At 39.0% G+C, this 70,996-nt stretch overlaps 7 protein-coding genes across 9 annotated transcripts; 2 read left to right on the top strand and 5 right to left on the bottom strand.

The window, feature by feature from the left end:
* Positions 1-5,141: 5,141 nt before the first annotated feature.
* On the bottom strand, positions 5,142-5,822 carry LOC133737809 (uncharacterized). The gene has a single exon (XM_062165300.1). The coding sequence runs from the start codon at positions 5,820-5,822 to the stop codon at positions 5,142-5,144; it is 681 nt and encodes a 226-aa protein (XP_062021284.1).
* Positions 5,823-18,815: 12,993 nt separating this feature from the next.
* Positions 18,816-21,593, top strand: LOC133736658 (gibberellin receptor GID1B-like). The gene is made up of 2 exons (XM_062164236.1): positions 18,816-19,534; positions 20,138-21,593. Exons 1-2 carry the CDS (start codon positions 19,496-19,498, stop codon positions 21,131-21,133), a joined length of 1,035 nt encoding a protein of 344 aa, XP_062020220.1. The 5' UTR covers positions 18,816-19,495; the 3' UTR covers positions 21,134-21,593.
* A 5,878-nt stretch (positions 21,594-27,471) lies between these two features.
* Positions 27,472-31,275, bottom strand: LOC133739643 (pentatricopeptide repeat-containing protein At2g30780). Of its 2 annotated transcripts, XR_009860716.1 has the most exons (3): positions 30,724-31,275; positions 29,020-30,257; positions 27,472-27,902 (listed from the first exon to the last, which is right to left on the bottom strand). XR_009860716.1 is itself a non-coding variant. In XM_062167425.1 (2 exons), the coding sequence occupies exons 1-2, from the start codon at positions 31,237-31,239 to the stop codon at positions 29,133-29,135; spliced, it is 1,641 nt and encodes a 546-aa protein (XP_062023409.1). In that variant the 5' UTR covers positions 31,240-31,275; the 3' UTR covers positions 28,875-29,132. The 2 variants fall into 2 exon arrangements, 1 of the variants encoding a protein (XP_062023409.1); XM_062167425.1 differs by lacking the exon at positions 27,472-27,902 and having other exon boundaries at positions 28,875-30,257.
* Positions 31,276-40,023: 8,748 nt separating this feature from the next.
* LOC133739247 (LEC14B protein) lies at positions 40,024-43,858 on the top strand. The gene is made up of 10 exons (XM_062166993.1): positions 40,024-40,229; positions 40,411-40,880; positions 41,054-41,173; positions 41,525-41,602; positions 41,706-41,882; positions 42,056-42,133; positions 42,356-42,537; positions 42,867-43,025; positions 43,212-43,272; positions 43,438-43,858. Exons 2-10 carry the CDS (start codon positions 40,452-40,454, stop codon positions 43,636-43,638), a joined length of 1,485 nt encoding a protein of 494 aa, XP_062022977.1. The 5' UTR covers positions 40,024-40,229; positions 40,411-40,451; the 3' UTR covers positions 43,639-43,858.
* Positions 43,859-50,036: 6,178 nt separating this feature from the next.
* On the bottom strand, positions 50,037-52,039 carry LOC133740023 (receptor-like protein 31). The gene has a single exon (XM_062167857.1). The coding sequence runs from the start codon at positions 51,365-51,367 to the stop codon at positions 50,147-50,149; it is 1,221 nt and encodes a 406-aa protein (XP_062023841.1). The 5' UTR covers positions 51,368-52,039; the 3' UTR covers positions 50,037-50,146.
* Positions 52,040-54,371: 2,332 nt separating this feature from the next.
* On the bottom strand, positions 54,372-56,468 carry LOC133739462 (histidine-containing phosphotransfer protein 1-like). Its single transcript, XM_062167241.1, has 6 exons — positions 56,315-56,468; positions 55,819-55,949; positions 55,632-55,700; positions 55,377-55,448; positions 54,872-54,944; positions 54,372-54,675 (listed from the first exon to the last, which is right to left on the bottom strand). The coding sequence occupies exons 1-6, from the start codon at positions 56,375-56,377 to the stop codon at positions 54,625-54,627; spliced, it is 459 nt and encodes a 152-aa protein (XP_062023225.1). The 5' UTR covers positions 56,378-56,468; the 3' UTR covers positions 54,372-54,624.
* A 5,192-nt stretch (positions 56,469-61,660) lies between these two features.
* Positions 61,661-67,303, bottom strand: LOC133736015 (autophagy-related protein 18g-like). Of its 2 annotated transcripts, none has more exons than XM_062163451.1 (9): positions 66,766-67,303; positions 65,851-66,315; positions 65,302-65,739; positions 64,510-64,755; positions 63,598-64,416; positions 63,366-63,523; positions 63,047-63,102; positions 62,073-62,612; positions 61,661-61,960 (listed from the first exon to the last, which is right to left on the bottom strand). In XM_062163451.1, exons 1-9 carry the CDS (start codon positions 66,937-66,939, stop codon positions 61,956-61,958), a joined length of 2,901 nt encoding a protein of 966 aa, XP_062019435.1. In that variant the 5' UTR covers positions 66,940-67,303; the 3' UTR covers positions 61,661-61,955. The 2 variants fall into 2 exon arrangements, with proteins under 2 accessions (XP_062019435.1, XP_062019434.1); XM_062163450.1 differs by having other exon boundaries at positions 62,972-63,102; positions 66,766-67,300.
* Positions 67,304-70,996: the final 3,693 nt, after the last annotated feature.

Genomic DNA, 70,996 nt, shown 5'->3' with positions numbered 1-70,996 from the left:
TATTTCTCACATATTTAGCTGCATTTAACCACACATTCCCAACAAATGGCATGTACTAGTTACTAAAGTAGTTGAAAATGATACATATAAAAGACCGGTGATCAACTTTTGAAGCTACCAATTTTTTTTCTTTTGTTTTTTTGAGGACTATAATATCCTAGATAGAGTTCAAGAATTATATTAGGGCCCGTTCGGTATCATTTTGCGATATTGTTTTTTGTTTTACGAATTCAAAAACTTATGTAATTTGCGTTCGATGCATTAAATTTGAAAAACAAGGAAAACAAATTTTAGGAAACAATTCAAGAAATATGAATAAATATGGGAAATGACTTTTTGACGTTTTCATTGTTTCCTGAAAAGTGAAAACAACCTTCCCTGCAATTAGAGAAAGTGATATATATTTTTTTAACTTTTAAACACATATATCCACAAACTCTTCTCCTCTCTTTTGATCTTTTGATCTTTCTTTCCCACAATTTCCACTGAGACTTATCCTCTCTTCTCATGATCTCATCTACTTTATCTGCTGTTTGAACTTTCTTCTTCCCCGTCTTTTTCAATCAATTGAAACTTGCAGAATCATGCAGTAGAGAAGAATGAAGGATTTAGAAAATCTCTCTTTCACGTGTCAGATATAATTTATACGGATATTTAGGAAGAAAGCTTCGGTATTTTATGCTTCAATATAATTGGATTATCTCATGGGCAAGAGGAATTAACAACTAAGGTTGAGACATTTGATTGAATTATCTTTTTGAACTAAAGATTCAAGAGCTTGCAACTTCATATGATATATTTTATAAACAAAATTGAGGGATTTGATTCTTCTTGTTCAATCTCCTTCACAATACTCTGTTTCTTTTCTCATAACAACCAATAAATGATTCATAATCAATACAAACAAAATAGTCAATCTTTCATGATTACTGAGGAAAAACTAAACAGAGTGCTATAGATATGTTTTTTTTTTTAAATGATAGATATGTTTTTAATATTTCAAGTTTTGAAATACTTGTACCGAACATGTATTTACATCTTAAAAACTTATAGTTTAATTCCCCGTTTTCATTCTACAATCCAGTATTACAAAAATAGTTTCATAAAATGTTACAGGACACACCCTTAGCTTTTACAAATTGAATCCTTACTTTATTCTCCATTTTCAGTCCATCAATATCTCCTTCTCCCCAATTCGCATAAAAAAAAAATTAAAAAAAAATCTCCTTCTCCCCAATCCCACAATCACTATTTTCCCCTCAAATCTCGAAAGAGAGCTTCTATTCAAACCTCCAAAATTGGCATTTGGATCTTTTTTTTTTTTTTTCAAATAATAGTTGACTTTCTCAACTCATATCAAATTACCAATAAGTACAAAAAAAAGGAACTAAAAAAAAGAAGTTTTTCATACCTCTATAAACAATAGTAGAATTCAACTTGGAGGAAACCTTATCCTCCAACGCAAATCTTAAAATATACATCTATAAATGACAGCTAGTAGACCACTGCATGTCTGGGATTATCTGACAAATTTGTGTAATACCTCGGGTTATGATTCAATGCAGGGGTTTTGAATTAGATAGTTGATTCTTTGCGCAATAGCTCAATCAAGAGGTAGTGGATCCGAGTAGCCATGAGTCCATGACCTACAAATTTTTTTTTTAAGCCATATCCAAAATTATCTATCCTATTCTGGTCACAGGTTGAGTTAAAGCTCATTGGTGGTTGATCACCAGAGACCTTACTTTGTTTTCCTTGTTATAATGCCACAGAGACATATCCATATATGCCAATTTTTGATTAAAAGTTGGATTGTTGTGTTAAGTTGTTAACTGATCTATCCCTAAGTTTAGGGACTTATTAAGCGCTAAGATCTTGATCCTATAGGTGTTATGAAATTCAGTTTAATCCAGTTCAATCTAATTATGATTGGATTAGTTGTTAACTTTGAACGTTCAGTTATTGGATTGACACTTCTTGATATTCGTTAGTTTATAATCATTTTAGAACATTTTGCTTCCAGCTGAGATCAATTAGCTCATTTCGGAGTTTCAATGAGAATCAAAGATGTTTATTGAAAGTTCGGTAGTATTGAGCTGGGGGATGTTACTGTAGTAATGGGAATAGAGGAGGTCCAACTACCGATTTAGGAGGTTTTAATAGAAAAAAAAAGACTTTTGTTGATTTTATTAGGGGATGGACATTATGGAAAAATTAGGGAGGTGTAGATAATTAGTTTATTTGTAAAAGTAAGTTGGAGATCTATTAAGTGGGGATATCTAAATATCAATTTTAGAGGTATGAATAGAAACTCTTATCTCGAAATTATCTTTACTAGTGCTACAAGCCTACAACATACAGTTATGAATTGTGAAGATACAAAAATCAAACTCATTGAAACTCTTCTTGAATCCAGAAGCGTAGAGTGTGACATCTACTGTTTTACTTGTTGGAATGTTGGATTGTTACAAAGTCATCTCGTGGTTTCCATAAACATATGTGACAATCATTGCCCTTTGACTAGTAGGAAATGCGTTAATTATAAACTTAATGCATATAATATGCTCTAAATCTAATGAGAAGCCGTCATCTCTTAAGAGCCACCTATCAAATTAGCATAAAAGTATATGTATGATCGACCACTCATTGGATGCTTCCTGTCCAGAAGAGACATCATTATTTGTCTCATTTATCGGAATCATGCCACTAATTATGTTTAAATATGATAAATGACACTCATATTGCCGGTTTTGTATTGTTGCATTTCATGTCTGTTCTTTCTAATGATTTTAGTGATTTTTGGTTAAATAGTTGTACACATAGAAGCATATTTAGCATATTCTATAATTTTAGAGATTTTTTGGTTCAATAGTTGTACACATAGAAGCATGTTTAGCATATTCTATGTAAGGTTTTGTGTATAACGAGAGTGTTGCTCTCAACTAACTTTAGCCGTTTGAGTTTCTAACGATGATTATTCTCGCCGACCATATCTTATGAGGCTATTATCCAATAGTCTGGTGAGAGAAGCAATCGGTGATTTTTGTCATTGATTAAAACACGGGTAGATTGCGACAGTAATTATGGCTTGATGCTTTCGTCAACGCCAGTTTTTCCTGGGTTTGATGAAGGCACTTTAAGATCATGTGTTTAGGGGCGTCAAAGGCGGCTTGAACAATGGAGATACGGCAACGCGGCATTGCTTGCCCGTGATGGCTGGAATGGAGGTCACCAGGCCCAACTTAGGGTTTTCTATATCAATCTAATTCCGATTAGATTCCGCGGGTTATGGCTTGGGGTGTGCATGTCTGGTACACCCAATCTCTGTGACGACGGTGCAGATCGGCGACGCTTCCAGAGTCACATGGTGGTCCTGGCGGTGTTCTTTGGTTGGGTATGGTAGCAAGCATGTCTCAGCCTTGCTAGGATGACTTGTTTCCTTTGGGCGTGGGGCGTGGTCTTTGGGCCTCAATGGGAGTGAGTCACTTAGGAGTTTGAGACTAATATGCATGGTAGTTTGAAGAAGCTTAATTTTATGCAATGTTTTTTACACTTAGCTAAAGAGGATTTTGGAGAAATTGGAGGACCATAGTGGATTGGCTAAAGGAATCCAGGCTTAATTTTAATTTTGTGTTGTCAATAAGGACACACTTTGGTGAGGTGGCATCTTCCCATTGAAAGAGTGGGCCCAGCCATCTTGTCCAACAAAAATATTTTTAAAACTCAAATTTAACTCCTATAAACCTCCAACCTCTTAGAGAGGGGTTTTGTGTTCAATCACTTGAGCTAGGGCAAAATAGTCTAAAAATTAGACACAAAAGAAGAGCTCAATTGGGTATTAGGAAATAAAATGAGATATTTTAAGGGTGGTGGTGAAAACTAATAATTAACTGGAGTAAAGGGAGTTAATGTCCCTAGAATTAGGGAAAATAGACATTTTCCCAAGAATTATGGGGCAGTACAATTAGTACTCATATTTTGGGATTTGGCTGAAAAGTTTCGAGAAGCATTTATTTTCTATCCCAAATTTTTTTTGGATCAATTAATAAGTTTATTATGGAAGAAATTATTACAACTAGTATGAACAATACAATCATAAATCACTAACAGGTCTACTCATAACAAACGTTAGACCATTGAGCTTAAATATAACTTCCTAAGGTTTTTTTTTTTTTTTGAAATGGGGTTGATGCGGCTACTCTCAAGTCTTGATTAATGAAACTGCAGAATACAAGGGAGGGGGGACGTGAAGCTTGAACCCCAAATTACAATAAGCATCGAGAGAACATTATGAAATAATACAAAGAGTCTCCACAAAATCTATGTATTTCAACAAGCACCAATTAGCAAAGAGTGCACCAATGGCTACTCTATTTGCTTTGACATAGTGGTGACATACCGGAAAGATAACTCTATCACGAATAAGCATCATTACAAATAGCACAGTTTTCCCACTATGTTGCCTCACGGAAATAAATTCAGCGACACTTTGTTAGACCATCGGGCTTAAATATAACTTCTTAAGTTCAAAAAGACAATAATAGAACCACTAAATCTCTGATTCACCGTGAGACTGGAAAGATGGTCATGTAGACTATAGAAACTTTGAATCTAACAAAGTGCCAACATTGGTTAAGGGAACGTCAGCGTGCTAATCAGGTAAATGGCTTTGACCATAAATTTCGATCCCAATAAGAAAATGAGAATCTTGAATATCTCATTAATAGACCTCATGAGTCCCCAAGATGAGGCTAGAGATTGATACACTAATTTCTAACATGATTGCACAATGACGGTATATATTTGAGTATATAAAGTTGACCAATATCTATCTGATCAACTTGAACCACTCGAATTATTGTTAAAGAGTTTGAGATTTATAATTAACGAGTCAAGAATTTGCACTTCTGCTTTGACATTCGTGAACAATTAAGTGATGTATAATAAAACCAGCCGTTCCAAAGAGTGGCAATTGCAGCAAAAAATTCAGGAAGAAAAGAAGCCCTATAAATATAAAACGAATTAAGTAGGAGAGTCGATCAACGTTTACTACAGCAAATAGGAAGAAATAATCAATGCACTAGCTCGACTCAAGTTACCAACTCTGCACTTGGAGTCTATCTTAATGATAATTTCTAAACTCAAATAACGCTCTCGATTAAAGTCACGAACTCTTCATCATCTTTGAAGGAGTTTTGTGAGAATGTTGGTTGGATCCATACCCCTTTGAAACAACGGTTCTTAGATTCGTCATCGTTGTCGCTGATGCTCTCATTATAAATAAAATTGTTCCAACATTCTTTTGACGGTGTAATTGTCCCACAAGTAGAAATTGAAACATCCTCTGTCAACCCCCGCTTCTTCTTCATGTCCTTAAAATTATTCTTCAACTTATGCATGACAAGAGTAAAATATTTTGATCTTGATGGCTCGACATTTTCCTCAGTTTTTGCGGGTCCGAATTCAATACATTTCCATTCGATAGGTCGCTTTTCAGTAGATATGGTGATCATGGTACTGGAAGCAGCTCTATCGAAAAAGCAGAACATTCCCATTCCAGTGTGATAAACAGCACATTTGATTGTATCGGTGTGAACTCGGGAACGAGAATGCTTTGATTCAATCCAAGCCTGATCTTCTCCAAGGTGAAGTACCTTGGCTTCCAATTCAGCATCCCTGCTGCGGCTAATGACACAAACCACGCAATCTTGGGAAGTTGTCGAGGGAGGACATGAAACTGCTGCAACATGATCAGTGAGTTCCGGGACTGGGAATTCAGGAAGGTCTATTCTCTGGCCAGAGAAGACGTGGAAGAAGAACATGGTATGTTGCGAGGCAAGTGGTTCCAACCAGTTTAGGAAGACTCGTGGTAAACTTCTTACCACTTGCAGTTAGCAACTGACACTCTGAAGCTTTATCCTCGTATAGTAGAACCCAAGGTCCTTGGTTTACTTCATGCTTATTAACAATGTGAGCTAAAGCGGTGGAGGAAGCGGAGTGCCAAGCGTTGCAGACACGAAAGAAACTCAGAAGCTCGAATGGGCCTGCACGTTCTGCTATGAGTGAAAGAAGTTCAGGTGGGAGATCAGCCCATTCCCTATTTTACCTTTGCCCTGTAGTGTTGATTTTGTTTTTGTTCATCACATATAAGCCTGCTTGCTGTTAAATTTAAAGAGACAAAATTATCACAATCTCATTGGCAGGCCTAATTACAATCACAATATTTTTTAGCGACGACATTTGTTTATTTCTATCCTTGTAATAAAACTACACATGACTCTTCTAAACGGGTACGTTAGAAAGAACCTCTACAATTGCACCTCCTCAAATGGTAATAGAACGAGAACAAATAATAACTACGAATCTTGGAACCAGTTGTAATGAAATTTTGAACCTAAAACTCGTAACAAACTGTAATAGCACTGAGGCCAAACAAGTTCGCGGTACCCTACTTGAGCTCAACATGCAACTGGTATGCATCTTAATTTTTGATTCAACGGCTGTATATGTTATTGTCTTTTGAATTTGTTCTTTTCTTGAAGGAGTTTTGACTTTATATACACCTAATTGTTCTCTTTTTTTGTTTAGTAAATTATTCTAGCAAAGAAGAAAAAAAAAAAAAAACAAGAACAATAGGTATAACCACTTCAGACACTCCATGCAAGATTGCAAGCCATGAAACTGCGAGTTGCAGACAACTCGACGAGAATGGGAAATCAAAGCTTAAATCTATAAAACAACGAGGGAGTATTTTACCCAGGATGCTAACATGTAATAATATTCTTCGACCTCATAAACGTCCAAGACTACAAGCCCACTTTATTTCAATCAAAGACGAAAGGAAAAAGCCCACTTAATTATGTTATCCTTACACTTCATCTAAGGCAAAACCCCACCACACCATCACACTCTAGCCAGCCTATTTTGGCATAACCACATTTGATGCATTAGATATGCATTGATACTAGACTCGGTAAAAGACCATCACTGCATTATGGTGCAAAAGGGCAAAAGCCTGTCTCTGATAAAGACAAAACCAAAACTGGATCACCAACCAAGCAACTATATTATTTGCTTAATTGCTACTTTGTTCATGTCTTCGTTTTTACTCTTTCGGCAAAAATGAGAGCAAAAGCACTAGAAAAAACTTACAACAAACTATCACGGAATTTAGCTACTCCAACTGAATCGTCAATCAAAACGTCAATCAAAAATTTGTTCATGATTCAATCATTGTGAGTTGTAACTTTATGGTATCTTTTATCCTTAACAGTTCAAGACTATAAAAAATACATTCTGGTTACATGTTGAGCACCATCCCCCTCACCAAAGTCGGCAATGAATGAGACCAGCTAAGAGCCACTACTATCCCTAATAACACCACCATTAACACTGAATCCATCAATAGTTAGGTAGGATTTAAATTACCGCTCTAATATACTTAAATACAAAAGACATTCATTTAAATATCTTATTTTCATATGATAGTGATAAATGAGATTCATATTCAGTATATGGTTAAATAAATTAAATACTATTATATAATGTGACGTATAGAACTTAAAAAATACATACGATGACCTTAATATTGTCGCTTTTCACTTTCATGATTGTCTACAAAATACAAACAAAAACATCTATTCGATTATTTCTTAAACCAGAATTTCTCATCAAATCAAGTATTCTCATACTTTCCATTCAAATCGATGGATCCAATACAAGCTTTTTCTTTTTTCCAGAAAAATTGGCTACGCGAATGATGATGATGATGAGTCATCCATATTCCATCAGAGATGAATTTGTACTCTCCATACATATTTTGTAAACGTGCACATGCCCCCTTGTATTCAATATAGGGAATCACATCATTGTTTGCCGGAATCATTTTCTTCTACAATTTTTTTTTTTCCTCATCCATTAATTTGTCATCCCTGTAATCATCAACTTTGATCTCCATTTTTTTATTGCTATAGATTTGGAGATTCATTGATGTAGTTTATAGTAAGCAAGTTTGATGAGAACCAGTTCTTCATGCTATCTGGGATTGTAAGTTTAGTGAGCAAAGGTTGGAACTTGGAAGCAGTCTTCATGGAACAAATCTGGAAATAAAGTAGAGTAGCATAGCTCTTTAGTTAGTTGGGTTGCGTCGGTTATTCACAGTAGCCCTACTGGTCAAACTTGAGCTCTATCTTGCAATTTGCTGGCATCTCTGGAACGAAACAACTCTTGGCATGGAAAAGACCATCTGCAAACCTCATAGTACTGTCATTCCTCATGTACGTTCAACATCTTATCGAGGAGTTCACTGCTGCAAATAGCAGGATCCAACACCCCAAAGCAAACTGAAATTGCCATTGGAACCCTCCTACAATACAAGGGAAGGTACAAACTGAACAGAGATGCTGCCATGGTTAAAAGTGATAGAAGAGGACTGGGGGCTGTGATCCGAAACGAAAATAGTCAGCTTATGGGAGCAATTGCTCAACCTATTAAAGCTAGCTTCTCTCCCCTAATTATTGAGTTATTGGCACTGAAAGCGGGCATTTGTTATTTTGTTTTGCTCTTGAAACTTGTATTCTACCTTTGGAAATTGAAGTGGCTAGGTGCCTAGGTCAATCAACTGTGATTACCTTTGTTGGAGTGAAGAAGGGTGTTTGGTAGAAGATGTCAAGACACATATGCACACTTGCAGTACCAATAACGTTTTGTTCCAACCGAGTGAAACAAGGTTACTCATGGAGTCATGGACTCATGGCCTTGTGAAATCCATTTTGTATGAAAGTTTAGAAAATGGGCCGGAATGGCTTGTGAAGTCAATTCAAACCAACTTACTTGATTGTAACATTTCTTCTCGTTAATGGTTGGTTACATATTTGAATAAAAAAAAAATTGCGTTGTAGAAGTACTTCCCCATGCAAAGAACAGTTATATATAACACCAATCTAGCTTACAATTTTTAGGGTTTATATATGGCTGCAATGCTTTGGGGGTTTAAGGGTTTAGCCAAGTCCAAGACTCAAAGCCCACAATTTCAATGAAAACAAAAATCAAAAGCCCACTTAATTATGTCACCCATATATGGGAGCTTCAGCTAGTAGCTTGTATATATTTATCCACTTAAATCAGTTTTTTTTTTTTTTGGTACAATCGAGGCAAGAAGCCTAAACAAGAAAAGACAAACTAGTCAAGATGGCTTTTACGTATCCACTTAAATCAGTTAATCCAAGCAAAACCTCTCCACACCCATCATTTCTTTCCTCACAGATCACACTCCCCTTTTGTTACAACATAATTTGATGCTGTATTTTACATTGTTACTCAACTTGGTAAAGGATATCATTACAATGTTTAGATGACATATGGATTTAGATGACGTATGGATTTTATGAACTTCAACTAACTTCACACTAATGTAAGTTGCAGGATATGAATTCAACTTTCAATATCTTAGTTATATATATTAGCCATGTGTGAAATACATTTTTCTTAAATAATTAAACAAATGATATATTATCATAAAATGTGATCTGTAGAAATTAATCGACAAACAAATACAATTACTCTAGCCATAATTCATCTTGCTTCGTGCGTTTTTACAATTATCTACAAAATACATACAAGCACACATTTAATGGTGGATCTCTCAAACATCAAAAATAAGTATTTACATACTTTTTATTCAAAATGATCGGTCCAATACAAGCTTTTTCTTCTTCTTTCTTTGTGGGTTACACAAAAGAATTGGCTCCATGAATGATGATGATCGATGATCCATTTATATTCCATTGAGAGATTCATTTCTACTGTCCAGACATACTGTAAACGTGCACGCATCCCATGTACTCGATGTAGGGAACCACATCATCGTTTGCCATAGTCGTTTTCTCCTACTTAATTTTATTTTCTCATCCATAAACTCGTCCATCTGTCATCATCAACTTTGATCCCCATTTTTTATTGCTATTGATTTGGAAATTCATTGCTAATTTGATGTAGTCTATGATTCATAATGTCCGCTCCTCTGACTTAATCCATCATATATATATAATTAATAGCAAGATTATTAAACAAAGAAAGGTTGAACATAATGATATATTATCTTGGAGGAAGGAAGAGTGTTTGTAGCTACTGAGCTCGTAAGTGCTGTCCATGTTACTAATTGCAAAAACAAAATCCGGAACAGAAAAAGTCAAACAATTTTCTCTCTTTTAAAGAATTTTTTTTATAAAATATAATTCTATAGTTTGAATTCAATGTAAATCAGTTCAATATAGTAATAAATCAACATGCGATTTATATTATATAGACCAGTCTAGACTGGTAACTCTCATTATTACATGAACCTGGTTTACCATTGTATGTATTAAGGATAATCTACATCAATTTCTCAATCATTAATATGTTTTACGAGAACCCTTTGTGAACAAAAAGCAGTAAGAATTTATATTTCATACCCTCACCTTCAATGACCAAATGGGCTGATTTCATGTTTCTGATTTATTTTTTTTAATAAGAAAAGACTAGATACAATCCTCTTCTATATCTTTGTTTTTCTGCTTTCGTATTTCTGCTACGACTTATGAAAGTTTTGGATTATCTGGACTACACTACAGAGGTTAGTAAAAACTTTCCTTGAAGGCTTGAACCATTGTATTTTCTCTCTTATTTCTCTAGACTTTTGGGTTTCTTTTTTTTTTTTATGACAGACTTTTGGGTTTATTGTAAGGTGAAGCTAGTGACTTTTTAAATTATCTGAACTTGGTTAACCAACACATGCTTTCAGTAAACTAATAATTTAGTTGGGACATACAGACACTATGTCAACCATCAGATATATTATATCCCATAACCACTTGCCAAAAAAGATCGTTTATTAATTTTAATTGGGTAAAATAAGTAAAACATGGATGATTACATAAATGAGATCACATTAGTTCTACCTTCTACTCAACTTTTCAAATGAGACATTTAACCCAAAAAAATAAATTCAAATGAGATATTATTCTAACTTATTGATACAAAAAAAACAAAAACTACAGGAAAAAGTATGAATCATGATTTAACATAAGAGTGACTATGAGAAGCAAGAAGATTAGACAATTTTGAGTTACGCGGTCTGACCACCAGATTGGTCGATCAAACCAATAATATTAATAAAGACAATTCGACAAAAGTCAGAATACCATTAGAACTCCGGATAAAATGTAGGGGTATTTATATCTGTTGTTTATTCATTTGTTTATGTGGCTACTTTTTTTTTTTTTTTTTTGAATTGAGCCCGAGGGCAAAAATATATTCATCAAAGTCAGAATAGGTCATCACATACCCTTCCGCTGCCATCTAGACAGACAAGAAGATAGTGGTAGTATCCACAGTGGTACATAGAAAATAGACATACTCATTGTACAATCAAATACCTAGACCTAGCGGGATCCCCCTTTAGTACTAAAATCAAATACCTAGACATGTGGCTACTTCTTGTTGTCTAAACTGACATGCTAAAAATTAAATCGAAAAAAGAAATTCAAAAGATAATATATACATTTTATGCCTATTATATCTTCTTCAAACATAGAGAGAAAGGACGTGGCTTATAAAATTGTTCGTTTCACTATTTGTAGGAAATCTATTTTCCTTTAATTAGAAGAAGAGTATTGGCTTGTAAGCCCAAGTTTACAAAATCTTTGCACCCATCCACGTGGTTAAATGCCTCGCCCGGTACATTTTTCTTCTTCATATGATAATATAAGCCTGTAATATAAGTGTGAGAGATCAGCTTCCCGACCATATTAGTTTTCAAGCCTCTTTCCTAAAAAGAAAATAAATAAATTAAAAATTACACAAACTACCTAACAAACAAAGCGTGATCCATGGCTTTTTTAAGCTTATTGCTTATGTGGCTACTTCATATTGTCTAACCCGACATGCTAAAAATTGAATCGAAAACATAAATTCCAAAGCTAATATATACATTTTATGCCTATTATATATTCTTCAAACATAGAGAGAAAGGACGTGGCTCATAAAATTGTTCGTTTCATTGTTTGTAGGAAATGTATTTTCCTTTAATTAGAAGAAGAGTATTGGCTTGTAAACCCAAGTTTACAAGATCTTTGTACCCATCCACTTGGTTAAATGCCTCGCCTGGTACATTTTTCTTCTTCATATGATAATATAAGCCTGTAATATAAGTGTGAGAGATCAGCTTCCTGACCAGATTAGTTTTCAAGCCTCTTTCCTAAAAAGAAAATAAATTAATTAAAATGTACACAAAGTTAGCCTGGTACATGAAGAAGAAAATGATAATATAAGCCTGTAATATAAGTGTGAGAGATCAGCTTCTCGACCAGATTAGTTTTCAAGCCTCTTTCCTAAAAAGAAAATAAATAAATTAAAATGTACACAAACTACCTAACTAACAAACTACAAAGCGTGCTCCATGGCTTTTTTAAGCTTAGGGAAGTCGGGAAGACGCATGTAGACACACATGAAGCTATATTCACTTGAACTATATACTTAGAATCTAATCACCTAACAATACCTTATACAATGTACATTCTATCTTTGGTTTTAATCATAACTAACATTGATCCCACATTCATTGTACATGGGCATTCTTCTTTGTCTCAATCCATAGAATTAGGTAAACATGGTGAATGTGAATTTATTCCAATCCTAAAGAGAATAAAGCCTTGTACAAACCTCACTAACTTTTGTTGTTTTACTAGTGTGAATAGCAACATATTTTAACTTATCTGTTTTGCTACACATTAATGACTTTGAATTAGTAGAAACAATTTTTAAGTAGGGATTATTCTCTTCAAGATCATCATTGACCAAAACACATGCCCTACATTATCGAATATCGACCTAAGTTTTATGGAACATACCTAAATATCATTAAGTACATGCATTTGCCGACCAAGGATATAGACAAATAGTGGTGTCCCGTTTTTGTTGAATATAATATAGTTTTTTAGGGTTGACTAGAGGAAGATGCTCTCAAATAAATATATGTGTGCCTTTGTTATTAAAGAATATTAATTCACAAGAATCGATTGAATCATGGTTGTGCTGCCCTAATACGTAATTTTGTTTGGGATTCGAAATCGACTCTCCTATGTCTTCCCGGTTTGTATAGGTGTTGCAAGTTTCTTTGTCTAACGGTGGCAGGAATATAGGTATTTCTTTCTTTACTTCTTCTGTTCCGAGTTACGTACCTTCGAAATTCGAGGTGGAGGCAAATTTTGTTTCGGGGGATCCTAATTCTTCAACTATGAGGCATAATAATTGTCTGGTTGCCTATCGAGAAGTCAAAACAAGCTAAACCCAAAGTTCAAAGTTCAAACTGATGACTCTTCATATCTTACTTCTTCCTTTTTTCATTTCAACTTTTGGCGAGGTCTACCGATCATCATAATAAGAGACAGGGGACCATGTTGTTGCCCATGTTAATAGTCATTTGAGACGTCGCATTAAGATTTAGATCACGAGTTCATTTCTCTGTTTTTAATGATTCAATACTCTGTTTTTTGTTTGTTTTACTTTAAGAGATATGACTCAATTTCTCAATTCAAAACTCAGTTTCTCACTATTGTCAGATAAAACAAAAATAGCGAATGACATATGGGATGATGATTTTTCTGGAGCTTGCTGCTATCGTAGATAAGCGCGACGGATTTGATAACGAATGACGTATGAGATGATGATTTTTCAAATGAAGAACAAAATTGTTGACGTAAGATAATTAAATGAAGATTAGATTGAAAAGAGATTCCATTTCTTAATCAAGACTCAACTTCTTGGTATTGTTGGAGAAAACAAAAATAATAAATGACATATGAGATGAGAATTTTTCAAGCGAAGAACAAGACTGTTGACATAAGAGAGTTTAGATTGGGAAGGTATCTCCCCATTTTCCTCTTGGTGATGGTTTTGGATTTACTACACACAAAAATAATTCAATCCCTTCTTTAGTGGGATTGACCATTATGGCCGCTAGACGCCAAAACCTGTTCCTAATTGTTGACCTAATGCACAAAATGCCAAAACCCCCGATGTGGGCCGCTCGTTCCCACATAAATCCAACTCCCCGCTAAAATCCAAAACACCCCCAGATTACCCTTTTCAATTAATACGACCCTAGACTCCTTAAATACAAATTCATAATTTTTTTTTTTTTTTAATATTACATTTGCGAATTTAAATTTAGAACCTCATCCAGACTATCGTGCCATTGTGTAGTATGAGAAACCAAATACTAATCTAAACCCACCAAGACACCTAGCCTGGTAGTCGCACTAAAAAATTTCTTCATCAAATACAGTATATTATTGGACTACCTTGGCCTCGATAAAAATTCAAAGTTTAAAGAACAAAAAAAAATAAGAAAACCAAAAAATTTCAAAAAGAAAGAATAAAAGGTTGGAAAGTGTAGGTCACACGGCATTGCGTTTGGTACAATTTGTTTGAGTGGGTTGTGTGGCACATGCTTGGCCACCTCTCAAATACGACAAGCAATGCATTCATATAAGCACTAAATATTATTCTTGCTTTTTAGTAAATTTAATTTTATTATGTAAGGATTTTGGACTGTTGTGTAATTTCTTGGTCCTCAAGAACAAAAGCATTAATATTATCGGGGAGGGATTTGGGGGAATCAGTTGAGTCTGAATGCTCACACCGTCTGCAAGCTTTGAGGCTTTCCCGGTGTTTGTTAATGGAGGGCGTCATTGTACCCGGCCAGTTGGCGGCTTACTATTTATAACTTTAGGGTGGTGTCACACAAGAAAAAGTTTTGTTTTATGATCAAGTTGTTATTGATGTGGTCGGAGTTTGTTACATGTCTTGTATGAAAAATAAGATATGGTTCCCTCTTATCCTTTTCTTTTGGATGAGGCATGAGGGTAGACTGCGAAAGGAATCATTAATTTGAATTTTTCTTTATTACTTCGATTACACTATGGTAGTTGAGTCTTGGTGTCGAGCTCGTCTTGGTCCTAATTTTAGTATATAAGCACTACAAACATTGTGCCAAGATCTAGCAAATGTTGCGACCATCTGCAAGCAAGTGAGAATATACCAAAAGTTAATGTAATACAAACTAAATTATAAATTTTTTTAAAAAGGTACAATCGCTTTTGTCAACTTTATCTTTAAAGTCTCTATAGTTGGTGTCGTAAATTGTTCGAAATTATTGATTTCACTGACATCACCGCACTAACTTTCATAGAAAGTAATTAATGGAGAAGCATCTTTAGGTAGAAAGAGCACAAGTATTTTCCACACACAAAATTATGATATCCTAAGAATCTTAGAAATTAGAATACAATAAAAAATAAAAAATAAAAACCAACGGCAGAAAGACCACTCGTGGTTTAAGAAAGAAAAAAAAAAAAAACAATGTTCTCCTCTCCACAGTGTACCCATCACTTCACTTCCCTCTTTTTGTCCAACAAGTTTTCCCCTGCGCCCGCGGCCTAGAACCCTCCGATCAGAACCCGAATCCAACGGCCGAGATCTCCAGAGCTGTCCCGCATCAAATGTCACCTAGGAATATCTAATCAATCACACCCCATAAAAAGCCTACCGCGGGAGACACGTGGCGGGCTCGCACGGCTTAAATGGCCATCACGGGGAGCTTCGGGCTGGGCCCCGCGACCGAGTTCATCGTATCAAACGTGACCCTATTTAGGTCGCCACGTGTCCGTTGCCCACGATGGAGGACCGATAGAGAGACACAGAGAGAGAGAGAGGGCTTCCAAATAATACGACAAAACTCAAAGCCCACGTTGGAAATTAAATTTCGGTTATTTTTCTTCCACCTTATCTTTTTGGGCCGCCGGGCTCTGACAAAAGACATGTCGTCACGCGCGCCCTTTTTCCGCTACCGGACAAAAGATGTGTCGTCGTCAATGGTAGGCTCGTGAATTGAGGGCCGTTAGAGGGGCATGTTGGTACTTTTGGTCCCGGGGATTTGGCGAAAAGGGTCGAGACGGAGCCTTTTGTCGCTACTCGCTACGTGCCTTGGCGTCGGCCGCACGCAGAAAACTGTTGTCAAACCCTCTTTTTCTTTATTTCTCTCTTCTTCTTCTTTTTTCTCTTGAGAAATTAATGAGAGATGGATTTTGTGCCACTTTTGATAATTTTTTGTTCTCTGAATAATAATGGTAAATATTTAATTCTCTTGGATATTTTTACCCGCCACATTTGTGTTAAAAAATGATTATGGTGAAAGTAATTACTTAGTTTGACTTGTGTGGAGGTGCCTTGGAGAAGCTTGGTAACTGTGACCAGGCACTCTGTCGTTACTTTGTATTTTATTAGCAAATAGCGATTTGCATCCACAACTCACAATGAGATGCTTTGTTAATTACACTTAGATCTCCATAAATTTTTTTTTAACATACTGTTTTTTTTTTTCTAACATACTGGTTACAACTTAGTGATTCACCAACTAACAAAAGGAAAAAAAGACCCGTAGTCTAGTTTAAATAAAATATTTATTTAACAATGGTGTTTAAATGGTTAGTAATTGAGGAAAGAAAATATGTTCAATCACTCTTTTTGTATTTGACTGTGGCGTTCACATGGTCAGTAATTGACCTAAAAAGGTTTGCTCAATCACCCTTAGATGTAAATCCAATGATTGAAAACAAAACAACTCAACTTAAAAATAACACTTTCCCCCATTGGATTTAAATCCAATGGTGGTTGAGTATAATTTTCTTGGTCAGTTACTAACCCAGTGAAAATGCTCGTTTATTTTAATAATATAAATTTTTATTTCAATTGATCAAAAAGCATAAATAGGGGTGGGATCGAATTGGGAGAATGTGGTTTGCAAATTGGTGAGTGCAATTTTGATAATATATATATATATATATATATATATATATATATATATATATATATATATATATATATATATATATATATATAACTCGAGGAGAGGATGTTTTGAGAAAATAGACCTCTTTTATATATTTTTTCATCCCTCTAGATGGGTTTTGTCTTAGTATGCACGTTGTGTGCGTCTTATTTGATGTAGTAAGATGATGAATTGTTGTCAAATAGACACAACCTTCTAGTGACAGAATGAAGCGAAGTGTCGCCGGTTTTATTTTTGGTTAGTTTAACTGTATTATTAGTTTTTGTCAGCTTTATTTTTCTTGTAATTCATTGTTATTGTAAAGCAAATAATAACCAATAGAACATATTTTACTAGTTGGTGCATTTTAAAATACATAAAACTTAGTAGAGACTCATAATATTATTTTTGACATTCTCTCAATGCTTATTGTAATTAGGGGTTTAGGCACCCTGTCTCCTCCTTGTATTTTGCAGTTTCAGTAATCAAGGCTTTAGGACAACTGAATAAGCCGTTCATTTTTTGAAAAACTCTCCTGATGACCATCAATGAAATGAATATTTTTAAATTTTCAAACTGATACTGGACCATAATATGCGAAGCATTTTCAACATTTTTGATCAAAATACTGTCATACTGATCATCATTCATAATCAACATGACAATATCTATGTTTGATTTCCCAGTGTTCCTAACATAGCAGGATTTAAGATTAGGAGTGACAAACGACAAATTGGGATCTTCCAGAGACTACATTCGTTACTTCTTTGGCAACACATGATAAATATTGCATTTATGTTTGGTATCGTGACATAAAGAAAAACATTACGCATTCCAATACATAACTCGATCAATAATTGATTAATACATAGGAGATGTTGCTTCTAGTGATCAATTCAACCATAAAGACACAATGTCGTTATTAATAAAAAGAAAAATTAACTGACAGAAGCACTCATGCCCCTACACTCTCGAAAATAACTAGCAACTTGTGACAGCAGCTACGCGACAAAAATAAATATGATTGATATTACATTTATGTTCAGTATCGCAACAAAAAGTAAAGACATTACGTGGTTCAGTACAAAACTTTATTAGTAACTAAGTAAGTCCAGCATTTAATGTGACATGATAGAAAACTACGTCTATTGAGCAATTTAACCAATAAAGACACCATGCCGTTATTGAGAAAGAAAAAAAGAAAAAACAATATCAAGTGGCAAAAACACTGTCGCCCCCCCCCCCTAGCACTCTTGGAAATAACTGGTGACCAGTGACAGCAGCTACATGATAATATGACATTGTTAAAAGCAATTCATCAATAACTAATTAGGTGTGCCAATTAATGTGACATAGGAGAAAACTACGTCTAGTGAGGATTCAACATGAGAGACGTAATGCCATTATCAAAAAAAAAAAAAATTAAGTGGCAGAAGCACTCACGCTCCCACACTCTTGGAAATAACTGGCGACCAGTGACAGCAGCTACGCGATAGTAGAACATTGTTAAAAGTATTTCACCATAACAATTCTCAACAAATCATAAATGTCGAATCTCATAATCAACACGGCAACCAAAAATAAAAAAACTCGACCAAAAAAGTTACTTTCCAACATACAGATTTCAATTTCGACTCACACAACACAAGCATTACAATTGCGAACCCTACAACTATTCTGCACATCACAACATCAATTCTTTATTTTGATAAAAAAATAAAAATATTCCGACCAAAAATAGTTTGTACAGTTTTTTTTTGTTTGTTGACAACAATTTTATGTATTAAACAATGATTAACAGTACAAATACAGTGAGTATAAGCCAAAACAGGCCTGTCAGTTCCAGCCTTTTCTTAACCCATTCGAAACACACTCACTCACTTTTCTCCTCTCCCGTTCTCAAAAAAAGAAGCAGAAAGAAGAAACCGTTTAGAGATATAGAGCTGCAATCAGAAAAATGGAAAAAACAATTAAGCACCCAAAAGAAAAAAAAAAAAGAGAGAGAGTAAAATCGCATGTGGGTTCCCACCGTCCACAGTTTAATCCAGCCGCCCGCTTTGTCGTCTCTCTCGTCTCCGTCCTCACCACCGTCGTTCATTTGCGTTTGACTCTCTCTCTCTCTCTCTATCTCTCTCTGTCTGTTAAATCTCTCTCACTATTTCTTTCTATAATTTCTTAGTTTCTCTTATTTCTGTGTTTTGTACTTTCTCTCCTTTTTCACTCATAATCTCTGATCTCTCTCTGAGCTGTCGTCTCTGCTCTCTGCTCTCTCTCTCTCTCTCTCTCTCTTATATTTCAGAAAGAGAAGTGTCCCTTTTAATCAAAAGGAAACAGAAGTGTGCCTTCCCTGTTCAGTTAACCCAAAACGAGGATTCCAAAAGAGGTACAAAACCCATTAACCAGAAGAAGAGGCAGGGTGAGATTAGGGACAAGTCCATTGGTTATTTACCCTTCCCCCAACCAAACCCATTAACCCCTTTTCCCCGCTTTTTCACCTATTATGAGCTATAAAGAGGGTGTCTTGCTCTGGATCATTGTTGGGTTCTAAGCGTCTTCTTCTGTTTCTGGTGAATCTTTTGCTTTGTTGAAAGAGACTGGGAAAGAAGGAAAGAAAGAGAGGTAGTCATGGCTGGTAGTAATGAAGTCAACCTCAATGAATCCAAGGTATTGCCACCCTTGATCAGTTTCAGTCCTACACTCTTGTTTGCTTTTCTGGAAAGAATATATAATGATTTGGTTCATGGGATTCCCTTAATTTTGTTGAATTTGTATGGTTTTGCCATATTGGATTTGGATCATTTGGGTGAAAAAGGTTTAGCTTGATTTCTTTTTCCCATTTGGTTTGGTTTGTATTTTTTTATCAAGAGGCATTTCTATCAGTCTCTTTGTTTAACTTACTTCTGTGCATAGATTGTGATGGTAATATTCTTGGATTAGTTGGGTTTTCATGCTTCTTTCTTTTTTTCTTCCTTGTTCGGTCCAAGTTTTTCTAATTCTGGAAATTACAAGTTTTTGATAAGTTTGAGTTCCATTTGTTATAAAATTTTATAGTTTTTTACTTAGATTTGAGGTGAATTTGGGCGCTATATATTCTTTTTTGCTTTTGTGCAAATTTTGTCTCAAATTCCTGCTGGCCTTGTTTGGGGTTTACACTAGTCAGCTCTTTTTGTATGTTCGTGTTCTTCTATATGCATATGAGAATATGACCAATCTAGTTGCTCATACCCTTCCAAAAGAAGTACCATCTAATCTGTTTTCATTTTCCAGAGGGTTGTTCCACTCAATACATGGGTACTCATCTCCAATTTCAAGCTGGCGTACAATCTCCTCCGCCGCTCCGACGGAACATTCAACCGTGAGCTGGCGGAGTACCTTGACCGCAAAGTCCCTGCAAACACATTCCCAGTTGATGGTGTCGTCTCCTTTGATCATGTCGACAGAAGCACTGGCCTCCTCAACCGGATTTACCAAATGGCCCCCGCAAACCATGCTCAATGGGGCATTGTGAATCTTGAGAAACCCTTGAGCACCACTGAAATTGTGCCTGTCATAATATTCTTCCATGGTGGGAGCTTCACTCACTCCTCGGCCAACAGTGCTATCTATGACACTTTCTGCCGCCGCCTTGTTAACACCTGCAAGGCTGCTGTGGTGTCTGTAGACTACCGCCGATCACCTGAACATCGGTATCCCTGTGCTTATGATGACGGCTGGGCAGCTCTCAAGTGGGTTAAGTCGAGAACATGGCTTCAGAGTGGGAAGGACTCTAAGGTTTATGTGTACTTGGCTGGAGATAGTTCTGGTGGCAACATTGCACACCATGTTGCTGTGAGGGCAGCTGAAGCTGAAGTTGAGGTTTTGGGGAACATCCTTCTTCATCCAATGTTTGGCGGGCAAATGAGGACTGAATCCGAGGTTAAACTAGATGGGAAGTACTTTGTAACGATTCAAGACCGCGATTGGTACTGGCGAGCCTTTTTGCCTGAAGGAGAAGATAGAGACCACCCGGCATGTAATCCATTTGGCCCCAGAGATAAGGGGATTGAAGGGCTCAAGTTCCCCAAAAGTCTTGTTGTTGTGGCTGGTTTGGACCTTATGCAAGATTGGCAATTGGCTTATGTTGAAGGGCTCAAGAATTCGGGGCAGGAGGTAAAGCTCATTTTCCTGAAGGAGGCGACAATTGGGTTCTACTTCCTGCCTAACAATAAGCATTTCTATTGTTTAATGGAGGAGATAAGCAACTTCGTCAATCCTGACTGTTAATAGCCTATTCTCTCCACTTAACTTTACCAGCCATACATAGCGAAAGCTTGACTCTTTACCCTGGTGCATCCACACCATCATTTGCGGTGATCATCATCGGTGTGTAGTTGTAAGATTATCCTATCTATTATTACTACGTCTTACTATTTACTCTTGGTAATTTGAGAGTTCTGGGGATAGTGGTTGTCCTGAGAAGACCGTCTTCGGCAGCCAGCTAAGGAGCATCAGAACTCGCTTATGCTATATCGGCGGAAGAGCTACCATTGATAATAGCTTATCCTAGAGGGTAATGCTTGGTGGTTTATTGATCATATAAATCTATTTAGTAAATGGATTTTCATGTACTAATTTCGGAACCTGGGGACTGGAAGATCTTATCTTCTACTTGTTATGAACACAAGTGTTATACTACTACTAGTAGTAGGCTTAAGTTAATCAAATATAAAGATTTTGTTTGCTACATCTATCATCTTTTTCGGTTTCATTAGTTCTTCTTCTCATGAAACATCTACAGCTACTTACTGTGACCGAAACTAAATCTTCACAATGTCTCATTTTTTGAGGAAACTACGAGTCCATATCCATGGACCATGGCTTTCTTCTTCAATCAAATGTGTAACGCTTTTTTCTCAGTTGCTTTTTTTGCGTCTTTATCTGTAACAATTAGAGATTACATGCGTGCTTTGGGTGCCTATCTATTCCATGACTTTATGCATCGTGTGTTTTTCCCTGTGGGAAATTCTTGTAATCAAACAGTGATAGATTTTGTTAGATCTAAAGTAGATTTCCGTATCATACTAAAAGACTATTACTGTTCTTGTCTGTATAGAAGAATCAACATCAATAATGGTATTTGCAGGAACATTTTCCAAGTGTGGGAAAATTAAGAAGAAAAGAGTGGTGTAATTTGTTCTTTGCTTTTTTTTTTTTCTCTTTTTATGTGTCCCATTAGGGATTTAGACCTCCTCATCAAAAAGATGGTTTGGCTAAAGTTAAAATGGAAAATAGAAAGATGGATTTTTTTTTCCTTTCCGTTTTCTCTGGGCTGTTATAATTATTGGTACTGCAAGACCTCGCATTGGCGGACCATCCCTATATCCTATGGCGGACCATCCCAATATCTTTCTTTCTTGCCCAAAAAACCAAAACCAAAACCAAAACCAGAGCCATCAGAAAAGACATGAAAATTAAGTGAGAAAAATGATTGGGCCAAAAGAGGGAGTTCTAATCATGGATTTCACCATCTGCTTTGTTTGTGGTTTAATCCTTATCATTCTGCCTGATTGAATAGTCACTATTCTTCTAGGGGAGAAAGGGGAGGGATTTGGTTAGGCTAATGTGGAATTTGGGATTTAGTAGCAAATCCAAGAAATGGGTGTTTGTTTTTTCATGGGGAGGGAGATTCATCTGGTTGGTAGTGGTTGGGAATTTTGGAAGTATTATTCCAAAGGGACCACCATTTTGGAAACCCAATGGAGAAAATTACAAATAAACAAGTGAATTTTATAAGATTTTTGGGATTGCTTTTAAGTGTTTAATGGCCACTAAGAGGCAAGAACAGCTATGCTTTGGACAAAGACATGGAACCCTGTCTTTATTTGGCTTTCTAGGTTTAGAATGTAGTGGTGTAGGCCTATGCTTTTGCTTAGGTTGCATCTGCCTCCTTACCAATGTGTTTACTTTGGTATTCCATTCCACAACTTTAATCTTTAGGTTTTAGTTTACTTTAATCTTATCAGTTGTGACTGTCATGAGTGTTTTAAAGCGAATGAGTTAAATTTCAAAACCGCTTACCACATCATTGCAGTTGATTTTGAAAATATAAGAGTTTAAATTTAAGTAAATTTATGGCGCTCGAAATCTCTTGATACATTGAACCCTATTTTTTTATTATATTCTTAAATGAACTTAAAGTACACATTACGTAGCACAGTAAATGAACGTATTGCAATAAAAAAAATTATGTAATTGAGAACGAAGATCAAATTATGAAGATAATAAAAAATCAAATTCATAAGATACATATAACAATATAATTACGTATGAAAAAACTTCAAACTTCAATATCATAAAAGAAGAGAAGAGTTAGAGCATCTTTAGCAATGCTAGCCATTTTTGAGTCAAATTTTAGCTAAAATAGCTAAAAAGTCATTTTAGCTAGCCACTTTAGAATTACGTCTGCATCAATGCTCTCTATTTTAGCTAGTTTTGAATTTATATAATTTTTTAAATGAATGTTAAATAGTTTAAATGTATTTATAAATGACATAAAATAACTTAAAAAGAATGTTTTAAATTATAGAGAGTCTCATCCCGCTTTCTATATTTAGGAGCGAGATAACTAAAAGTTATAATAGAAAGCCACTTATAAGTCTGGTGCAGCTGCTAAAATAGATAAAAAGCTAAACATGCTCTCCAAAATAGCTAAGGAGTCACAATAGAGAGTCTGCTAAAGATGCTCTTAGTATGTCACCACAACTATAAAGCGAATGAAATAGCCAGAAGTGCACTTTTCGCTAATTGGTGCTTGTTATAATACATATGCTTAATTGAGACTCAAGTTATTATTCCATGATGTTCTCTTGATGTTAATTGTATGGGGCTGTGACCAGTTACCCATTTTTAGCCCAAAAAATGCCCACTTACTCCACCAAGAGTTTTTTAACCCCATTTACCCAATCTTACATCTATTGACATTTTAGCCCCTGTTAATTAAATTAAAACTCATCCATCTCTTATCAGTCTCTCTCTCCTTCCCAAACTCTCTCTCTCTCCCCCCGATCTCCACCTCCACTCTCTCTCTCTCTCTCTCTCTCTCTCTCTCTCTCCTCCCCATGATCTCCACCTCCGGTCTGTCTCTCTCTCTCTGATCGCCGCGCCGGAGATGCAGTCCAAATCTGAACACGACGATGAAGCTCCAGTCGGCGATCCAACGTTCTCGTCGCCGTTCGATTGATCGGCGATCCAGCCACTCCAACGTCCTCGTCGCAGTTCATCGGCAATGTGTCTACTACCCCTAACGCTGCCCCTAAACCCTAAACTTAACACGAAGACATTATTTGGGGGCAGTAATGTGTCTACTGCCCCCCACTAAACCATTATTACTGCCCCCCACTAAACCATTAAAACTTGCCCCAGTTTTGTGAAGGGTTCTGACTTCGTATGAAGACATTATTTGGGGGCAGTAATGTGTCTACTGCCCCCCACTAAACCATTAAAACTTGCGCCAGTTTCAAGGATTCACAGTGTATTGCACTTTATCACAAACAAATCAACAAGAGATGATTACTGTCTCCTAAGAAAGACATTATTGGGTGGCACTAATGTGTCTACTGCCCCCCAATAGACCATCAAACATTACACCGCTTCCTATGTTTCGCAGATTATACAAGTTATTCACACTCAAAACAACAGATAATGTCTAAAAACCCATATTATGAGGGTCAATATTCTGTCTACTGCCCCCCACTAGACTGACACAAACAACACAATTTTTTTCATTTATCAACTACTGCAATTTAACACTACATTTACTTTGGAATAGCAGTTTTCAGTCCGTCAATAAATAAAGCAGTCATCATTGGCCCCCAATACAAAGTCTACTGGGGGGCACTAATGTTACAACTTTTATGGTTATGACTGCACAATAGCAGATAGCCATTTTCAGTCCGTCGTCGATTCCTTCAGAATGTCAACCCCGGCCTCGCCGAGCTTCTCAGCGACGAGGACCGTCGGCTTGGCGTCGAGCCTGGCAGCGGAGAGCACGACGACGAGTTTCGGCGCTGCGATGGCTAGAGCAGGCGTCGTGGGCGACCTGCCGGAGGGATGGAGGGAGGGAGAGAGAGATCCGACGTCTTCTGGAGAGAGAGAGAGAGAGAGAGAGAGAGAGAGAGAGAGAGAGAGAGAGAGAGAGAGAGAGAGAGAGAGAGAGAGAGAGAGAGAGAGAGAGAGAGAGATAGAGATAGAGAAATCGGTGAGGGGGGAGGAGAGAGAAATCGGTGAGGGGGAGAGAGAGAGAGAGAGAAACTGAGAGTAGAGAGATTGAAGGAGAGGGCAAAAAAGTCCCAAAAATTAATAAAAAGAATTAATTGGGTAAAGGGGAAATAATCCCTTAGAGTGTTTTGGGTAAATTGGGTTTAAAAACTCTTAGTCGGGCAAGTGGGCACATTTTAAGCTAAAATTGGGTAAATGAGCATTTTCCCTAATTGTATTTTGGGGTTTAGGCACAATGTCCTCTCCATGTATTCTGCAGTTTTATTAATGGTCAAGACTTGAGAGGAGCCGTATTGATAGTTTCAAAGAAAAAAAAAATTGAAGAAATTTGAGTTGAAATTAGAATTTCTAATTATTATTATTATTATTTTTATTTTATAAAATTTGGCTTATTAAAAAAAAAAAAAAAAATTGGCGAGCGTCCGTCATCTTTAATTTTGTTCATCTTTCAATAAATCTAAACGATAAGCTCCAAAGCGGGGGTTGTTCTTATTGTCAATGAGCTTTCTTGCTCGGATTGGCACGGTTTTTTGTTGTCTTATTATGACCTGTCTCTTGTAAATCAGCTGTTTATGTTTTGAAGTTATTCCCACAAAGCGACACAACCCCAAGTCCTTGTCAACAACTTTGGCTTTTTTCTTTAATGGAAGAGTTTGGGAATTTGAGACAAAACCCTTAATTTGTTTGGTAACTACCCTCCTGCTTTTGCTCATCAAATAATATAAACCCTTTGGTGGGTCATTTGATGCGATGCGCGTTCACGTCTCATTCATGTCTTTGATCATTTGCTGCCCTTTGTTGTTTTCTGGTTTTTGTTTTCTTGCTTTTGGTTCTTCTGCAATTTCTGTCATCACCAATTTGGATGAGTCTCTCTGGTTCTTAGCCACCAACGAAGACGAAGACGAAGAAGAAGTAGCAGCAGTCAGTGTCTTTCATTTGGGCTTCCTCGTTTTGTTCGAAAGCTTCTGTGTGGAAGAGATATTCCACAAGGTGACATTATTCTATTTTTTGCTCCGTAGATTTGGTAAACAGTAAATCACTCATCATTGGTCATGAAAATTCATGATGATCGAATTTTGTCCCAATTTTGGTTAATGCCAACCATTGGATTTTGATGTCACATTGTGTAATAGACCAAGTACTTTGCAAAATATCCCAACAACCGCTACATAAGTGAAGAAATTTTTCTGTGTTACCATGAAACACCTCAATGGGATGTCATGATCTTTGAGACTACTAGATGATTGTCATGCAAATTTGAAAAGTAATTTAACAGTTTAAGCTGTGTTAAAGACTAATTTAATCATTTTACTTGGACATATATTTGTTTCGGTTTCTCAATGAATTAAGTAGAGGGGAATGGGGAACCACTGCAAGTGGCCTAGTGGTTCTTGTCTAGTTGGGTGTGCTCTCCAACCTAGATTAGAACCCCGAAGCTGTCAAAGTGGCCAGACACTGTGCTGCAATGCACAGTTGGAGCATTTCACATGCGCCGAAGGAGTTTATCTTGGGCCTAGGAAGTCTTTGGGTTCCCTTGACAAAGTCAAAAAAAAAAAAGTAGAGGGGAATGGGGGAAGGAGAAAAGGTGGTTTTCACAATACGTAGTTTGTGAGCTCATGGACAAGAAGTTCAGGCGTGCTGGCACCATGTATATAATACATTTTTGTTTTCTTCTTTCTGTCTGGTCAATATCTAAATGTGGGGTTCTCATTTATAAGGGGTAGAGTATGTCACTGCAATATAACAAATGGCTGTGCCTGAATCGAGAAGATTACACGCAAAGGAAAACAAAAAAGAGAGAGAAGAAGCTAAGAGACACAATAGCAGAATAACCATCAACTATCTGAACACAAAAAAGATGAGGGAAAGATGGTGCAACCAAGTGCGACAACGAAAAGAAGTGGGGATAAAGGCTTGGAACACTGATTACATTAAATCTTCACTATTCAGAATTTTAAATCCGTTGGAGAGCAAAGATCCCACATTAGAAAAGTGACAAATAAAATATAACTTATAAGTGGATGGATCTCACCCAATTGCACCGAGGCCTTTTGTGATTAAAACCCAACACCTATCGGGTGATTAAGTTGGGACAGTATCGGTATAATGGTGGACCACGGGCCACGCTTGTCGCTGTTTAACATGGTATCAGAACGGGTCTCTCTCCAATTGCGTCTCCAATTGTCATGGACCCGAATTTGAATTTCTTATATTGCCATCGGAAAATTCTGATTGGATTGTTACCAAGTGTCTGATGTGGGCCTTGGATTGTTATATTGGCCAAGTCTCTAATATGAGACTTGTGAATGTTTCTTGCTCTTTCGGCAAAGTAAACAGCTGAAGAATGTATGATAAGAATGAGAAGTTTTTTTTTTTTTTGAGTATTCATACACATATATCATCCATAGTTCCAAAGCCATGCAGATACAATTAAGCTGCAGCTGGATGGATCCTACTTCAAAGAACAATTATAAAATTGAATTGGCAGCAAAATTTTTGTTTTATACTATCAGAAAGTACATGCAAGAATCTGGAAAATTACTTCCGAATATTACCTTGGTCTTGTTTCAGATGTAATTTGTCGCATCATCTACAGTCCCTCATATATGGCAAGGTCTGTCTCTTTGTCAATCTAATTTGCTAAAAGATTTGTTGATTCAATCACAAATGCTGGGATTTTTTGATGGAACTCTTCGATGACTTGGTGGAACTTATTTGGATTTCTATAAGCATTCAGCATTTTGACAGCCATGGTCCATCAAATAATGTATTGATTCTGCAACCCAATGTAGTCAATCAACTGTGTGTATATAGGGTACTAATGGCATACAGACCGATGACAGGAAACTGAAATAATAGTGTCAAAAGCAATCATGTGATTCAGCTTCACATTAAACTAAAATAGAAGAAGATAAAATATCACTTGATTCAGTTGGGCTTACAAATTAACGGAGGAAGTAGACTGTGAAGGCATCATTTTCCTATGTCACTACCTTATGGAGTTAAATCATGCAATGATCATATGGTAATCAAGGAAGTTGAGACACCTTCCCATATCAGTGACACCCAAAAACTTGCTTAAAGTTACCTAGTGGCTCTTTTTTTCTTTTGTGAAATGGTTCCCTTGAACTGTTCAAGGTAATGGTCTACACTACTACACTTTATTCCAACCAACTTAACCAACAATATCAACCATCAGCTCACCTTAAGGAACTCCTCCTTGGACAGCATACTACATGAGATAAGTGTACACATTCAGTTTTGAATCTACTTAATTGACAGTTTTATTGTCAATGTCAAGATAACATATAGACAGACAGTAGGTTAAATAGATCTCGATATGTCTCAGCCATCATATTTGATCTAACAGTTGGAAAACACATCATTTACACGCTTTATAGAACCTTGTTCTAGGGAGCATTATTTTTATAGTCATTTCTCCTAAAGTTTTCAGTTAAACACATATATCCTATCCATTACGTAAGATATGAACAACCATGAAATGAGATGCATCTCAACCGTCCTTTTTTGATCTAATGGTTGATGGCCACACTTGAGAACCTCATTTTAAGGGCCATAGAAAAGAACCTTTTTTGGATATATGAACGAATTATGTTTGACAGAGGAAACACTGTCCAATTGATTTCTTGTTTTTAATGAATCCAGGGTGGGATGCTGTCAATTAGAAGGGATTAACAAGGTTCTCAGCCTCCTGTCATTTTGGAAAACCGAAGAAAGAGACCACTAATAACAATAGATAACAATAAGATTTTAATTGCTCAATGGTGGTGCCTAACATCATGACTGATCAGCAATAATGCCAACGAGAATTCAGGCTCCTGACTCCAAGAAAAAAGTAAATATGAAAGACATTTGTGAGGTGGGACGTGTACCTGAGAAAGACGTTGAACCCCTGTTGCGTATTATAGACGGAATGAACCTTTCACGAATATTGCTTTATGCTATTTCTGGCATCCAATATGTTCTACCATAGTGAAAGAAAGAATCATGATGACAATACCTCCAATGGAACTTCATAACCATGCTTCCACATTGATCCTAATACTTGTGCAACCTTATTTCTTTGACCACAACTAGAGTAGGCATGATACAATATCCAAAATGTTTTCTTCGTGCGATCCAACTTAAAACACGCCATCTCACCAAGGACATTCTCCATTTCTTCTAAGCGCTGTTCTGATGCATACATGACCATCTTACAGTGATATAGGGACCGGCAAATTCTCCACCTAGCACATTCTGCACGCTTCACAAAATGTGCTAGTCTGTCCACCTCTTTGCATCTGAAATAACTCGCAACTATAGATCGCATCAAACCGGCAGTATGTATGGAGGTTTTGCGCTCAAATGCTTCATTTATTGACCTCTCCATCGCCTCAAAACAATCCTCTTGAGCATAAACCCTAATCAGCATTACATTCAACCAAGGCCTGTATTGATTTTCTGGAATAAGGTTCATCAGTGTGTGTATTTTTTGCACTCTGTCTGTGACAGAACTACTGCAATATGCACATATCATAGCCCTTATCAATGGGATTTCCTTGTCGTTTACATGATGTTTCACCAACTCATACGTCTCCTCCATCTTTACCAGATTACCTGAATGTGCATATCCTCGAAGCATTAGCAAGTAGGTGCTAATATCAGGACTAACAGGGCCTGCCTTCATCATTCCGAAAGTTTTTTCCATTCTATCCCACATCCAAGCAGTAATGTATCCAGCAATTAAATTATTGTATGTGCCTAAATTAGGGGAGAGATCTGATTCCTTTAACCTCCGAAGAGTTGCCTCCATATGATCAACTAGCATCAATCGACCAAAGACGGAAATGAGAATGTTGTATGTCACAATGGTAGGTCTGATATACTGTTCCCTCTTGAGGTCCCGAAACAAAGACTGACATTTAGCAGTATGGCCATTGAGCACATAAGCACTCATGAGTGCATTATACATAGAAGTTGTCTTGATCCGCTTGTTTACAGCTTCATCGAATAACTCGAGGGCAAGTTGAACATTCTTAATTTTACCTGCAAATGTAATAGCCTTGGTATACTCCTCAGCCGTCATAGGAGTGCCACCATCCGCCTGATTTCTTCTCCAATTAAAAACCTACAACACAAGCGACAAAAAAGAAGGTTAAAAATCCAATATTACTTGGGACATCTTTATCTGAAATTGACATAGATTCAACATGGTAAAAATTAATCATCGCTGATATTCTATTCTATGTACTGTTAAGTCTTTAAAGCTCCCCTGGCGGCATAAACAAAGCCAAAAACTTCTGTTGGACCTAAATCTAATACCATGCTAGGAAAGTATATGTCAGCAGCATATGTATATGATCCAAGCTATCCTAGTATGCCTCAAATACAAGCAATCTTTTCGGAAACCAAATGGACCAGAGAGAGTTACCAATATGCACAACAATGGCAACTTTTATGCTCCATAAACTCGAGAGTAAGACAATCGAAAACCAACACAAAATGTTCATCAACCAAACCATTCACTGCATTGCATTCAACACCCAAAACCCACAAGATTCAAACTTTACATATAAACTCTCAGAAGAATTTACCTCCAGGGCCAAATGAGGCCAATGACGCAACTGATGCATAAGCTCCACAATAGGAATTACATCCTTAAAATTACTGCTCCACAAAAACTCACAGCCCTTCTCCTCCAAAACCCTAACAATCTTCTCCGAATCGCCGGCGCTCTGAACCAGCTCCGCCCTCAGCTGCTTGATCTTGCGGGCCAGATCCTCCCGGGCCCTGGTCTCTTGTGGGCTGGGCTGGTCGGTGAAGAGAGCGATGACGCTTGAGAAGGAGTTGGGTGGAGGAGAAGGAGGCGGGTTCTGGGCATTGTTGACGACGTCGCGAGTGAATCTGAAATTGGCGGAGTTGGTGAGGGTGTAAGTGTAGGGGGTTAGGGTTTTGGGTTTAGGGGAGCATCGGTGGCGGCTGAAGAGCTCGGATTGGGCCGCGTCGGAGAGCCTCCATATTCGTTTCATTGCTCCGCTGTGGGCATCTTTTGTTGGGGGGTTTTTGCCAAGGGTTTTGGCTTCACACTCGGGGGATAAGGTTTTACACATGGACAAAAGTAAACTGCGGTAAAAAAAGAGAGTAAAATTATTAGGGTCTGTATATTTACTCCTTACACAAATCTTATTCACAAATCTAAGAATTTTCACTCACAAATATTTCTTATTTACATTCTAATCTGTTTGGCACCGAATCAGTGTTGGCTTGCGGCTATACCGTCATATTCTCTTGCAGCCTGCTTTTGCGCTAAAATGTACTGGTTTTGAAATTGAAAAGCTGACTCTGGCGAAATGAAAAGTTATCCAACCTATATTTATTCATCGTAAAATCCGTGATGTTGAAGGATTAGTGGATGAGTTGTGGCTGGAGTGATGTAACTTGAATTTATAATTAGGTGATTCTCCCTGATTTTCATTGTAGTACAGTTCGATAAAACACTGTATGTATCAATGTGCACCATAAGAGCAGTACTATATCAAGACTCACTACTTGAGTAAATGTAATATAATAAGTACTTTAAAGTAACCAATTTGTACGTTATCGATGAAAAATAATGCGTTTAACTGTAAAAAAAATGCTATGACGTCATTCTTCTTCAACATTATCTTTAATATCAAAATAATCAGCTTTATATAAGGTTATTTATTTACACTCACCATATACATAGCAACTGTTATGGAAGTCGGCATAAGAAATTCAATACTCAAGTAGGTAAGAAGACGAGAAATTTTTTTTTTTATCTATAAAAAAAAAAAACATGTTTTTCTCTCTGACTCTCTCACGAGAGAATGTCCGCTTGCGGCTATCTAACCCGAGGGCCGGCAGTAAACCTACGATTGGAAAGGTGGGATTTTCTCTTCTCTCTGATCGCTCTTCCGGGGACGGCGGTGAGCTTCGTCTTCATCGAGTCGCTGAGTTTGCTGCATCTGCTCATCTTCTGTTGATTGGAGGCGCCTTTGCCTTATGGCGGGGGGGGGGGGGATATCTCGGTGGTGGTGCTCTGCTGGCGGCTGCGACGGCGGTGCGGCATGATTTCAAGTCTGGCAGCGTTGTGGCTTTTTCTGGATGGCTCGTTGATGGTGGAAGGAGTGAGAGCGAGTCTGTTGGTTGTTTCATGTTTCTACCCACGTCGTTCGAACCGGGTGGATTGGATCTGGCTTGGGTAGTGTTTGTCGATGCTTTCCGGGTCGCTGAGGATGGCGGCGATGTGGTGGCTGGTCTGGTCAATTGGCTGGGAGCTATGGGATCGGCGATGGTAGTAGTAGCGCCGGCGGTCATGTTGCTATCGGTGGAAGTTCTGTGCAGGCTAGGGTTTCCAATGGTTGGGAATTCTGGGCCTCAAGTGGGAGGTTGGGCCTTCCTTGTGTGGACTTGGGCCTCCTTGGTTATTTTTTCTTTTCTTTTTAGTTTTAGTATTGGGTCTGCCTTCTTTTTTATCAAAGGAGGTTAGGTCAAGTTTCTTTTTTTGAGAGAATAGGTCGCAAAGATCTAATTTGCTCTGTTGATCTTTTACTCGCTTCGGAGCGTTAGGTTTTTGTTAGAATAAAGGTGCGTAATCTTAAAAGGTGGGTGTACTGGGGGTATACTGGTTTCTTATTCTGTATTGAGAATAGGTTCTTAGGGTACTCTGTAATACGGCTCTTTCTGACGGCCCCTAGGGGTGTGTCATGTTGGTACTGCTTGCTGAAATACAATATTGGGATGACCTTTTTACTCAAAAAAAAAAAAAAAAAAAAAAAAGAAATTCAATACTCCTACTGCTCTATTCATTCAGGTTGCAAATTTTCAATATTTTTCTCATCTAATATAACTTTTATAAGTCAAAAATACAAATTCTACCTTTTCTTTTTATCACAGTTAAAAATACACAACAATGTTTGTTGATGTGGTGGATTCAGGAACTCTCACTTACAAAGAGAAACTAATACCACTAAACTAAATCTTATTCCCATTTTTTATTGTAAAAAAAAAAAAAATCTTAGATGTGTTTAAGTAAAATAGATTCGAGAGAGAATTGTAGAGAGAGATGTGTATTATTATTGAGAATAGGAGCCCTATATATAGGGATTACAAAGTGCTAGTTCTAATGTTACAAGGAATACCAATCCGTGTAGGATTGGGAAATCTAGAACCTTCTCTCCTATTGCTATTCCTAGTTTGATAAGGCACACTAAGTCGATTTTCCTTCAACACTCCCCCTTGTGCCGCTCAAACTTGGTGGTGACGCTTCATCCGTTGCCTCGTTAAAAACCTTGCCAGGTAACAAAAACCCTGTGGGATAAAAATAACCCTGGCCGAAGGACAAAAAGAGAACAACACGTCCTTCACTCTTCGAGATCGAACATGCAGACATCATAACTCCCCCTGATGTCGATATCTCCCCCTGATTGCTACAATCGTGGGAGTTCGGATAACTTTCTCAATCCGATGCTCTTCACATGTTTCTCGAATGTGGATTTAGGTAACGACTTAGTGAATAAGTCCGCTACATTATCCTCTGATCGGATTTGATTCACTTCAATCTTTAGAAGTGATTGTTGTTGCTGATTATAAAAGAACTTAGGCGATATATGCTTGGTGTTGTCGCCTTTGATGAAACCTAACTTCATTTGTTCAATACAAGCTGCATTATCCTCATAAATGCATGTAGGTTCATCTGGGGTAGACTTCAAACCACAACTTCCTTGAATGTGTCGAATTACAGACCTTAGCCATACACATTCACGTACAGCTTCATGTAGAGCAATAATCTCTGCATGATTTGAGGAAGTAGCAACAAGGGTCTGTTTCGTAGACCTCCAAGATATCGCAGTGCTTCCCATGGTAAAGACATAACCTGTTTGGGAGCGACCTTTGTGAGGGTCAGAGAGGTACCCTGCATCAGCAAATCCCATCAAAACATCATTGTTGTTTTGATGGAGGGAGATAGGAGGACGCCGGCCACCATGAGCGGCGGCGGCGCTGGCGGCGGCAACATGGCCGACGGCCATTCCATGGACGGGGGCGTTTTGCCTTTTGGGGTCCGATCCCAACTTTCCGTCATTCCTTTTCTCTCTGTAGGGATAGAATAGGCCCATATCAATCGTACCTCTTAGGTATCGAAAGATGGTCTTTACACCAATCCAATGGCGGCGTGTTGGCGCAGAGCTATGTCGAGCTAACAAGTTCACTGCGAATGAGATATCCGGTCTTGTGCATTGAGCTAAGTACAATAATGCGCCTATTGCACTCAAATAGGGCACTTCGGCCTCTAATGGTTCTTCGTCCTCATCCCTTGGACGAAACGGATCTTTTCCTGGCTCAAGACTACGGCCGATCATGGGAGTACTCGCAGGCTTCGCTTTATCTTCATTAAAGCGCCTTAGGACCTTCTGAGTATATGCAGACCGATGGATCAAAATCCCATCACTACGGTGCTCGAGTTCTAAACCGAGACAAAACCGTGTTTTCCCAAGATCTTTCATCTCAAATTCGGATTTCAAGTATTTAGCAGTTTCCTTCAACTCATCTAGAGTTCCAATTAGGTTCATGTCATCGACATAAACTGCTACGATTGCAAATCCGGAACTTGTTCTCTTAATGAACACGCATGGGCATATTTCATTGTTAATATATCCCTTCCCAATCAAGTAGTCACTTAGACGGTTATACCACATCCGTCCGGATTGTTTTAATCCATATAGTGAGCGTTTTAATCTTATTGAAAACGCGCTCCGTGGTTTAGAGCCACTTGATTTGGGTAATTGAAGTCCATCTGGAACCTTCATATATATCTCTGAATCTAGATCCCCATAGAGATATGCTGTAACCACATCCATAAGCTGCATGTCAAGTTTTTCGGAAACTACCAAACTGACAAGGTAGCGGAACGTTATAACGTCCATCACGGGAGAATATGTCTCCTCGTAGTCGATTCCAGGGCGTTGTGAGAAACCTTGCGCCACAAGGCGGGCTTTATATCTTACTACCTCATTTTTCTCATTACGCTTTCTAACAAAGACCCATTTATGGCCAACAGGCTTTACACTTGGGGGTGTTTGCGTTACAGACCCAAATACCTGTCTCTTTGTTAGTGAATCCAATTCAACCTGGATCGCATCTTTCCATTTAGGCCAATCTGCTCTTCGTTGACATTCTTCAACAGAGCGAGGTTCGATATCATCATATTCTATGATTCCTTTTGCAATATGATATGCAAATGCATCATCAATCGCCATAGAATTTCTATCCATCATCTCATGTACACTAATGTAATTTATGGAGATCTCTCTATTCTCTGGAGTTGGTTCTGACATTGGAGCGTCCCCCAATGATGTCTCTTGGACATAACCATAATCCGGAATATTCTCATGAGATGGATTATTCACATCGATGATTAATGGATTATTTTGTGCCAAACTCGCTTTCTTTCTTGGGCGAGAATCCATCGAACCTATGGGCCTCCCGCGCTTCCTGGCAGGAGCCATGGGCCTAGCCACAACGTCACCATCACTGTGAGAGGGGACGTTGGCGCCATGCTCAAATCCTCTTGAGTTAGCGTCATGTCCTCTAGTTTTAGGGACATCAATCCTTGCAGGCACGTTTGCAGCAGGTATGTGTGATCTCGTCACTTTAGCGATATCAGAAAACGCATCAGGCATCGATTCTGCTACGTTCTGAAGATCGAGAATTCTCCGCACTTCAGTTTCGGACTGTGCGGCTCGGGGATCAAGATGAGACAGAGTGGGGACAGACCACGACAATTCCTGTCGTTCCTGTTGAACATTGATGTTCTTATCTCCCCCTAACGACGGGAAGACTATCTCATCGAAGTGACAATCCGCAAATCTAGCGGTAAAGAGATCGCCTGTCAAGGGTTCTATATAGCGGATAATCGTTGGAGAATCATATCCAACATAAATGCCTAATCGTCTTTGAGGACCCATTTTGGTGCGCTGTGGCGGCGCAATTGGCACATAAACTGCACACCCAAATATGCGTAAGTGTGAGACATTAGGCTCATACCCAGTCACCATCTGGGACGCAGAAAAGGGTTGAGTGGCAGTGGGCCTCAAACGAATAAGCACAGCTGCATGCAATATTGCATAGCCCCAAGCAGAAATAGGGAGATTGGTGCGCATTACCAATGCCCTAGCGACCATTCGTAGTCGTTTAATGGCGGCTTCTGCGAGACCATTTTGGGTGTGAACATGAGGAACTGGATGTTCAACTTCTATCCCAATGGACATGCAATAATCATCAAAAGTTTTTGATGTAAACTCCCCAGCATTGTCTATTCGTATAGACTTAATAGGATGAGCAGGGTGGTGAGCCCTTAACTTAATGATTTGTGCTAGGAGTTTAGCGAATGCAGCGTTCCTTGTGGACAATAGCATGACATGTGACCAGCGTGTCGATGCATCAACCAATACCATAAAATATCGAAATGGTCCGCATGATGGTTGAATAGGTCCACAAATATCACCTTGGATTCTTTGCAAGAATGGTATATTTTCTTTGGTGTCCTTTGCATAGGATGGCCTCGATCCTAACTTTGCTAAAGAGCAGGCTGTGCAGAACGAATGATGGGCTTTAGAAACAACCAATGAGGATTTTGGTTGAGCCACAAAGTCACAAGTGACTTTAGAAGTAAAAGTTGGAGACAAAGGAGCCTTGGTGGCGTCAATGCCACCCTGAGGCCGCAGGGGGAAGGCGGCGCCGGCCAAGGATGGCCGGATTTGGGGGTGAACGGCGCCGTGAGGCGCAGGGGCTCCTTCGGTGTCCAAAAACCGAGTTTTACTTCTTTTCGTTCTGAAAAAGGGATGTCCGTGTGAAGTCTTTAATATACGGATCATCATGTCACGACCTGGGTGTCCCAAACGGTCGTGCCAAAGCCTATATGTGTCGGAATCCCATAAATCATCTCTCATGACATGGTTGGATTCAATGACTCGAATAGTGGTTGCATACAACCCACTAGAGCGACACATAAGTTTCTCTAAGACTCGTTTATGTCCGTAGTCATTAGAGGTGATGCAAAGGAACTCTTGTCCATTCTCACAATGTGTTTCCACATGAAAATCATTGGCACTTACATCTTGTAAGTAATAAAGTTCGAAAAATCAATCGATACTTTATTAATAATAGCCAATGATTACATCAAAGTTTCTTGACCAAAATCTAATCCAACATAAAAATCAAACCGTAGACAAATCGTAGTCACTCAATCCGTTCGGTAATTTCAATTTGGTTGTGACCAGGTAAGGTAAGGCGAGATTTTGGTGGAGCGTTGCTCACTTTTAAAACCGTTCTCTCAGATCAAACCTTGCCTAGACATCACAAGTACTCTTGAGTACGCCTAGAGGGAAAGAGTTAATACAATAAGTCATTTTATTGATTTAAGGCATAATTGCCATTACATAATTCTTGGAAAAATGAAAGACTATAAATAAAAATCTGCGCATTTTGTCTTCATCGCCATATTTAAAGTCTTTGTGAACTCGAAGTCTTGATCACCATGATGCGACTACCTCCGTAGGTACATTGCAAATTCAGGTCCATTGATCAGACGTTCCATATCAGAAATAGACACCATAAAGAGGATTCTCCCTTGATTGAGGCGCATTGGCGCAATATGCATAGTCCCTAGGACTGGTGGCGTTGGAAAGTGGTGCCCATGGCCAACGTTGGCTCCATGGTTTCCAACCCTATTTCCCTCAAAATCACGCCTCCTACGGTCGTGTGATTGTCGCCTTGAGCGATTACCTTCTTGAGCATTTCGATCATATGGATCATGACGTCGATGGCGACTTTCTCTAGCCATAGGACGATGCTCTTGATAGCTATCTTGAAGCCTATCAAATTCTCTTTTCACAAGTTCATTGCCATGTCTTTCAGCAGTGGCCATAGCTTCAATAAGCTGTTGGAAACTTGTGATCCGTCTTGCATTTACATGAGTCCAGAATAAGTCAGAGGACCTCATAGCACAGGCGGGGAAGGTATTGAGGGTTTTCTCAATCAACTGGTCTTCTGTGATCATCTTTCCACAGAGACGCATCATTACTCTGATGCGGAGGGCTTCCGAATAAAATAGCATGACCGTGTCAAATTCAGAGAAGCGAAGATCTTTCCATTCTGCTTCTGTATTCGGAAGGATGGAGTCACGAACATTGCCATATCGTTCGCGAAGCGCTTGCCAAAGCTTTATAGCGCTATCCTCATTTATGAACTCAAACTGGAGGTCACTATCCATGTGACGTTTCATGAAGGCAATTGCTTTAGAATTATCTTTCTCAGTTTGAGGGTCTGGAGCTGTTTTTATAGGACAAAGCTCTTGGATTGTATGCAATAAATCTTGGGCAGTAAGATGGGTCACAATGTCAATGGCCCAGTATAAATATCTTTTGCCTGCATAATCCAATGGAACAAAATCGAGTTTGTTCGTGTATGTCATCCTGAAAGATGAAAACAAGAACAAGTTAGTTTCAGAGTCAATGCTTCCACGACAACTAATTATTGAGATTTCCGAGCTATGCTACCAAGAAATCGATTTCCAAGAAAATTGGATTAGACCGAAACAATGATGTTTATAAGGTCGTTAATCGATGCTTGCGGACGCTCTTAGTCCGAAGTCTTACGAACGCTCTTAGTTCGTTTATAGCGCGAATCCCCACGATTCCGCTTTCTCAAAATCGAACCCACGTTATAAGAAAGGTGGGATGAAGAAGAAGGGAGGTTTTTAAGTCCCCGAGAAAAGAAGAATAAGTATTTAAATTTATGAACTTCAAAACTTACTCTTGAATACTTACTTGTATTTGGATCACGCGCGTGTCGATGCAGGCGTGATGGAGCGAAGCAATCCAAGTAGATGCGTGCAGCGAATGCGGGGCAGCAGGGGCTGCGGTGGTAGTAGTGGTGTAGGAGCAGCGAAGGTAAACTGCAGGGGCAGCAGCTGCAGTGGCAGCAGCAGAGCTGGTCGCAGGGGCGCGCTAGCAGGTATGCGCGCGAGCTGGCAGGTATGCTGGCCGAAAGGGCTGCAGGAGCAGGCGGGCTAGCAAGGGGCTAGGTGCAGGGATGCTTCGGTGGCAGCAGGCTGGAACGCAGGGCTGCAGGGAGGGGGCAGCAAGCAGCGATACAGGGGCGTGTGGCTGCGGGAGCAGCTCGCAGGGCAGCAGGGGCTGCTGTGCAAGGTTGCAGGCGGGGCAGCAGTAGGCGCAGGGGCGCACGCGGGGCAGGCTGCAGCGATGCTAGCACGGGCTAGGGGCTGCGGCAGTTTTTGGCGATATGGAATTCTTTTCGGGTTTTGGCTTTTTGGCTTTTGTGGTTTAGGGCTCGTGCTGATAACGTGTTTAAGTAAAATAGATTCGAGAGAAAATTGTAGAGAGAGATGTGTATTATTATTGAGAATAGGAGCCCTATATATAGGGATTACAAAGTGCTAGTTCTAATGTTACAAGGAATACCAATCCGTGTAGGATTGAGAAATCTAGAACCTTCTCTCCTATTGCTATTCCTAGTTTGATAAGGCACACTAAGTCGATTTTCCTTCAACAAGATGGTCGATTTATCGAAGAATAACACAACACTCATTTTTCCACTGCCAAAAGGTATTGTCACTCCGAACTCCCGAAGTATCAATATGCTTATCAAAGATGTCGTAGGATTTTGTCATTTTGTAAAACCTCATCAGTTTGATCCTAGATTGATTTGTTCTCTAAATTCTAGGGTGACAAAAGTGAACAAAACCTTCCTAAGCGGCCAAGCGAGGCCACGTGTACTGTCATCTGGTGAGCCAGCCTCGGCCTGCAGTGATTGTCACCGAAGCAAAAGCTGCATTATATACAAATACAAAAAAAAAGAAAAAATGAACGACGTAGATGAAACTCGACCACACCAACCCCTCAACTCTTCTCTCCAATCCATCAATAATTTACAGTAAAGCTTCCATCAATCCAATTCATTGCTTTGCTTCACCAAAAAGCAACCATATATAATACGCAATTAATCCGTTTGTCATCCCCACGTACACTGAAAGGTTGAAGAAAACTACCTGCAATCCAAGGTCAGTGTCTTCTTCTTCTTCTTTGTTGTTTCACTCCGTTGAATTTCAGCTATTGTTTCGATCTAACTGGTGATTATTCGTGTGAAAATGATTTGGTTTGATTGAGGATAAGGGTGTTTCCAAGGTTGTTGGAGGTAAGTTGTTCTTGTAGGTTAAAGATGTGTTGTTTATGCCTGTGTAGGTTTGACATGGTTGGTATATTGGCTCTGAGCTTAAACTGAGATGTTTGTAACATCAATTGATGATTTTGATGAGATGGGGTATTCACTCAGTAGATTGACTGTAGAATCTGACTATTTTGATGATGGGAGTACCAACAATGGATCAGTTGAGAGCATTGATGGACCCAACAAACCGTTTGATAGTTTAGACCATGAAGTAGCTCAGCTCACAAAGCTGAGATCAGCACCCAATGAGAGGCTTAGGCAAGTCGGACCGGGGAGGCGGGGCCGGCCTGTTTCGACGGTGAAGATGCTGGAAGGGAGAGAAGGTAATTATTCAGGAAGGGGAAGGTTCTCTTCTGCAGATTGTTGTCATGTTTTAGGTAGATACTTGCCGCTGAATGGTCCTTGGCTCGTTGACCAGATGCCTAGCCGAGCATATGTCTCGCAGTTTTCAGCAGATGGATCTCTTTTTGTTGCTGGGTTTCAGGTCATTTTTATTCTCGTTTTGGTTGTTGATAAAACAAGGCAAAAGAAAAAAGTAATAAATATGGTTTTTTGGTTTTCGAAGTTATGATTCCGAGAAATGTGAACTTGAAATTATGATTGTTAGTGATTCTGTAGTAGGTATGACTTTGAGTTGTTCTATGATGACTGTTGCAGGGTAGCCACATTAGAATATACAATGTGGATAAAGGGTGGAAAGTCCAGAAGGACATTCCTGCCAAAAGTATGCGATGGACAGTGACTGATACATCTCTTTCCCCAGATCAACGCCATCTTGTGAGGCCCTGTATACTCTTATCTTTGTTTAATGTTAAATGCTGCCTTCGCCCTTGTCTTTTTGGACCTTCTCTTATAACTTTCTAGAAACTGGATTCAGTTAGCATACTTTAGTGTTTAACTTGCGATGTGGATGCAAACCTTTCTACTTCATATGTACACTTTGAGAATAGGATTATGCATCCATGGTGGATATACAGGAAAAGTAAGGATACATGTATACCAAACTACTGCATAAAAATATCAAGTGCTACATGGATGGTATCAATGTTAAATTTCTCACTAAAGCAAGAGACCTACAGATCAATGTTATGATTTTACCTGTAATCAATTTGTACTATGCTATTTCAGGTCTATGCGAGCATGTCACCTATTGTTCATATAGTTAATGTGGGATCTGCTGAAACAGAATCTCGTGCTAATAGAATGGTACGAACTACAAGCACCATACACGTAATATCTACTATCGACCACTCACCATTTTCCTTCAATGATATGTTTGCTCAGCATCTGAGAATGATTTCTTATGTAGGAAATCCATGAGGGTTTGGATTTTTCTTCTGCTGATGATGGAGTATACTCCTTTGGTATTTTCTCCATAAAATTTTCAACAGATGGACGTGAAGTTGTTGCTGGAAGTAGTGATGAGTCCATATATGTTTATGATCTTGAAACTAATAAGCTCTCCCTTCGAATTTTGGCTCACACGGTATGGGCATTGCTTAACTGAACATTTCTATAATGTTCTTGATTTCATTTTCTTATCATTTGTTGGTTGTTAACTTCTTTAGTTACCTCCATAGAGGAAAGTGGGGACGGGTACCTCAACTCCTTGAGTGACCCTTAATGGCACTCTGGTCACTAATTGTGTTTTCTGTGCAGTCTGATGTTAACACTGTTTGTTTTGCCGATGAAAGTGGCCATCTTATTTATTCTGGGAGTGATGATACTCTCTGTAAGGTACATTTCCATTATAGCACTTGCAATATTGCATTTCTCTACATGGTTCATCATGGCATCAGTAAATGTTATGTGTATTTCATAGAAGTCACCCTTCATAACTTGTCGGACTGCATTTTTCTCAAAGTTGTAGGAATAACAAAATTGTTGGGGAAGTTTTTGTTAATTGATTGATATGATCATATACATGCGAGAAGTCATATAAGGTGTACTTTTGTCTAGGTGTGGGATAGACGTTGCTTTAAAGCTAGTGGGAAGCCAGCAGGAGTTTTGACAGGGCACCTAGAAGGTATTACATTCATCGACAGCAAAGGAGATGGTCGTTACTTCATTTCAAATAGCAAAGATCAGAGCATAAAACTTTGGGATATCAGGAAAATGTCCTCTAGTGCTACTGCTGCCCGGTATGTTAACATCTGGCTGGCTTGTCATGGCTCTCTTGGAATCATATATGTACAGGCTTTTCTTATATGTGTTTACTAGTTATCCGTGGTCATGAAATGTTGTCTGTATTCATTTGCACCATATGTTTGTTATTTGTTCCAAACATTATTGTTTTTTTACTTCTAAATTCAAGGTCAGCATGGTTGTCGAAGGGCTGAATTATATTTATTGTGAATGACTGGTTTTCTGGTTCTGCATCAAACTATGAATGTTTGCCCTGCAATTTCGAATTTTGTGTTCAGAATGTATTGCTGTGACATGAAAATTACAATCCTTCTATGTATTCCAGCAATCCAGGGCCTAGGCATCATGAATGGGATTACAGATGGATGGACTACCCACCTCAGGCAAAAGATATGAAACATCCATCTGATATATCAGTGTCTACTTATAAAGGTCATTCGGTCCTGCGTACACTTATTCGCTCCTACTTCTCCCCGGCGTATAGGCAAGTACTACTCTCGATCTTTTTGTTCATATGTCTCTAGAGGTTAGCTGTTTCCTGATGCTACACGAGTTTTATTTTTCTTTTCTTCAAGTCTGCTTGGTTTCTGGTTGCAAGTTAACCTATTTTCAGTAGTCTCAATTTTTTCTTTAATGCTATTAAAATATTACATCTCCTTAAACTTTGCAGCACTGGTCAGAAGTACATCTACACTGGATCTCACAATTCATGCGTTTATATATATGATTTGGTATGTGATACGTGTATTTTTGTTTCTGCATTTGATTCCAAACCAGTTGAGGGATTGATTTGATGCTCAAGTGCCATGTCTGTGGCTTCAGGCTTGTTGCAATCTGAAATTCTAGCTCTTTCTTTATAATCTATGGTAATTTGGTTACTTGATTGTAAATTGTAGGTCAGTGGAGCCCAAGTTGGAAAATTGGAGCATCATAGATCAGCTGTAAGAGATTGTAGTTGGCACCCATATTACCCTATGCTCATCAGCTCTTCCTGGGATGGAGAGGTTGTAAGATGGGAATTCACAGGAAATGGAGAATCACCACCACCTTTCACCAGAGAGAGAACCCGGAGGAGACAATATTCACCATTCTATTGAAAACACCAGTTATGTTATTATAGTCCGTCGACGCATATTTCATTTAGGTAAACAAGCATGAAGCCAGAGACTTAGCATTGTACACCTGCACGCTAGCTATTGTTGTTTTTCTAAGCTCATGATTGAGAAGTTAAGGGGATTATGCACAAATTCAGTTGTACATAAGTAACAAATTATGGTTTTGCGTTTCAGAAAGAAAGAAAAAGAGGTTTATGCTTAATATGAATGTTCATAAACTCATAGTATGCTGTTTTAGCAGCATATATTTAATGTGTATCTGCGGATGTGTGTATGTGAGAAATTCACTTGGCATCTCATATCCTAGTTTCGATCAGCATATCTCTCTCGAGTTCTGTCTTTCGGTTTAATAATTATGAAAAGATTTCACCATAGAACACTGACTTCCATTATTTTCTTTTCTTGGTGAAAAATCTAGTGTCTTGAAAATCCAAATAAGTTGGCCTTGAAACGCATTTTATTCCTGTAGTTTCAAGGGCTTCATCAGTATTACAGTTGGGGGAAAAGTTACCCTGGAGATGCAGATCGCACAGTTGTAATTAGCTAATAGTTCTTCATTTGTAATTCTTCATCTGCTAGCTTGTGTTTATACAAGTAACAAACTCATTCAGAATGCCTTAATTTCAATTAGTAGTTCCTCTCCATCCTTTACTTACATTTGCAAAATCACAAAGAGGCAGGACAAAAGTAGCAACAAAATGATAGCACCCACCATCAACCATTACAACTTGACTCAGATTCTTAGAACTAAAAATGTTCGAGTAATCCATTATAATTCTAAATGGCTAACAAATGGTTTTTCATTCATAACCAGATAAGGTTTACAAGGTTTAAGTTTTTCATTCATAACTAGATAAGTGTTGCAGTTAACCTAATTTTGGTGTGACTGGTCCAAACAGGAATATGAATCTTTATGTAATAGGGAGAGTATATTTAGTCATAGATTTCCTATCCATATTTTGAATAGGATTCCTTGTCATATTAGATTTAGATTTTATGTAATCTTTTTATATAAAAGACCCTATTATCAATGAAGAAGTATGCATTATTCTCTCTCAAATTCTACATTCTACAACACGTTACCAGCACGAACCCTAACCCAAGCACCAAAAAGCCAGAAAATCCTTGAAACCCTAAATCCTAAAATCATCACCGTGCGCACCTTCCTAGCTCCCTAGCAACCTCCGCTCGCCTCTGCCTACTTTGCTCGCCTCCCACGCGCCCCTGCACCTCCTCTAGCGCCCCTGCGCATCCTCAACGCGTCTTGCTCACTGCCAGCAACCCCTCAGCACACCTGCAACCTCCTGCCAGCTCCTTCACTCTCCTAGCCACAAGCTTCTTCAAATTACTTCGCGCGTAAGAAATCAGCTTCAAAAAATCAAGATATGTCAAACTTGAAAAACCTCGACTTCGTCCCATTGGACAATACTGGCCTTGGATACCACAAGTGGGTCAGTGATATCAAAAATCACCTCACCGCCAAAAGGATCCTAGGAACGATCCACCCTACCAACAATGATTTGACTGCGCAGGGCCCTGATGCGAACAAGGCCAAGGCCAAGGCCCTCATCTTGATGAAACGCCACATGAACAATTTGCTTCGACTCGAGTATATGGTTGAAAATAACCCAAGAAATCTATGGGTTGCTCTTGAAGAGCGCTTTGGGAATGTCCAAGACTCCCAAAATCTCCGCTTCGTAGACTATAAGTTGAACAACCTCGACTTCGCCCCATTGGACACTACTGGCCGTGGATACCACAATTGGGCCTGTGATGTCAAAAATCACCTCACTGCCAAAGGGATCCTAGCAACAATCCAGCCCACCAACGATGATTTGATTGTGCAGGGCATCGATGTGTACAAAGCCAAGGCCCTTATCTTGATGACGCGCCATATGGACGATTCGCTTCAACTCAAGTATATGGTTGAAAACAATCCAAGAAATCTATGGGTTGCGCTTGAAGAGCGCTTTGGGAATGTTCAAGACTCCCACCTCCCCGAATTGCGTGAGAGATGGCAAAATCTCCGTTTCACTGACTATAAGTCAGTGTTAGAGTACAATTCGGAAGCCCTCAGCATTAGATCAATGATGCAAGTTTGTAATCAAACTATTACAGATGAAGACCTGATTGAGAAAACTCTCTCCACCTTCCCCATCTCTGCTAGGATGCTAGCTATGCAATTTCGAATCAGTATTCAAGCAGGACATATCAAGGGATTTCATCAGCTGATTACAGCGATGACCGTAGTTGAGAAACACGATAATATTCTCACGAAGAATTATAATTCCCGATCTGTCAGAACAAAAGCTGTTTCAGAGTCGAATTATAATAACGCTCCAAAAGGAGGCCGTTGCCAGCAAAACCCTAAACTTAAGGGAAAACAATTTGGACGATCTAGTCCGTACAATCGCTCAGTGCAGGAAGGAAAGCGCCATAACCATCAACGTGACAACCACCGTGGTCGTGGAGGCCGCTGCGGACTAAGAAAGCCTCTTTAACAGAGGGAGTGATGCAGTTAACGTATTTTTGGTGTGACTAGTCCAAACTGGAAGAGTATATTTAGTTATAGATTTCCTATCCATGTTCTGTGTAATCTTTGCACTCTTGCCCCTATATAAAGGGCTCTATTATTAATGAAGAAGTACGCATTATTCTCTCTACAACAAGGAGTAGCAATTGTTGTAACTCAAAATTTAAGCTGCAACTCAAAATATAGACATCTCCTACGATCTTATACGGGGAGTGGGCAAAAGAACAGACAGCTGGGACGTTCAGCAGCTCGGTAGTTTCCTTTCTCCACATACTCTCCCATAGTCCCTACAGAATATGAGATAAAAAAATCTGCAGAATTATCCTTCAGAGTGTTTCTATGGAGGGCATTCAGCCAATTAATGAAAGAATCATTCCAATTCAAACGTACAGGCCAGTTAGTAAGCTTCAACCAAATTGTTGAGTAAAAGGTATGACCAATGGATTCATCACTAGAATTATAGAAAGGACAAAGAGAGGGAATATTACAAGTATACAACACGATCTCCCCCTTACTGTCACAAATGACTATTTGAATATTTGACGAGACATGTGAAAACAGCTACAATCAAAACTCAAACCTAAACCAAAGCAATTCAAATGGAACTTCTCACATAGACTGTAGCGTGCTAGTAACATCAAACAAAAACTTATAATGCATTGAACCCCCCCTAACATAAAACCAACACTCCTCCATGTTCCAAAAACTCTAATACGTACACAGATTCTTCAGTTGGACTTTCTTGCTATTGATTACATTTTCAAGACCAAAGAGCATATCAGAGGGAATTGAATAGAGACCTTAGCGAGTCAGGTTTGGAAATGAAGATATGGGCCTCGAAACATTTAGCATCCAACTCTATGGGTAGTAGGTGTACTAATCAGGTTGAAGTGGACACTTGCTATTTTACTGTGCTCAAAACTTACAATTATCTACATCACAGGATTTGAACATGAAAACCTCAAGGTCAAATCAGCGTGTGTAAAATTGGGTGACTTAGCTCAAGGTTGTAACAGTAGTATTTACCAACAGAACAAAATACCAAAAAAGGCGACACGACCTCACGGGAACCCTACCGTTTACGCACTCAAATGGCCGTTATACATCTTTTTTTTTTTTTTTTTTTTTTTTTTTTTTTATAATTATTGTACGTTTTATCTTTGATATAACTGATTCGGGCTAATCTTGTATTTATTTTGAATTTTTTTTTTCAAAGAGGTTTGACTCTTTGTCCCCTTCTCCTCCCCTGATTGTTTGTCTTTTTTGTTTAGTGAAAATTTTCGCCAAAAAAGGAAGACTTAGTTTTAATTTGTAAACATCTTTAGGTGATTGATTAGGATTGTGAGATGAGCCCTACTTGGGTGATAGATTGAAGATAAATGTCCTTAAAGAAGCATAATCAAGTAGGAATCTTACTTGGAAAAGAAACTAAATGATGCTCAACCTTTACAATAATGAAGAAATTTAACAGTCCCCTCTTTATGTAGCAAGGCACAAGTTTTACTACTCACTTAGGCCTACCCACCTCTTTATGAAAGAAGAAATATTGATTTATAAAAAGTATTGTTGGTATATATCTAATATGATTATCAGTGCTTTAAGTTCAGCTGACATCATTTCGTTTCATACTTAAAAAGTTCATAATCTTAGTCGGAAAGTATTTTCATTGTAAATATACATTTTTCTATATAAATTTTATTATTTTGTGTAAATTGAAAATATTTATCACAAATACAATTCTAATTAGTTGGTTTTTTTTTTTAAACCCCCACCCCATTCCCACCCTTGATGGGGCTCGAACTCCTGATCTCTTATATATGAGACCAAAGCCTTACCACCCCACCAAACACACACACCCCAATTCTAATTAGTTGGTGAAAGAGTGAAAAACATTTACACTATAAATATAAAATCTTTCGAATAACTTTCCGAGTCTAGACAATAAGAACATACATAAGAACTACATACATTTTTCTATATAAATTTTATTATTTTGTGTAAATTGAAAATATTTATCACAAATGCAATTCTAATTAGTTGGTGAAAGAGTGAAAAACATTTACACTATAAATATAAAATCTTTCGAATAACTTTCCAAGTCTAGACAATAAGGAACATACATAAGAACTACATACATTTTTCTGTTTAAATTTTATTATTTTGTGTAAATTGAAAATATTTATCACAATTAATGCAATTCTAATTAGTTGGTGAAAGAGTGAAAAACATTTACACTATAAATATAAAATATTTCGAATAACTTTCCAAGTCTAGACAATAAGGAACATACATAAGAACTACATACATTTTTCTATTTAAATTTTATTATTTTGTGTAAATTGAAAATATTTATCATAATTAATGCAATTCTAATTAGTTGGTGAAAGAGTGAAAAACATTTACTCAATAAATATAAATCTTTCAAATAATTTTCCGTAGACAATAAAAACATACATAAGAACTAATCTTTTGACTTTTGACCTCTAATACCAAAAGAGCTGATCATCATGCTTTCAGAGCTGAGCATCATAAAGCTAAATCGTACACTTCGAAACAAGAAGAGACAAGAAGTAAGTCCAGTTCTTCTACCTTCTCTTCTTTTTGTTAAAGTGTCACTAGTCACTTGTGCTTCTCCTCCTTCCATTCCATGTGCCTCAAGCTTTTTATTTAACTAACCCCATACCTAATCCCAGCTACATTCACATGTCCTTCCATGGCTTCCACAAGAAGCAGAAGATAGATATCAATCAAGAGCAAAGAGACAAGTACATCTATACACATTGGCTTTGACTCCTCATGCTTTTAGGTAATGGTTTAGTTCAGTTAAATGATTAAAATAGGCATGCCTATGATGGATGTTGGTTCCTCTTTCACTCAATTAGAAGCTGTAGCTGGCTTCAATCATGAAAGGTTTGGTCAGAAACTCGTGCATAACAAAAGCCGAAAAGCAGAGAGAAGTAGCTTTGGACTTGTAGTCCCCCCTCGCCGCCCCCCCCCCCCCCACAAACAACTTCTTCTACTTATCTTCTATCGATAAGTGAAAAGAAGAAAGCCATGAAAATGAAGAATGCATGCTTCTGTATCTTCTTGGAAAGTGTTGGACATCAGATTCAGATCGAGCTTGCTCATCAAGACTAGACAAATTGTTTGTTCTTTGCAGAAGCAGAACATGAATCATAGCACAATTGCACAACCCAATTTTTAGCTTCCGTTATAAGCTACAAGTAAGTAATAATAGTTTCCGGAACCCATTTCCGCAGACTAGCATTGGGGTCCTAGGCAGCTGCCTATTTAGTCTATGACTCTATGCACAGGATCGGCATTGCCCGTTACAAATATCTAAAGTATAGTTAGTCTACAAAATAATTCGAATTAAAATAATTTGTATGTTATGCTCATCGTTGTGATAATGCAGTATAATTTTTGTAATTTATAATAATATCAAGTGTAACATGCTAATTATGTCCATTGAGAGAACCTTTACTCAACTTCAATACCCATCATCACATTTGATATTAGCACATTATCAATTCTAAACACAAATAATGCACAACCCTAAATGAGAGAGTACCAATGTGATAATTGCTAAAAGTACCATTGCACAATTATGAACGTATAGATCAATGACCACAATAATAACATGTCATATTGGTACGTACCACAATAATAGGTAATAACACACTCATATTACAAATTCTTTTGCCAAAAAAAAAAAAAAAAGTGTTCATATTTGATGGTAGAGCACAAATTAAATTAATTTTCCCCCTACACAAGCTACACTATTTCTGAGATATCCACAAATCTTCTTCTTTATTCATCATTTTTACCCCCCTATTTTTCCACAAAAATAAATAAATGAATCTCAAAGGACCCCCAACAAAATAAACATAAATAGTTTACTCTTCCACCCATCTGAACTTCCCATAATACCCACGAGTATAATCCGAATTTCCATCTCTACCCTCTCCACTCGTTACACTGCGCAGTAGGCCTCGCCTTCTGCTTCCCGGACTTCAACGGGCACGGCGTCTCTACCGGCGGGACCATGCAGTTGTACTGCAGACACAGCGAGCTGCTCAGGGGAATCTCAGCCGTCGGTTTGATCTGAATCCCCGTCAGAAAGTTGTGCTGGAGATACAGTATCTGAATATTTGCCGCCAGCAACCGGTCCACGAAAGGACCCGGGACCTGACCCGTGAACCGGTTGTTGTTCAGGTAGAGATTCTGGACGGTGGAGAACAGCGGCGAGATTTCGCCGGAGAATCTGTTGTAGCTGAGGTCAATGGTCGGGATCGAGACTTGATCGGAGGGCTGGACCGGGCCGAAAAAGAGGTTTCTCTGGAGCTGGAGGTTGGTGATTGGGAAGGTGAATACCCGACCCGGAACTGTACCCGTGAACTGGTTCATGCTGAGGTCGAGGTAGTTGAGCTGGTCGAGCCGGTTCAGGAGGCCGTAGACCGGGCCGGAGAGGCGGTTCCAGGAGAGAGAGAGGTACTGGAGTGAGGGAGGGAGGGAGTTGGGAGCGAGCGTACCGGAGAAGTCGTTGTGCTTCAGGTCGAGGCGGGTTAGGGATTTGGAGGTGAACGGAGGGACCGTGCCGGAGAGGCGGTTGTGGCCGAGAATGACGTTGGTGAGCTCCGGTAGGGTTCCGATGGAGGCGGGGATCGCTCCGGTGAAGATGTTGTAGCTGAGGTCGAGAGTGCGGAGGTTGCGGAGCTGAGAGAGGCTCGCCGGAATCTGGCCGGAGAGGAAGTTGCGGCTGGCGGCGAGGAAGCGGAGGCTCTTTATCTGGGAAATGGACTGGGGGAGAGCGCCGTAGATCCGACCGGGGACGATGGAGAGCTCGGCGAGGGCGGAGAGCTTGCCGATGGCCGGGTCGATCCGACCCGTTAGACCCGGAGCGGCGGCTCTCGGGTCGCCGAGGTTGAGAGCAATAACCTTGTCGGAATCACAGTAAACGCCGGCGAAATTACAGGGGTCGGAAGTGAAGTCCCAGGAGGCGAAGTAATTTGACCCGGGCAAATCGTCGAGACCTTTGCGAATGGATTGGAGAGCCAAGAAATCAACCGGGTCGAGAATCGCTACAGCAATGGAATTGAATAGCAAGTAAATACAGAACACAATGCACCATTGCTGCTGCTGCAATAGCCCAACCCCATTAATCTGCTTCTCCGCCATTGCAGCCCTAGCTAGCCTACTGATCCAGTGAAAGACTAAGGCTTTCGGGTTTTATAGTAGCTGCAAAGGGGTTCAGAGAAGAAGGCTTTTACGTGAGAAGAAGGTACCAACTTCTCGTGAAAGCTTTAATGGCGATGATGAATTTGATCGAGCATAAATGATGGCTTGGAGAGGAAGCGAGATTATTGAATCTTGTATTGTATTCTACGGCTGGGGATTTTCTGAAAGGCTTTTGCTTTTTTCTCTGTGTGTTGGCTTCTCTGAGAAGACGAGATCACTCGCACCCTGGTATTTGCTCCTCTCTGCAATTTTGTTCCGGGGTTGTCGTTTTTGATTACTATATTATTTACTGTTGTTGTTTCTTTATTGGGGTTTGGGTTGGGGTTAAACGGCTGTCCGAGCCTACCTGGCGGGACGAGGAGGCTAAGGTTTGGGTTACCAGCTTGGCAAATGTGGGAGGCGGTGGTTCGTTGGGGTCACGTGAGGTTTTGCGGTGAGGGCAAATCCGTATCACGTGCGAAGGTAGAGGTAAAGAGGACCTAAAAATGTAGGGCTTCGGTTGGTTTAAGGTGGAACCGGGGTGCCAGCTGTGGTGGCTGTTGTTGGTTTCTCTAACGAAAGTGAAACTACTTGTCGTTTCCGTAGGAGAGAATATTTGCTCCAAAAGGGTAATGTTGTCATTTAATTATTAGTGCTTGCTAATTATTAGCAAGAGTTTGTCATTTTTTGTTTTTTTTTTGGGTTACAAGCAAGAGTCGTCATTTTCTTTTCACTTTTCAGGTTAAGATTTTACTAATTAACATTGTTTTGCAATTCCATTTCGTGTTTTCAATTTCGACAAAAAGCCCATCTAAACTAGATAACATCATGCAATTGAGTTTCTTATATTATTTAAAAGGTCATTTACATTTGTTGCTGACATGTTTTTGAGTTCAGTATTTTTTTTTAAATAGTGTGGAGAAGTATGTTATTTATTCAGAGTAAGACACATAATACACGTATCACGTTAACAAAATTATGGGTTTTATAGAGCCTAATTTGACATGAAACAAAGCCTAATTTGACATGAAACAAGACTACTAAGCGGGAAAGTGGGACTACATAAGTTACTAAGTTCTAGGAGTAATATATCGGAATTAAAAAAAAAATTCAATATGGCGTAGATCGGGTTTTTGTGAAATATTTAAGGGAGTGCAAACTCTACCATCTTTGTTAGATAAATGGAACTTATAACTGAGATGTGATTTTGGATTGTGGAGTACATGAAAACTCTCAAAAGAGTCCAATTCCCCACTAAAGAAACAGATTATTATGGCCTCTCCCTCTTTATCTGCGCAAGTATGATGATGGTATGGGCAACATTTACTTTCAGTTATTTTTCCATTTATGTGACCTGCCAATTAAACATCTTCAACAGCTTCTTCTAATATATTAAACACAGCTTCATGACTTGATCTACACCTTAGTATTCTGCAAAACTGTTATTTTCTGAAGCAGCATTTATATATTATCTCTGAGTCTTTAATTAGGGTTTTCCATGAAAATATAACTCCCAAGTTCGCAATTTACTATTCTGCCCATCCACACCGGCACGAGCCAAAAATTACAGAATTTTCCAGTCAATTTTCATGGAGTTCTTGCAGCCAGAGAAAGAAAGGTACAGGGCACAAGAAACCAGTCCCTCTGAAAGGCAAGTTTACATCACCTAATTAACGTGTTCACTACTCCTTATAGTCATCCTTTCTTGGACTCAGAACTCTCTTGTTGGGAGTCAAAAAGTTACTCAGAAAATCACACTTCACTGCCAATTCAAAGAGAAGTGTAACCTTGGCTTTTCATACAATAATCACAAGAGTATTTGCCAGCAATTTCCTTTTCCAACCTTTCTCATTTAAGCCTTTTCGGATTTTTTCTGTTTGTTACATTAGTGTGGATTGAATATCTGCCACAGCCTAAACCTAACTCAATTTTCCGCTATAAGGAATCTAATTCTGTTTTTCTTTTTTATTTGATTATAACTACATAACTTTTTTAGTTTTGGTTGATCTCTTCTGGAGAAGATGTAACAATCTTTAAAATGAACGATAAGAGTACTCTACCCTAAAATGAGAAAGGAGACAACAAAGATCGACAGGAAAGGTTGAAAATGAAGTTTGAATGTTTGATACACATTCTTCTCCACCAAAATATGTAACTTCACTGCTATATAAAAGCAATATGCCAACAATGATATAATATCTATCGTCTACCGAAGCATGGTAGAAGATCTCATATAATGACCTATCATCTCTAACGATATCTAATATCCTTGGAGGTGCATATAGAGCTTAAAACTTCACCAGTCTATATGTCAATGGCATTAGTTTGGGATCCCTGAAATGGGACTTGGGCAGGTAATATTGAGCAACCCAATCTCAAATGACGCCCCACACACCCACCCCAACAACTAAAACATCCCCACTTTCATTCATATAGTTTTGCAAAATGGGATGTGGTACATTATCAATACGAGGCTGTTGGGGTGGCATTTTTTTGTTTCTTTCCATCATCAATATCGTACCAGCATAGCATAGAACAGAGTATCAAGCTCATTTATGTAACTTGCTGTGCTATCATTTTCGTCCAACTACACCACCTTCCCACCCAATAAGCTCCCCTTTTCTGAGTATTAGGTGTATATGCAGTTAGTCAATCAAGCTTACTAAGTGCTCATTGAACTAGAATATGAAGCACGCATCAAGAATCTGCATTAACCTTTTTCCTATCTCGAGTTTCAGTGTCTTATTTGCACAGATCATGCTAGTAGCTACAAAGAATGGCAAACAACTGCTCAAAAATGGTTTTGTTTTTGATAGGGAAGGGTTAACGTTATCAAGAACATTGTGTGGATTTGATCGAACTGGATTATATTGGCATCACAATTGGGGCCAAACCTTCAAACCAGAGAACATAGTATGCCATTCCCACGAGTAGTTTAATAAGGAAAAGGCTTTAAGAATAAGAATGATGATGAAATGTTGTGGGACTGATGAACATTGCTTCATAATAGAGCCTTACATAATGAATAATCTAAGAAAGTTACTAAGCAACATATCCTACATTGTCACATGCAAACTCATGATAACGCTAGGGGGATCTAAGAAATTTCCTTTGTTAAGTCGAAGTAAGATCAATCTTAAGACTAAATGACTGAAATATCATGTGGAAGCCATAGTTGTGAATGTCTTTCCTAGCAGCAGGGCATTCTGTCTTAGAATTCATTCCATAACAGGAATTGATCCACCAGCAGCCACTATCTGTTGCTCCAACTACAGCAAGCAAAGGGGGCAAGGTCAATAGTCAGTCAAATACACGTAGATAGTTATAATTTGAAACTGAGATTGATGAAGGCAGAATTCAAGAATGGTTTTGCAGATCCCAAGGGATGAATGTGTCAAGAGAAGAACATGAGTAATCTTCCCCAGGTCACAACCATGGATTATTCCAAGGTTTTCATATACTCACCCTAAACAAGTTTTCAAGATTGTTCTTTAATGCCAAGCATTCTTGTCGTACTTGTTGCAAACACCCCAAACACCTGCATCAAGCAGTATTCAGTCAGTCACATTTAGGTGCAATCGTCATGGTTACGGCCCTGTCCATTACATGATACAAACTTCTCTTATAGATAATTACATGGCCTTAAATTCAATAACAATGATTTCCAGGGTTCTAGCCTTAAGTGTATGATTAATCAAAATCAGAACATTCCCAATGACTGATTTCTAATTTCTGCAAACTCATAAGTCCTTCAATCTCAAAGTAGCAAACAGCCGGACAGATTGATAGTCATAAAAAGAGAGAGAATTTTCAAGCTTGAAGACATCTAACTAGGTTTTAGCATTTCTAGCATGTCGGCGTCTCAAAACCCTAACTGATGCACCACTTTCTCAAGTATTAACTGCCTAAATACTAACGATTGTAGTGAAAGATCAAAAACGGAAAAAATTTACGAAGTGAGAATACTCACCCCTCAAGGTTCTGCGCCTCACAATAATTTCTGAAGTTGATGCATACATTTTTAAGTCTCATTGCACCTATCCTGTAAACCAACAAAACCTAGGTTCACACTTCAAAACATATTAATGTGCAATATCCAACATAGGTAATCAAAGTCTCAAATGACAAGCATAAATTTCAAAGCTCATACAAGCATATTGCTGCGCAGTTTTCATCAGAAGAGAAGAAACAATCAAATAACTAGAAAAGAAGCAGTTGGAAATACCAGGCACTGCTACCCTTGAATTGATGGACACAGGCATCTACTTGTTTGAAATCTACAACATTCTGCTCTCTACACGAAAACGGAAAAACACATTTAACGTTATTTACACACACATCACTACAACCACAAACCGAAATATCCAAAATGTAATCAAAGATGGATAGTAAAGGTTGAGACAAAAACTCACAGAGCCCTAGCCATATTGTTGAGAAGCTTCTCAGAATCTTGAAAGAACAGAGAAACAACCTCAACCACGAAATCTGGGCTGTTTTCATCCTGGAGCTTCTTCAGTTGTGCAAACTGATCATCCAAGAATCCCTTTTCACCAAAAAAGCAAAAAACCCATCATCAAAATTCATCAAAGTATCAAACATCCCAAAGCAAAACGGAACAAAAAAAAAAAACAGCTTTGAACATAATTCAGGGAAATTAATGAAAATGAACCACTCATTTCTATAAAGACTTCATTAATGAAAAGATAACAGCATTGAGAAAAAGAAAGAAAGAAAAAAATCTGTGTATAGAGATAGCAAAAGAAAATGAAAATGAAACCACTCAATTCCATAAACACTCCATAATTCTACTAGAGAATGAAAGTTCCTATCTTTACACAACCCAGAAACATATTTCATGGAAACAAATGTTTTAGGTTTAGTTTTTAGAAGAGGGAGGAATGTTCAAACCTCTCGTCGCAGATAATGGGTGTAGTCAAACCACTGGTTCCGCCACTGAGCCACAGCATCCATGGTGGCTTTGCTCTTTTGCTTTCTCAGACTTTTGACTGAAAATTGATACTATGTGGAACTGGAGGCAGATATCCCAAATGGGTTTGACTTATATAAATGACTAAATGTCATATATCAAAGGCCCGACAAACACTTGGTAACCGCTCTCTGGTCAACAGTTATTCTAATACCCAATATGGTCTGTCTCTCTTTCTTGAAAATATTCAGTGTAACACATATAAACAGTTAGATAACATCAAATATATTTTTTTATTTTTAAAAAAACAGATTATCTATAAATATATCAACGATTGAGATCTACTATATTTGTTAGTTCATTTGGTAGAAGAATTTTCCTTCTTTCTCTCATGTTTTTTTGGTCAATTCTTTTTCTCGTATAAAATAAAGTTCAAAGTGGTCATCTATCTTAATTTTTTTCTTATATATAATATGTGGTTAACTTTTTTTTTTTTTTTAGAATAATAGTCAACCATTTTATTAAGAAAAATTACAACTTAAAGATGTAGAAACTACATCAAAATATAAAATAATAAGGGAAATACGAGATGCAATAAAGCATCGGAAATAAAACTTAACAAATGTACGAAGGGATGCAATTAAGCATTTGATGACACCCAGGACAGAGTCCGGGCTGTGTAAAACGGTTCTAATAGTATGGCCGACCATGCTTCCACGCATATAAGTACGTCGAATAGAGGGTAACCTTCTATCAAGATAACCGCCGGTAGTGTGACCGACCTTGCCCACCCCACGCAAAATAATACGTCGAGTAGAGAGCAATCTTCTACCTAAGTTGCCGCAATTTCAATTCCAAAGTATAGCAGGAAACAGCGTCCCGAAAAAGTCTCCTGGGTCCCAAATGCGGATCCAAACAGAATATAAGGCCAAACAAAGGCCCATCTTGAATGGCCCAAACAAAAAGAAGCCCAGAACCAGTTGGGCACCCGAAACCTCTATGGGCACCCAAACCTGCCCTATCCTCCCCCGTTCCGCCATCCCTTGCCGGAGAAACCCAGGCCCAGTGCTAGCCGCTCGATTCAATGAGCCGCCGCCTACCCCACCAGCCTTGGGGCGGTTCCCACGAAGAACCAGAGGAAGGTTGTTTCTCAACCCGACCCAACCCCCTCTGATCAAAATTGTCGGGCAACGAACACCAAAGCCAAACCCAGATTCCGGCCGCCGCATAGATCTCGCCCCCAACAGTTGCACCATCGCCCAACGTCGAAGAACCCGATCCCACCAGCACGACTCCACCCACCTCCACCGGATGTAGCGTAGGTCCAGCCGAAAGCCTAGGCACTGCTCCACTCCGATCGCCGCTCCAATGCACAACTGGATCGACAACTGGCCCATCACGAGCCCTTCACTCGCCCCCAGTCCAGATCCGCTCACCGTCGACTTGAGCCGTGCCCGAGATGGCCGAGAACGTCCGACTCTCGGATCTGTCCTGCCCGAGATTTTCCAGTCACCAACAATCCCCAATCCAAATGGACGATGAACTGAAAGCGACCTCAAGGCCCAGATCGAACCAATCTGAGGAGGAATGAACGAAGTCGCTTCAACACTGGTCGAGGACCTCGACATCTTGGAGAGTAACAGATAAAAGGGGGAGACGGCCTGGACCGTACTCGATGGCTGCGACACCAGGGGAAGTGCCGGAAATTTTCTCCATCGGAGATGGAGGAAGTTGCAGAAACGCATACCCAAGGGCGGCGTTTGTTTGGACCCAAAATGAGCATTTTGGCCTGACAAGGCGTGTCTTGGAGAAATTGAGCCAAAGTCAGTGGCTCAAGCTATATATTGTCGACAAGTTCGAAATATATTATTTAGAGGCTAAATAAAGCCTACTATGGAAGATTATGCGAGCTGCAAGAAAAGGAAATGATGGAAGCATGGAAATGAAAAGTCAACTTTAGCACATTTTCCTACTTCGGCTAGGAGAAACCGAGCTAAACAAGGAAGGAGGGGTGTCAGACTGACCAAATGAACTCGAAATGAGCTGAAACTCTGCAGATCCATTCTAGACAGCCCAAGAATCATTTCTTATGAAGAGTGCCAGAGCTAGTTTTGAGTAGAAGGCCTTAAAACAATCAGTCCAATTTTCTACAGAAGCAAAACTGGAAAACTAGACCTGTAAGAGGTCCAACAGCATTTCCGGCCCAACCACATGGAAGAAAGCTCTGAAAATTTGCCACAATGATCTACACTTATTGTGGATCATTTGATATGAATAAGTCGAAGGGCTATTTTGAGTTCTTAGTGGAGATATAGCTGCAGAAAAATTGGAGCAGTAAGTGCTTAAACCTAACATTCCATTAGTGTTTAAGTGCTCAAACCTAACCCATCATGATTTGTTTAAGGCCAAATAGTGTTGCTTGGTAGCCTATATATAGAGGCTACAACAAGTAACAATACAACACAACAACACAATTCAACAAACATCTCTAAGATGATCTAAGTTCTCTCTAGAGCAACCTCTCTAAGAGAAACTCATCTCATTCTCTTTCTCTTACCGGTGATCACACTCCTAGTCCTAGTCTTCTCAGAAGCCGACTTTCAGTGCCACCAAACCCTCTGTCAACGTACTTCGGTCCTAGTCTCCTCGGGAGCCGATTGTAGTACCACGACCACAACGGTTACGGAACCAGCCAAGCAAGGGTAACGCCCTCGCAAACCAGCCAAGCTAAAGTCACGCTTTAGCAAGTTCTCTCTACTTCCCAGTGGTTCTCGCTCTGCTCGATCTACAACATCGAGTATCGATTGTGATTTTCAAGAAGCTCAGTAAAAGTCCTCGCCACGAGGCATAAAGAATCCCACGACGAGGTTGGTGCTCTCCTCGTCTACAATCGCTTGATAGAAGTCAGGTCAAGGGACACCCCCGACGACCGCACCCGAACGGTGCTAGCACGCCCGCGCAGAAAAGAGACTGTTGACCAGCTGCAACAAAATTGGAGCCAAACAGCGTTCTCTCAAACCCTATCAATTACTCTATGAATATAGTTGATCTTAGAGGTATTTCAGCTTGTTAAGAGTGTTCTCAGATCTTGCCAAAAAAAAATATGTGGTTAACTTTTAGTTGAACTTAAAATCTCGTACCTACATTGAGAAACAAGTGAAGCAAATAAAAACCAAATTTTTTTTTCTGTAATATTGATTGCTTATTCACAAATAAATCGGAAAAGCAGACAAACACATTTAATTTTACTGTAGACTGCGCGCCACTAGATCAAATGGTCATTATATTTATGAATTTTTTTATTCCTTAATTATCTTTTTTTTTTTTTTTTGTGTGGAAGTTATGTTTTTGAGTTTTTCTCTTCCTTAGCGTCTGAAGAGAGTGATCCATTTTCTATTTAGGTTGGACAAACCCTATGAGGTAATTTTTAGATTCATTCCCTGGTTCACTCCTCTTTGCAATTGACAAACTCCATACCTTCACTTTCCTAATCCAAAACATTTCTGTTGATAAATATCTCCGAATAAATTATCCGTCTTTACCACCAAAGTCAGACACTTGCATCAAGTTTTGCATAGAGGATCCATATCGAAATTAAACAACCACAAGATGTGGTTTTGATGCCTACTACACTATCCATTTTACCCTTTTGTTTTTGTCATCTTTCGCCTGAAATGACATATGTCAGACCCATGACCATATCATGCTACTTTCTTTTTTGGCAAAATCATATCATGCTACTTTCTTTTTTGGCCAAACCATATCATGCTACTTTGGTTAGGAATTGTAGGTGGGTTTTGGTAAAGAAACTTATCCCCGGTATACGTATGCCGAAAAATCTGCCGAGCATTTGTTATACTTTTCTTTCAGTTGCCTTTTGCACTTACAAGTTTAATACTCATCAAAATCCAGCTTCAATGAGACAAAATTTTTGTGAACCTTATCTTCATGTTATACAGTGCTTTAAAATTTTAATATTCTGAAACCGAAACTGTTGTATTAGTTTATTGAGTGAGATACACTAAAAGTAACCAATAATTTAACAATTCTCGACTTCAAAATTTTATTATTCTGAAACATTATAGAACTTTCACATAGCTTTCTTGTGGAAATTTAAGGCAATCAATCAAGTCATAAGTGTGCTAGGATTGTTCGAGAGCACCTTCTTTTTTTATTTTATTTTTGCAAAAAAGTAATCTATTCAAACCATAATTAAGATTATATTATACTTTATACTAAAACGCAAACTCTAAAAAACTGTTCATTACTGTTTAATAAATAGTGATAGAACGATTTTACCCCTATATATTGCAGGATTTACCATCTCTCTCTCTAGTCTCTACAACGTAGGAGCCTAGCAACTAGTCAGAACAAAAGCTAAAAGGCCAGGGAAACATTACAGCAGCCCAAAAGGCCATAACCATAAGACTAATGAAACTACAACAACACGAGCCCAAGCCAGTGAGGCCCAATCAGGGCACCCAAACCCTCATCATTGGTGAAGTCGCCATCGAGGAGTCACAGCCACAAGAAAATTGCAACAGGATGAACCACAGCAAATCGACCAAACCAAAGTGCTTGGGAGATGAAACAAACAAATCCAAACAAAGAAACGTGATTCTCCAATTCCAAATGCACCGGAAAGCCACTGCAAGAACCCAGAAAACCTGAAGAAAAAGAAAAATAAAGAGATTCACAAAGACAACAACCAAAATGTTGTCAATTTTGTGTTGCACGAATGTGTAGAACCCCGTGTGCACTAGCGGGTAACGCTTAAAGAAACTCTCCAAGAAGCGAGATCGAAGATGGCGCATGCGTTGTTGACTTCAGACAAACAATGGAAGATGTGTAACGCAATGGAGCACAGAATAATCCGCTAGGACATGATGGTTGTGGTTTGAAGTCTCTGCTGCATAGTTGTGTAACGCAACGGAGCACAGAATCGGATCTCAAATACAGAAAATAAGACTCAAAGGAAGGAGAGGTTTGCTAATTCAATTGGATCGACGGATCGACCATACAAGAAAAACAGAGAAAAGGACAACAAACTCAAGGGAAAGGAAAACAGAACAAGAAAAAGGAGGCCTAGAGCCTCGGATTGGGGTCAGAACTCGGGCAAAAACGCCCATGAAGGGCAGAGAGATTGGGACACACCGACTCTCAAATGAGAGAAAACCTATGGCTCTGGGTTTTCCTCTCTAACGCCGAAGCCGTGATTAGCCATAAGTCCATAACAATAAGAACCAAGAATACAAACTGCAAGGGAAGAAGAAACCCGTTTACAACTACATGCAGATTAGCCAGTTTGACATTAAAATAGAAAGAAATTCAAACATAATTCCAAATTTATATTAATTTTCTCTTTTTTTTTTTCAAAGACCTTATCAGAAGAATAAAAGTGATGTTATACAACTTGGAGAGAACTGGTTTCACACAAATTTATCTGCTGTACAGTACCAAAAGAGGATTGATTGAAAAGTTCAAAAAGGGGAAATAGCAGTTCCAAATCCACTCCTGTACACACTTTTCAACTTACCCATAGCTACCGCAATTCATAATTTTTTTTTTCCTTTTTACCGATATATATATACAATATGTACAATTGCATCTTGAATTTATCGATTAACCTGCAAAATGAAAAGAACAATAAGGTTATCTCAACAAAAGAAAAGAACAATAGGTGCAACAACTGTGAAGCAATCATAGATAGAAGTGGCATAAACAATTTTAGATTTTAACCTTCATCAGAAAAGGCGAACATGCCTCCAAGCATTTCGCTATTTTCTTCATCGTCAGGTTTCCCCTTATCGCATTGGCTCCCATCACTATCATCGGTTATGACTCCAGATAGGCATCCATTCTGCTCCAATGCCTTACAATGCCCCTCCTGGAAAAACTGCAAAAGATCTATTGGACGCTGCAGATTGGAATCCCCCTCTGTCACAAGAACAGTACTTGAAGCATGTTGATCCGTGTATAAATCTGTGTCCTCACTCATCCCAATTGTTTTCACTGACAGGCCTTCTTCAGCACAGAATCTACCTACTTGGAGAAGCTTACTTTCTAATACAGCACAACTCCCGACTTGAGAACCAATGATCTTAAAATGTTCAGATGGAGCACACAGAGTGCCGAGAGATGTATGGTTTTGAAATGAAGACTCAAGAATAGCATTTGCTCTTCTTTCCGGGCAATTCAAAGTCTGAAAAATGGGAGAGCGGGGTAGATCACTGTTGATTTGATCGAAATCTAGTGAATGCTCAATTCTTCTTGATGAACCTGATGGGAATTCCACATAACTCAATTAGTTAAAATGACTAGGAGAGAAAATTAGCCATAGTAAATAAAACAATAATATCTACACGCACCACCATCTGGATGTATATACCCAGAATTTACTCAAAGAAAGCATTGCAAAAGCAGAATAGGTTGCATTTCTGCGTTTTGACAAACAGTTGTCTTCAACAGAATGTCCTTTAATTTACATTAAAAAAAAAATCATGAATCAATGCTATACCTAATAAAACTTTTCAGAAAGACAATAATGGACAGGGTGAAGCTTTTTTGTTTTTCAATGGAGAACATAGAAACATGAAAAATTGATAAGAGCATCAAATTTTCTAAAATTTATACTATACCCCCATCTGAGCTTTCTGTGGAGCTAAGTGATGCAGGGTTTGAGTGACAAATAACAGTCTCTTCTGAGATCTTGCCTTCAGCTTGATGAGATTCTGACGAAGAATGATTTGAATTTTTTCCAACTAGAACTCTGAACCATACAACCAAGCAAACACATAACAAATATCAGAACTGTGGGAGAAAGGCAAACGCATGTGAGCAACACATACATGAACTCATGCATGACATAATAGTATCTTCCCCCGACACCTGAGAAGCTCATAACAACCATAACTAGAAATATTAACAAGATACAGACACACTAACATCTCAAAAAAGGATTGAAACAGTTAAACAAGTGGTATTTATAAAAATGTGCATGGAACTCTAGATAAAATGGTACTTAGTTCTTACCTATCATTCCAGCTTGATTTGATGCTATGGAATTGGTGAAAAACAGGCAACAATTCCTTCTGTCTCATTTCAATTTCATGAACAGGGACTTTTTCAACTTCAAACTCTCCACCAGAAAAACTATCAACTCCTTGACACTCCATTGTATAAAAACAAATCTAGAACATGAAAAGAAAATTAAGGCCAAAATATAGTAATGACAAGTGGAAACGTAACTTTACACAAAAAATACCTTCGACTTTTGCCATATTGGTAATCTGAAAGAATTTATTTGCACCTCTGCATTAGAAATATTCCTGGACCTATGCGTTTCCAGGTTCCTTTTCCCCTCAACACCACCATTTAAGTCAAGAAACTCCAATGCATAAGTACCATCAGAACCTGATTTACTTTGAATTGTTTCAGCCACATCTTGACGATCAGCATTAATTCCTAAAATACAGTCCTCTCTTTCTGGCCAATCTGAACGTCTGCATACATCCCACCACTGTATAGGTTCAACTTTCACTCTCAGGTCTTCCTCCTGCATGTGCATGTATGTAGCTGTCTGGGTATTCAAACCACTATGACTTTGTTCTACCCCTACTCTTGGCTGAAGTTCATGTTGAACTACATGACCTGATGGAGTATAAACTAATAGATGCTCCAAGGTACCAGCCCTTGAGTTACTGTGCTGAACACTTTGAGAAAGGGAATTATGAAAAACAGCCGCAACAGCACCTGATGGTACGAATACCTTTCCTGTTGTGGAACCAGCGGCATTGTTGACCGTGCTAAGCCATCCAAAACTACTATACTTTATTCTGCTCACAACTGAAAGAACAACAGGCGGTGGGGGTGGAAAAGATTGTTGACTCATGATGCAAGAAGAAGTAGACCACCAAGGAAGAGATAAAACTGGATATAGTGTGGGTTCTTCACCCTGGGAATGTTGAACTTGAAATCCAGCATCACCACCAAAAGGGGATAAAACAAAAACATGGCAGGTCCCCTTGGATGAAACAATTGCAACCCATTGAGAATAATGACTGAAGCAAATGTCCTGGATCATCTGCCAGAATAATAAAAAGTTAGAACGATGTGAAAATAGGACAATAAACAAGATTACAGGGAGATATTGAATGAGCTCAAAATGAATACTAACAGCTGATGTTATTCCACGATGCAGTTTGTATAGATGCACATGAGACGAGCTCCAATTCATGTTCTGAACGCCTGATCCATTGCGTTTGCATGAAGGCATTATCCGAAAAATATTAATGTTATTTCCATATATTGAGGCAGTAACAAGAAGGGTCCCACTGGGATCAAAACACAGTGCAGATATTGGACTAGTATGAGCTTTAAACTGCGATATAACAGCTCGGGTAACAAAATCTTTGACAACAACCTGCAATCAAACCAAGTAATGAATCAGAACTTATGGTTCATCAGCTTAGATATACAACAAGATTGTCCGGAACATCTGATAACCATCACATAATAATGTCATATCTCACTTAGTTTTCCAGTTTGAAGTTTATTTCTCACAGGCTAAAACATTAAAAGCTCCATGAACTATTATGATTGAGACGGGAAAACATAGAGAGGGCATCTATAATGATGCCATGGAAAGAGAAAGCAGTGCTAGTGTGAAAGGTTTGCATCATATAGAAACCCTACATATCTAAAGATAATGTAAGTATTGGACTACTGGTAGATGCAGCAAATTAAGAATTGTTACAAAGTAAAAATAAAACTCCCACATTATTATGCTAAAGCACACAATTAGAGTCACATCCACCACTTCCTGGATAAATAATAAACAGAGCTTCATTATTTGGAAGAAATCCTTCAATTTCAAAGGATCCATGCCTAAACAGGGGAACAATGTCAGATTTCCATAAAGTGATTGATATACACAGTACTTGACTATTCATGGTGAGTGAAGACTAACCATCCCAGCACTATCCATTTCTGTTCCGGCAAGCCTGCTAACTTTCCAGCCTGAATTTGATGATACTGGAGAACTAGACCCATCTGGGAGGAGCTCTTGACAGTATTTGTACAAGGTTTTGCATCCCATGTCACCCAGGTTGATAATTCCAGCGGCCAGCTGTTTACTAGACTCCATTGCATAACGAGCCACGTAACTACCATTACCAGGTGATGTAGATGGACTAACTCCTGGAGAAGGAGTAAGATTGTGGGGACCTAAGCGACTTGTGTTTGACATGAGTGGGCTGTTGGAAGCATAAGCTAGCCACCTAGGACCCACAGCCATTGGGCCATAACCTACGTTAAACCCAGAGGATCCTTGTCCTGCTAGCTGAGGAACAGGATAGGTAAGAACACTGAATTTATTTTCGAGGGTGAGCGCATCAAAGCAATATATCTGCCACCAAATATCAGTAAGGTAAGTCAGTACTATGTATTCTAAAGCATTCTATCTCATAGTTCAAGTATATCGCATTCTAGTACTTGTCACATCTAAGTGGGTGCTTACTTGACTTGCAAGACCAACAGCTACTATCCGAGGACTGCATCTAATCATGCAGACAGCAGACCGAAATCTCAGAACATGCACATAACTGTGGGACCTGAGCGAGTAAAACCGAACAGCTGTAGGAGAGCTGAAAGGGTTTCCTGGCCGAGACTCCAAATGACCATCTCTTCCTAAGCCTCCCAAGTTGCTGTGATTTTGAACAACGCCTGAACCATTGGTGTCATCTCCAGCAACAACCAGCAACATAGGATGAGAAGCTCTAAATCCCTCCTCATCATCAGATGCTGCAGGATAGGGCTGCATCTGTAAGAACGAAACTGGGCCATCACGCTTTGAAACCAGTTCGCTGTAGTTAGAGGCATCCTCGACATCAAAAACTTGAAATCCATTCTGATAACCAAGCAACAGAACGCGTTTGAAGGCAGAATGACCAAGCTCTAGCCTGTCAAAGCCAGCCCAGGTTACCTGTCCACCAATACAAGTTAATAATGAGTTAATGACACCTTCCAAGCAACAAATACACACACAAACCACACAACTCAACAATCAAAACCACACTTAGCATATACATTACCGTAACCACCAAAACTAAACAAGAATTTTCCTAATTCACTCAAGTCAACATGAAACTGAACTAAAAATTCACCTTCAACCTAACACCAAAATTAATTCCAGAGAATCCAAACTGCAGTGAAGTAAATTCAATGCACATTCTCACTCCCGCTCTATTCTCTCATAAATAAACACCGATCAGCGAAACTAAAATTCATCAATAACCTCCAAAAATTTCCATAAAAAAAAAAAACAAAAACAAAAACAAAAATCACTAAAAGCCACAAACGAAAACCGATAACCGATAAAAAATTACTTCATATAGAACCGAGTAAACTTGAAAGAAGCAAAATCGGTCTCTACCTGATCCTTCTGATCCTCGGAAGCAGAAATAGAAGCAGCGACGGACGCACCGGCGGAGCGAACCGTAGAAGCGACGGTGCTGGCATTCGTCGAAACAGTCTTGAGGCACGACGATATGATCCTCAGCGAGCTCGGCAACAAGCCGCCGTTGTTCCTCCCCTTCCCTTTCTTCATCCTCCTCCTCCTCCTCTCGCGAATTCTCTCTCACTCTCCTCCGCCTCCTCCGCCGTTATCCTCTTCTCCACGACCACCGCCGACGAGCATCTCCGATCGCCGACGATCGGATATACCATTCGCTGACGCAACCTCAAGCAGCAAGGAGAGTAGTAGCGACGACGATGGTCTTCGTGAGTTTGACTTGGGAAAAATCTGTTCAAACAAACGCGAACAAGGTCTGGTTCTCAGCGAGAAGAAGCTCTCAGTTTTCTTCTTCGTCTACTTGTTTTTTCTTTCTCATGATTTTTGGTATTTTCAGTCTGTTTTGTTTTGTGGTGACAATCTGATTTTGATTTCGAAGTTAAAAAGTGATTTTTGTTTATACAGAGAGAGAGACTGTTTGTGTTTTTGGCTATCGACTCTGATCAAAGTCTTTTTAACGCGTCGTCTTTGGCTAATCACAATTTTAAAATGGGCCCATAATTGAGGATAATTATAGAGGTTGAATCGAAATTGCAAAAATGCATATGGTGGAGTATGGGCATCGCTAATTGGATTATTTTTAGAGATTTGACATAATGATGCCATAATTTTCGTTTTTTTTTTAATAACATAATGATGCCATGATGGGGATAATTTCTTTTTCTTGTCATAAAATATATCTAATTATTTTTCTTTGCTTGAAAGTTAAAAATGATATTGAGTTGAAAAACTAGAGGGACAAAACCCTAGCAGAGTGATAGCAGCGGCGCCTACACGGCGGCCTGAGGCACGATGGCGTACCGGATCCTCGCTTGGAATTGCAGAGGCATTGCAGGGATCTGCAGACGGCGCGCTTTGATCGATTTGATACGACAGGAGAAGCCACGCATACTGTTTCTCTCTGAAACTCTGTGCGACGACAAACAGATGGAGACTTTGAGACTCAAAGTGGGTTTTGATAATTGCATAGGCTGGCCGAAGGGTAATGGGGCAAGGGGAGTCGCGATGTTATGGATGAATGATGTCCCTCTCCACTTTCGAAATTATTCTGCCAGACATGTCGATGTGACAATTGGAGATAGGGGGTCTGCAGAAGAATGGAGACTCACGGGGATTTATGGCTTTGCACAGACCGGGGATCGACCTGCAACTTGGGCATTAATGAGAACACTTGCTGCTCAAAGTTCTCTACCATGGATCTTGTGTGGGGACTTTAATGAAATCATGCACAGTTCGGAGAAGTCTGGAGGAAGAGAGCGACGACTCGAACAGATACAGGCATTTAGAGAATGTGCTGTTGATTGCTCGCTGATGGATATGGGATATGTAGGCAGTCCCTATACTTGGTCAGATTATCAGACCAAAGAGAGATTGGATCGTAGTCTGTGGAATGTTGGATTACGTGCTTTGTTCAGTCACTCTACGACTAGGCATTTACATCCTAGCTCGTCAGACCACAGCCCCTTGTTGATTGAGATGTGCAATTCTCCTTCTACTCAATCAAACAGAAGGAAGAAATTATTCTGATTCGAACAGTATTGGGCGCAGCATAATGAATGTGAAGGAATCATTAAAACTGGTTGGCAAGGTGATGCAACTGGTGATCCAATGAGTAGGGTTTGTAGCAAAATTCGGAGAACGGGGTCTGGTTTGATGGCATGGCAGCGTACCACATTCCAGTTTCGACAAATTGAAATGAAGGCAGTTAGGGAGAGGTTGGATGAATTATTGCAGGCTCCCTTTGACCCAACTCTAAACCAGGAAAAGCAAGAGTTGAATTCCCGTTTGCAGGAGTTGTTAACACAAGAAGAAACTATCTGGAGCCAAAGATCTAAGGAAATGTGGCTGAAAGCAGAAGATAGGAATACAGCGTATTTCCATCGCAGAGCCTCTAACAGACGGCAGCGTAATACCATCAAAGGCTTGAGAGATGAAACGGGTCAATGGGTGACAGAGCAGGTACAGATTGAACATGTGATTAGTGACTATTATCGAAAAATGTTCTCATCAGAGGGGACTAATGGTAGGGCAATGGAGATAATCCTCAATACAGTTTCTCCTAAGGTCACGCATGAGATGAATCAGGACCTTTTAGCTTCCTATACGGATGATGAAATTCGGGCTGCAGCTTTCCAGATGCATCCGTCCAAATCTCCAGGCCCTGATGGCATGTCCCCTTTCTTCTTTCAGAAATTTTGGGATATAGTGGGTGGCGATGTATGCAATGTAGTGCGATCGTACTTGACATCCGGGACTCTTATCCGAGAAGTGAATTTCACTCATATTACACTTATTCCTAAAGTGAAGGAGCCAAAGGAGATGTCTGAATTGCGACCAATAGCACTTTGTAATGTCCTATACCGAATTTGCTCAAAGGTGTTGGCAAACAGGCTAAAGAGAATTTTGGGGAAGGTGATTTCTCCTTTGCAAAGTGGGTTCGTACCGGGTAGGCTGATATCTGACAATACTTTGGTGGCAACAGAAGTAGCGCATTTTCTACATACTGATAGAAGGGTTGGTAATGAACACTTTTCACTAAAGCTGGATATTAGTAAAGCCTATGATAGGCTTGAGTGGAGCTTTTTGCATCGTATGCTTTTGAAGTTGGGTTTTGCCGAGGAATGGGTGGAAGTTGTGATGGCTGGCATTCAAACAGTTAGTTATTCCTTCCTAGTAAATGGAGAAGTCCGAGGGTATGTTAGGCCAACTAGAGGAATCAGACAAGGTGACCCACTCTCACCTTATTTGTTTATTCTCTGCGCCGAGGGCTTGTCATCTCTTATTGAGCATTTTGTGAGTCAGCGGTGGATAAAAGGCATCCAGCTAGCACCTACAGCACCCATTTTACACCACTTATTATTTGCCGATGATAGCTTCTTGTTTGGACATGCAGATGAGGAGGAATGTCAGCAGTTCAGGAGTATCCTACACACCTATGAGATTGCATCTGGACAACGTGTTAATTTACAGAAAAGCAGTGTTGCTTTTAGTAAAAATGTGGGGCTTGAACGACAGGAAGCTTTGGCTACTATATTGGGAGTGCAAAGAGTAGATAAGCACGATAGATACTTGGGGTTGCCGACACATGTGGGGAAGGGTAAAACCGCTGCTTTCGCTTATTTGAAAGAGCAGCTTACTAAAAAGGTGGTGAGCTGGAGGTCCAAGCTATTAAGCGGAGCTGGTAAGGAAATTCTAATTAAAGCAGTTGGGCAATCGATTCCGATGTATGTAATGAATTGTTATAAATTGCCTGTGGGGCTGTGTGATGATTTACATCAGTTATGTGCTGGGTTTTGGTGGGGGGACTCTGAAGAGAAAAATAAGATTCATTGGCGATCTTGGGAGCGGCTGTGTGTTCTGAAACAAGATGGAGGAATGGGATTTAAAAACTTACATTGGTTTAATTTGGCTATGTTGGCAAAGCAAAGTTGGAGATTACTACAAAATCCTGATTCTCTAATAGCTAAGTTGTATAAAGCTATTTATTTTCCTATTGGAGAGTATGGAACAGCGACCATTGGAACTGAATGGCGCAGTATCCTGGAAGCTCGACAAGTGCTACTTCAGGGTTTGAGATGGCAAGTTGGTGATGGGTCAAGTATTGAAATTTGGAACCATAACTGGATTCCGGACACTTACCCTAGATGCCCTTCTTCTCCTCCTCCACGGGATGCACCCAAATACGTATCAGAACTTATTGATACTGTTACTTGGCGCTGGAACGTGGATCTCTTGCACAGGTATTTTACCCAAGCAGATATTGATTTAATTTTGAATATTCCATTGAGTAGAACTGCTGCCCTAGATAAACAGATATGGCACTTCAACAAGAAGGGTATTTTCACCACAAACAGTGCATACTATGTAGCTAGAGATTTGGCTTTGGGGCTGGTTCTATCTCCTCAACCACCTATTGATCTGCTAAGGGTGATCTGGAAGATCATTTGGAAGGCGAAAGTGCCGGGTAAAGTGGCTTTAAACGCATGGAGAATTGCAGCAGATATTCTTCCTACAAGGTGGAACCTCAGCAGGAAAGGCTATGATGGTGATATGGGTTGTGCATTGTGTAACCATGATGTGGAGGACATCTTGC

The sequence above is a fragment of the Rosa rugosa genome, chromosome 3 (genome assembly GCF_958449725.1).
Source record: "Rosa rugosa chromosome 3, drRosRugo1.1, whole genome shotgun sequence".
Taxonomy (NCBI): domain Eukaryota; kingdom Viridiplantae; phylum Streptophyta; class Magnoliopsida; order Rosales; family Rosaceae; genus Rosa; species Rosa rugosa.
The sequence above is the reverse complement of the archived record's forward strand: the minus strand, read 5'-3'. Positions and strand labels throughout refer to the sequence as shown.

Coding starts and splice junctions, on each gene's coding strand:
- LOC133739643 (XM_062167425.1), bottom strand. CDS start 31,239: ATGTGTAAAACCTTATCCCCCGAGTGTGAAGCCAAAACCCTTGGCAAA. Junction 30,258..30,723: donor GGCCTCATTTGGCCCTGGAG/GTAAATTCTTCT, acceptor CTTGTGTTGTAG/GTTTTTAATTGGAGAAGAAA.
- LOC133739462 (XM_062167241.1), bottom strand. CDS start 56,377: ATGGATGCTGTGGCTCAGTGGCGGAACCAGTGGTTTGACTACACCCAT. Junction 55,950..56,314: donor CCCATTATCTGCGACGAGAG/GTTTGAACATTC, acceptor TTTGGTGAAAAG/GGATTCTTGGATGATCAGTT. Junction 55,701..55,818: donor AACAATATGGCTAGGGCTCT/GTGAGTTTTTGT, acceptor GTTTTCGTGTAG/AGAGCAGAATGTTGTAGATT.
- LOC133736658 (XM_062164236.1), top strand. CDS start 19,496: ATGGCTGGTAGTAATGAAGTCAACCTCAATGAATCCAAG. Junction 19,535..20,137: donor TCAACCTCAATGAATCCAAG/GTATTGCCACCC, acceptor TTCATTTTCCAG/AGGGTTGTTCCACTCAATAC.
- LOC133736015 (XM_062163450.1), bottom strand. CDS start 66,939: ATGAAGAAAGGGAAGGGGAGGAACAACGGCGGCTTGTTGCCGAGCTCG. Junction 64,417..64,509: donor ATCGTGGAATAACATCAGCT/GTTAGTATTCAT, acceptor TTATTCTGGCAG/ATGATCCAGGACATTTGCTT. Junction 63,524..63,597: donor CAATATGGCAAAAGTCGAAG/GTATTTTTTGTG, acceptor TTCATGTTCTAG/ATTTGTTTTTATACAATGGA.
- LOC133739247 (XM_062166993.1), top strand. CDS start 40,452: ATGTTTGTAACATCAATTGATGATTTTGATGAGATGGGGTATTCACTC. Junction 41,603..41,705: donor AATCTCGTGCTAATAGAATG/GTACGAACTACA, acceptor TTTCTTATGTAG/GAAATCCATGAGGGTTTGGA. Junction 42,134..42,355: donor GTGATGATACTCTCTGTAAG/GTACATTTCCAT, acceptor ACTTTTGTCTAG/GTGTGGGATAGACGTTGCTT.
- LOC133737809 (XM_062165300.1), bottom strand. CDS start 5,822: ATGTTCTTCTTCCACGTCTTCTCTGGCCAGAGAATAGACCTTCCTGAA.
- LOC133740023 (XM_062167857.1), bottom strand. CDS start 51,367: ATGGCGGAGAAGCAGATTAATGGGGTTGGGCTATTGCAGCAGCAGCAA.